Consider the following 72,089-nt stretch of genomic DNA (forward strand, 5'->3'; position numbering starts at 1 on the left):
ATGAGTGTGCGACCTTCATTTCCATCATCAAGATATCCAGAAAACCTACGTTCACATAATCGAGGCAAAACGGTAGAAATTCCTCGTGGTAAGTGGAGCCTTACCAAGAATGCCGTCCCGAAGGTTTTTCCCAACCTGCCGTCGTAACTATCAAAGCCACCAGAAAAACGTCGCAGGTAAAGGCGAGGAAACGGTATGGTGGCGCATGAAGCTCATTAACAACATCGAGCCGACTTTGAAAAAGCTCAAAATGGGCTACGCTTTTCGGGATCTCCCGGCGTTGATTTGTCAACTATTGACGCCCTGAAATGTATTCAGTTGCCTCCCCACTGGCGAGTGATAACGCTTCACGGCAGTAACGTTGAGCATATTGCATTTTTCTCTTTGAAACTTTTAGAGAACGCATTGCAAATTGAAAAATGTGTTGTAAGCAGTGACATGTTGGCTACGGCAAGCGCCTACGGTTGTGCACCGACAGCTTTCTCGAGTGTGACCGTCCTCTCGCCGGATGACCTGGCGGCTTTCCTGAGAAAAGTTGACAAGCTTCATGTTTGTGAGGGATGTCGAGGCCCTTTTAGCCACTGCAGTTCATCTAAGTGCAAGGTGCTGTCACCACAGCCTGTGTGTGCGTCCTGCCAGGTTAGCAAAAAAAGGTTCCTGAGAGAAGCCACGCGAAAACGAAGTGGAATTGCCCGAAGACATAACAAAGTGAGGATCTTACAGACAAAGCTTATGAGAGTTGCATCAAAAAAAGTTTCCTTCATGCAAAACATCAAGGAATTGAAAAGTCAGCTGACAGTTGAAAGGACCAACTCGATTAACAAGGCATTGAGTTCACTCCCTCCTCTTCAGCAGCTGGCATTCAAAACATCACTTAAGCAGTTGCAAGCAAAGCGTCCTAGAGGGGTGAGATACTCCAGAACATGGTCATTGAACTGCCTGCCCCTCCGGATAGCAAGTCCAAAAGCGTACATGATCCGGAATATGAAACTGTTTCCCTTACCAACTTGCAGCAGATTAAGTCAGATTATTTCAGGAGTGCCAACCGACTATGGATACAACGAGGTTGCCCTGAAGACAATCCAAACGTTCTTCAAAGACAAATCAATTGCTGAGAGGCTTGGCACACTTATACTAGAGGAAGTCAAGCTGTGACAGTCAGTTGAATTCAATAAGTCAACATATAAATTTGATGGCTTCATTCACTTTGGAACTATCACAGCACAAGGCAATGCTGTTGCAGCAGACCATGCTCTAGTGATTATGTTCGTGCTGCTCTTTCATAAGTGGGTGCAGCCAGTTCCAAGTTTTGCAACTATAGGGGCTGCTCCTGGCTTTTTTCTGGCGAGGTTAATTTTGGAATCAGTGCTGCAGCTGGAGCGGCATGGTGCTTCAATTATTGCAGCAGTCCGTGAAGGAGCTGGCAATAACAGGTAAATGTGGACATATGTAGGAGTCTCAGGAAAAATTATTAAAGTGGTATCTGGTCCGCATGTTGCATGTAATGCACGATTTCTGAGAAAGAATGTGTGCCAAGTGTAAATGCTGCGCTTGGCTGAATTAAAGAATGAAATATTGTGCAAACGTATATGTTGTTTGGCGAGCGCCGGCTATTTCCCTGTATTCTAGCACGCTTGAATATGCAGAAAAAAAAAGCGACCAAGCCGGAGGTAAGAAGCGAGGTGAATGATGGCCCATTCCTTGTCTCGCTACACACGTTTACTATAGGTATACTGCAAACAATTCGAATGACGGCAAAGATGGTCTAAGAATTACCTACTGCTGTAGCCCAGTAGGTGTCGTCGCACTACTAATCCTGAGATCGCGGTTGTAATTCTCGGCCGCATTTCGGGGAGGCGGAGGGCACGCGTGTGCTGCGATTAAGTGGAAACTTGGGCCAAAACGCTTAAATATTCGCAGTATATTCGCAGTCGAGCAGCGAAACCACTCCTTTGCCATGCAGACGACGCGAAGTTCTTGGAGCCTGATTTGACGCCACTGCCATCTGACGGCGGAGCAGGAAAGTGTGCCATTTGCTATGCATGGCTGGAATGGGGAGTTTGAAAACTAACCTAGTCTAGTAACATTGGCTCCGCCTACGTCACACTGTGCCGACAGAAACAGTCGGGAGACAGCCGTCATCGGTACCACGCGTCGCTCGCGAGACGGATGTCGGCCGACGATCGCTCAACTCCAGATTACACTATCGAGACAACGTGCGAAACCTCCAGCCGACTCGGCTCTCTCGTTCTCACTCTCCTTCTTTTGTCATTGTGCCGTTCTTTTCTGAATCATTTATTTTGTCCTGGTAGAATTCTAGTTTCTTTAGTTACGTCCTTTTTATTCTACTTGGTTTAATTGCATTATTGCTATTAGTGTACAAATGGATGCTTTATTTGTAAGTTAATTACGTTTCGTAAATTTGGGCTGAGTCTGAATACTGTCCAGGACTTCAAGAATGCAGCTGCTGAGTCAGAAAAGCAGCGTTCGAAACATAAAAGCAGTTCGTGGCAAACAAGAGGCAGATATGATAAATAAAAAAATAAAAAAAAGACATTGTGTTACCCTTTGTGTGGCATCGCAGTGGCGACCTCCCGTTTCATAGCCATCTGCTGCAATCACTGCAGAACTAAAGCTAAGCCTAATCAGTGCTTTAAGATTTTCAGACACAATTTTAGCTGACACGATGTCTTTCACGCTGACATACGTTGGTAGTCATGGCGATACGAGCTTACCGCTTAACTGTAGACTGTCCAGCTTGCTGAGAGTAAACACCTGATATCTTGAATCTCGCCCTGGAGTAGCAGGTAAAACCTTCGGCTCATTGAAAGTGCCGGCCGCAGGACGCGCGGCTGCTGCTGCTTTTGCTATAAATGCAATTTCTTTCTGCTCTCTCGCGCATATAATTAATTTCTGAAACATAATAAATTATGGCAGAAATGTTCCTTACGTGATGCGTAACATATCACTGATTTTCGCTTGCGAAGTAGGAGCTATATATTTCGGTAACGACTGGAGGTTAGGGCGGTAAACATAATTCGTTCGAACTGGAGGAGGATCGGCAGCTCTATTGTTGTTGTTGTTGTTCTCCTCTAATGTGATGGCACATACCCACACAGGGGGATCGGCCAAGAATTGGGGTGCAGGGATATTAGATTTTGAGATGTATAACTACATCGGAAAAAAAAATAATAATAAATGCTAGGTAATGGAAAAGGAAATGTAAATATGATAAACCAAAATATATAAGAGTAAATACTAACGCACGCAGTAGGAGAATAGTAAGATTTATATGTACAGATTAAAACTTCAAAGCATATTAGCTTAGATCTAATAAAATATTTTCTTCTTCATTTCTTTAGCACCTATTTCGTTCACTTCTCACTCTTCTGTTCATTTCGCAAAATGCAGAAAGGTAGCAAGCGCTGGTGGCGGCTTTGATGCGCACTGCAAACCATCTACTTGGCCAGGCTGAAATATATACCACCGCTAGCACTCCGTAAGCATTCGATGGCATATATATTGTTACCTGGAAACGCAGTACCAAAGTGATGTGCTCACTGACGAAGACGACGACCGAGGAACACGGGCGCGACAAAGCGTTGAGAAAGAGGACGACGCTGACAGAGTGGACACTGCACGGCTACTGAAGTCTCAGCGTCGAGTTCAGCCCATCGCAGTGATGTTACATTAAGTACAGCCTCGTAGCATCTTGGTGGAGGTCGCGGGTTCGACACAATCTGACGATGGATCTCCGCAGTGGCCGTCACCTCGGAACCGTCACGATGACAACCGACGCGGCTCCATCTACCTATGCAACCCCAACTGTCGTCGTAGCCCACCCCCGTGACCCTGGCCCATTCTGCGGTACAGATGAGGTCGACGTCGAGGACTGGCTTTCGCTTTATGAGCGTGTTAGCCAGCACAACAGGTGGCACGCCACGCTGATGCTGGCCAATGTCATCTTCTACCTTACTGGCACGGCACGCGTTTGGTTCGAAACGCATGAAGTAGAAATACCCTCCTGGGATATTTGCAAACAAAAACTCCGTGACTTGTTCGGAAAACCGGTTGGCCGTCAACTCGCCGCCAATAGGGACCTCGCCAAACGTGCCCAGACATCTACCGAGCCTTATATTATGTATATACAAGACGTTCTGGCCCTCTGCCGAAAAGATGATAAAGACATGCCAGAACCTGATAAGGTGGGGCACATCCTCAAAGGCATAGCCGACGATGCCTTCAATCTTCTACTCTGTCGGGACTGTGCTACGGTTGACCCCGTTTTGCAGGTTTGTCGACATTTCGAGCAGGCCAAACACAGACGCATTGCACATCGCTTCGATCGGCTCCCCAACACTGCCCCTACCTCCACGTGCGAGGATCTGCCGACCCTAAGGCAACCTTCCAACAACTTCATCGTTTTGCCGCGGCCTCAAGAAAGTACAGACCCCTGCCGCTTCGCCCACCGTTCGTGTTGCCGATGGCAGTACTGCTGCCGTCACTGGGCAGTGCACTGCCCAAGTCACCTTTGCCGGTCATCACATCCCTGTTTTGTTCACTGTCCTCAACCAGTGCCCTCACAATGTGATCCTCGGCCTTGACTTTTTAACGGCCCACTCTGCCCTTATCGACTGCTCCAGCGGCCTTCTTCGTTTGGACCTACCTGTCTGCTCAGAACATCCTCCATCTGCACCCCGCCTTCGCTCCACTGAGTTCGCTCGTCTGCCCCCTGACTCTGCAGTTTACCTACCTCTGTCACCTTTCCCGCCTGTGCCTGACGGTGACTATCTTGCTTGCCCTATCACCGAGGTCTTTCTTGACCGCAACGTCGTTCTTCCTCATCTCATCGTACGCGTTATACAAAACAGCACCTATCTTCCTATCCTGTTCCTGAAGGAATATCCCTTGCTACCTTGTCCCCTCTCACAGACTGCACCATTTGTGCACTCCCTCCTGGCTCACATTCAAGCGTCCTTCCAACACCCGTACTCTCCACCACAATTACCGACCCTATTTCCGCAATGATTGCCTCTGACCTCAGCCCCGAACACGCTCAGGACCTGCACAACCTTTTGTTATCCTTCTCCGACATTTTTTACTTTGCTGCCGGTTCTCTGGGCCAAACATCAGTTGTGACTCACCGCATTGACACCGGCGATGCAAAGCCTGTACATCGGAGGCCTTATCCTGTGTCCCTTTCTGAGCGCCAAGTCATCCAGCAAGAGGTCGACAAGATGTTGGGCAACAATATCATCGAACCTTCGAACAGCCCCTGGGCATCTCCTGTCGTGCTCGTTAGAAAGAAAGACGACAGTTGGCGCTTTTGTGTCGACTATCGACATCTGAACAAGATTACAAGGAAAGATGTTTACCCGCTGCCGCGAATAGATGATGCCTTGGACTGTTTACATGGAGCCCGCTACTTTTCCTCCATCGACCTTCGTAGCGGCTACTAGCAGATCTCTGCTGACGAACAAGACCGCGAGAAGACAGCTTTTGTCACACCCGATAGACTTTACGAATTTAAGGTTATGCCTTTTGGACTTTGCAACGCCCCTGCTACGTTTGAACGCATGATGGACTCCTTACTCCGCGGCTTCAAGTGGACGACTTGTCTATGTTACTTGGATAACGTTATTGTCTTCTCGCCCTCGTTCGAAAGCCATCTTCGTCGCCTTTCTTCCATCTTGGCACTTTTCCGCCGTGCCGGACTTCAACTGAACTCAAAGAAGTGCAGTTTTGGTAGCCGCGAACTTAAAGTGCTTGGCCATTTGGTGAATGCCACCGGCGTACAACCCGATCCCGACAAAGTTCGCGCTGTCAGTGCGTTTCCATGTCCCCGTTCACCCCGTGATGTCCCCAGCTTTACAAGACTGTGTTCTTATTTTCGCCGGTTCGTCCCAAACTTTGCCGCTGTTGCTCATCCTCTCACCAATCTGCTGAAGAAAGGCGTTTCTTTCTCATGGGGACCAGAGCAGGCTAACGCATTCTCCACCCTCATCGCTATTCTCACCAATCCTCCTGTGTTGGCCCATTTCAACCCGTCTGCCCTGACGGAACTTCGCACCGACGCCAGTGGCCACGGGATTGGTGCCATTCTTGCACAGCGACAACGCGGCCAACATTGCGTTATTGCCTACGCCAGTCGTCTCCTGTCATCAGCAGAACAGAACTATTCTATTACGGAACGGGAGCGCCTGGCTCTCGTTTGGGCCATTGGAAAATTCAGACCCTACTTGTTTGGCCGACCCTTCACTGTAATTACCGATCACCACGCCTTATGTTGGCTCTCTTCCCTCAAGGATCCTGCTGGTCGCCTCGGCCGCTGGGCACTGCGCTTGCAGGAGTATACCTTTTCCGTTGTATACAAATCCGGTTGGCTTCACCAGGATGCACTGTCTGTCCCGTTATCCCGTCGATCCCCCTTCCTCTACTGACCATGAGTCGGACCCCTGTGTCTTCTCTATATCGGACTTTTCCCACATAGCCGACGAACAGCGGTTGGACCCAACCCTCAGTTCTCTTATCGATCGCCTCCGCACACACAGCCGTGACTCTTCCCTCGCCCTGTTCTTCCTTCATGGGAATACGCTATACCGCCGCAACATGCGACCTGATGGCGCTGAGCACTTGCTGGTCATTCCCCAACACCTACGCTCCGTCGTTCTCGAACAAATGTACGACGCCCCTACAGCTGGTCATCTTGGCCTCTCACGCACATACGACCGCGTGCGCCGGCGTTTCTTCTGGCCTGGACTCTACCGCTCTGTCCAACGCTATGTAGCCGCTTGCGACCTCTGTCAACGCCGGAAGAAACCCCCTGTGCTACCACCTGGACACCTGCAGCCGATTGCTATCCCGACTAAGCCATTTTCTCGTGTTGGCCTTGACCTCCTAGGGCCCTTCCCCGAGTCCTTGTCGGGAAACAAATGGATCGCTGTGGCCACCGATTATGCCACGCGGTACGTGATCACTCGCGCCATTCCAACCAGCTGCGCCACAGACGTTGCTGACTTCCTTTTGTACGACGTCATACTACACCATGGTGCTCCCCGTCAACTCCTTACCGACCGTGGCCGCTGTTTCCTTTCCCGAGTTGTTGAGGAAATACTTCGTTCTTGCTCCGTTCGGCACAAGTTCACCACTGCGTACCACCCTCAGACGAACGGCCTTACGGAGCGTCTTAACCGCGCACTCACCGACATGCTCGCAATGTACGTATCCGACAGTCATCGCGACTGGGATATTAGTCTGCCATTTGTCACCTTTGCACATAACTCTTCGCGTCATGACACTGCTGGGTACTCTCCATTCTATCTTCTCTTTGGAAGAGACCCCTTACTGCCCTTCGACACTTTGCTTCCCGCCGCTGGCCCCGTCACAACCTATGCCCGCGATACCATTGCCCGAGCCGACGCTGCTCGCCAGATTGCTCGTCAGAATCTCATCATCTCTCAAGAAACTCAAAAGCGCCGCTACGACGCTCAGCACCCCGATGTGCACTATCCTCCCGGATCTCTGGTGTTGCTCTGGCTTCCGTGCCGTCGTGTGGGGTTGTGTCAAAAACTTCTGCCCCACTACACAGGTCCTTACCGTGTACTACGCCCAGTGACCGACGTGACCTATGAGATTTCACCGCTCCACCCAAAGTCACCGACTGCTACACCCACTTCCGAAATCGTACATGTCGCCCGCCTAAAGCCATATTAGTCCCCCTCCACATCGCACGCCTAATACGCACCGGGACGTTGCCTTTTGCCGAGGGGGTAGTGTTACCTGGAAACGCGGTACCAAAGTGATGTGCTCACTGACGAAGACGACGACCGAGGAACACGGGCACGACAAAGCGTTGAGAAAGAGTACGACGCTGACAGAGTGGACACTGTACGGCTACTGAAGTCTCAGCGTCGAGTTCAGCCCATCGCAGTGCTGTTACATTAAGTACATCCCCGTAACAATATATATATATACATATATATATATATATATATATATATATATATATATATATATATATATATATATATATATATATATATATATATATATATATATATATATATATATATATATATATATATAATATTAGTAGTGAAAGGTATTCCCTGTCACTGTGAGAATGTTTTTGCTCGGTGGCCGCCCTCCCGAAGACTTCGCCACTGACAGTCGGGAGACTGATTATGTCGGTTCCGCGTCCCAAAAATTTGTCACAAGAGAAGACAACTGGTTTTCTGTCGTACTGGTGCCGTTGTCTGTCTAGTGTTATAGCTTGCGCTGCTGCAGACACTGTTTGACGACGAATTGACCGACCATGATTGTCGTTGTCATTTCTGCGTAGGCTTCATGTTGTGGTAGTGAGACAGACCTTTTAATAATTTTTGTTGGGCCGCAGTAAAGTATATGTGCCCACTGATATCGTACCATGCTATTTAGACATTCTCTTTAATTTCAAAGGTTTCGGCTCCATGCTCTGACATGCGGACATTTTTCGTGCGCTATGCAGAATACAAGATTTTTTCGTAGAGTAGATTTTTAATTAGCCCTCTTTCATATTAAAATGTGATGCATTCGAAGTTTCCAATTCATTTAAGCGGTAGCTTATAAGCTCGTTCAGCCTAAACAGTCGGCATCTTAATAGTAGTACTAGTTGTAATACGCAACGTGTTTCAGAAATAATTGGCCGATGTGTTAACGAAAGGTTAAAGGAGCACGAGTACAATGTTTCTCGTGCAGCTATCACAGGCCACGTAGCCAAACACTGCAGACACTGCAAAGATGACGATGAAGAAGACGATGGTACTTATGTCTGTTTTCCCCTGTATAAAGAATGCTCCGTGATAGAAAAGAACCGCGACACGCTAACGAAGGAAATAATTGAGGCCCACTTGATAGCTAAGACATCGGAACAATGTATCAGTGCTCCCTCTGCAGTGCTGTCAGATAAAGAAAATCGCTATTTAGATTGTGAATATTAACGTGTGCCTTCTGTTATGCTGACAGTTTTTTCCCAGGTATGACAGTTGCCTGTAATTGACACGTGCCTAGTGTACTGGTGTTTATAATCTCACGCAAGTCAAGCGTGCCTGTTTCCTTTCTGGCACCAGGGCAGTATTTATACTGGCTGGCGGGCAATAAACGTTCCTGTTGTGAGTCAGCGCTCTGTGGTTGTCGTCCTTTCTTCCACGTCCCGTCTGTCGCGCTGTTGTTATGGATCACCGTGCAGACCAACCCGCCCAACAACTGGTATTGTAGAAATATTCGGGGACTGCGTCGTATCCTGGTAGTTTTTGGTTGTTGTGATTGCTCAATGATTGGTGCGGGATAGACGATGACGGAGTTAATGAAAGCATTGTAATTAAATGATGAAATAAAGAATTGAAAACAAGAAAATTTTTCGAAAGGTGAGTTCAAAGGCGTCAAAATGCTCAGACCTTTTCAGAAGCAGAGCTTGATGCGGCCAATTTAAAAAAAATAGGTGTAAGTGATGATGAATGAATGGAAATAATAAAAAAAAACGAAACTTTCAATAAGAGACTGAATAGTTTCAAATTGGCAAGAATGAAAAGTCAGTAACGTTCAATGATGCTAACAAAAATATCAATTTTGTAATAGATCAATTGAAAAATTAAAATAATTGAAAAAAAAAAGGAAAATTGTGAACAGGGGTTCAAAGGTACCAAAATGCTCACACTAAAAGTCAATGTTTAGTGATCTCATATAAAAAGTATACCATACATAATTATTCAATGAATTTAGTGCAATATTTGAAAAATGAAAAATTGAAAAAAGCACTTCTAGGTATCAATTTGGTCAGAATGAATAGCTAGTGCTTGCTGATGCTAACTTGGCAAATGCAGAGTGTGTAACTGAAGAAGAAATAGCAATAGTGGCACAAAAGAAAATTCGAAAAAGTGCGATACTTATCGGTATGGCATGATTACATTTTGATCAAGAATACTTAGCACCACATGATTCTCTGCGGTTGACTTGGGGCAGCTCTTCGTTTGGTGACAATATGGCGCCTTTTGATCGAAGATCGTTGCTCGTTTGATACTCGGTCCAGAAGAGTAATCTCAAGATTGTCACCAGAGGCTTTTTAGAAGTCTACGAAGGCGACATGGATGGGCAGTTCAATGTTTAATATTCATCCTCTGTATCGTCCTGCTGGCATAGAGACCTGAGCTGTTTCAGTGTGCGTTGGTTGACCGTTCCGATAGGTAATCATTTTCTTGAGAGAAAGTTTCGTGTTCCTTGTTTATGACGGCAACTTGTATCTACCAGGGCAGTATGCCTCGTTTAAGCTAACCTTTATTTTAACTACCCCATCGCAACTGATGAACTTGTGTCAACAATCACTGATATTAAGAACTGAATAATATTTAATCCGTCATCTTTTACTGACATCACAGTTGCTTCCTGATTAGATTTCAAATAATCTAAATACAATTTTTGAAAACTCGAACATTTGCTAGTACACTGAAAGAAGAAACGTGCTATGAATATTCCGAAAGAACGAACACATACCGGCACATCTCAATTTTATTATTAGTGAGTAAAATAATGCAGCAAATATTACGCGACTGGCATGATGCCTACCTGCCTGTTCGCGAGTTATCTCTTGGGTATAACCCCAAGATTTTATGAACGTCAGGTGTGGCGTCGCACAGGGTTGCAGAGAGAGCTTGAATTGTTCGTTGTATTGACGGATCTAAGATTTAATAGTAATCCTTATGGGGGATGGTTTTTGGCTGAGCTTCGTAACGGTACTGGGGGCTGGCATAGAAGACCCGCAAAAGGCTGACCGTTGGTGCCACGCGTCTGCAGTTGAATTTCGTTCCCGCTGTCTTGATGGGATAAATCCCTATTGAAAAAACTCCTATGTAGTTGTCATATGAGCCTCATATATATGAAATTATTGGATATGTGTCATATGTGCTCGTATGTAATATGTGTCCCTCATATGGCACATATGAGTCATGTGTGTCTCATATATATGCAACTGGATATGTGTCCCTCATATGGCGCATATGTGTCATGCGTGTCTCATATATATGCAATTTGATATGTGTCCCTCATATCCTCTAGCATGATATGAGGGCACATGCACGTAACCATACGAGGGCCCATGGGGTACTACCTCATTACTCATGTGCACTGTAAAGCAATTCAGGGGCATGTCCAGCTAACAGCTCTTAAGAGGCAGGCAGGCTTTCTGAACAAGCTTCAAACTCTTCAGTGCAGCAAATGCTGCATCCAAGTAACACATGCAGATTCAGCAGCCTGTTCAGTGAAATTCAGCAGCCTGTTCAGGTTTCAGTGAAGTATACTTTTTCGTTTTCTCTTTATTTACTTCATATCTCGCAGCATCTCTGCAATATAGCGGTTCAGCTTTGATCGCCGCACTTTTGCTTCTTCAGCAGCACCTGGAGTGTTCAATATATAGGCATCAAATGCATCTGAAAGAGTAAAAGAATAAGTTGTGGTTTAGCTCCGGTTAACCCTAGTTGAATTGCGAAAGCGACAGAAGTTTCTTTTGCCTGCAACATTATTCCCCATCATGCCCTATTAGTGTATGGTGCTACATTATTGGGGGCACTTAAAGGGGTTATGAAATGCCTAAAATGAGGTAAAGCAAATCGGACGAGAGATAGGTACTCCCTCAAGTTAATTCACCGCAAGAATTTTTCAGCTAGCTTCATTAACACCGGATATATCGGCAATTAAAAATAGCACTCACCCTCTCCCTTCTAAACTCAACACTTGGAGACACAAAAAAAAAACGAAGAAAACAGCTCGGGAACTCCGCCCCGCCCCTGTCGTGAGACTTTCGCAGCTACCGGAAATATGTCAGCCACGTACTGGGCGTCGCGGCTACAGCCAATGGCAGCCTTCGTGAAACGTCACTCTTGGCACTTGTAATGTAGGAACTCACAGCAGAATAGTTCCAAATCTCACCGCCCCGCGAGAACCGAGCAGCCCACGAATTTCAAAAAACACAGTTCTAAAAAATTAATAATAAATTACTGCCTTTGTTGCAAGTTGTACTTTGGGGGAACACTCGGAAGCATTCGTTTTACACATTCAAAACGTTTATCAGTGACCTTTCAAGCCATTTCCTACCACCTTGAAGCTCATCTTTTAAGGGTATGACATGAGAGCATAAGCTATCAGCCCACATATAAAGACACGCTTCAACCAACCCCTATGGGCGTGCCTGCGTGTCATAGGGGTAATGAGAATGCAAATGGTTCTGGCAGGCTGATTCTGATATCACCCTCCCATATGGAAGGAGCAACTCGAGTTGGCAGCTCCTGCCTGTGGCATAGGGGTAATGTGAATTCAAATGTCATGGCAGGCTGATTTTTTTATGAGGAGACCGTAGCTGCGCCTCTTCATGGCTTAGCTGCGGCCACCCGAGGTCTCGCTTTGGCTGTCGTAGTATTGCTTTCGAAATAATAATCATCACACAATTTGATACAGGTAGGTACTGTAAACTAAAATCACTTAAATTGTGCACGCTGAGCCAAGAGACCAGGGTTCAATTCCAGCCATAGCAGTCACATTTCAATGAATGCGAAGTACAAAACCTGTGCTGCATTGGCAGTGCACATTAAAAAAACTCCAGGTGGCTGAAATTCCCCAGAACCTTCCTTTAAGACATCCCTCATAGCTTGAGTTGCTTTGGTACATTTACACTCCAAAAATCAACCATGTAAATAAGAGAAAGACTAAAAAAAAAGATGTAAATGTAAAAGATACTTACTGCCCACTGCTGCCAGCTTTTCTGGGCTCAGCCCAGGCTTCTGCACACTGTCTGCAGTTTTCAAAAAACGCCTGCACGCCGCTCCGGTGACGCTCCTTCCACGAAGAGCCGGGACCCCCCACAAAAGTTTTGCTGTATCCTTGCAAAACAAGGAGTCTCGGCCTCGGGAAAGGAGCCAGCGCCACCGTTCTGCACTAGCGTAGTGGCCATTCCCGAGGTGGACCTGCAATAAAACGGCATATTCTTTGTACAAAGCCTTATAACAGGTTTAGGAGAGATATATTATTCTGTACATTAAAATTGCTAGATACCCTTTTTTCAGAATTGCCACATTTTTATTATTAAGATAATGGCAAATTTCCTTGCACACGATAACAATAAACATAACACGCAACCGCTCTTCTTTGGACTCGGAAGCGCATTAGACTAGTTAGACCGCATGGTCGCAACAAAGATGTGCGAAGTGAAACTCTATTAGGCTTCCTTTGGTAGTCATTTTGCCGAAACCTCCACTAATTCAGGCTCGACGGCATGGTGGCAGCACTGCTGTGGTGCCAAGCACGGTGGAAGAAGAAAGGTGCTCCACCGGCGAGGCTGCTCTGCAGCGAGCGAGCGGCCGCTTAGTGCGACTGGAAGAGAGGGCAGCCGCTAAGGGTGGCAAATGTTCTGGGGGACATCCTCCGCCGATTCTGCTGACGTGCCTTTGGAGTAGCGACACCCGCAGTGATAATTTTCCCTTCAATCATAACTAAAAGACCATAACATGGACACATTTCTGTTTTCGTTATTTACACGTCCATTTCTGAGCAGGAAGAAGCTTTCTTACCGCTTACTGATTAAATAACTCAATTTTCGAGAGAGGAGAGAGAAGCATCATCTCGAGCAGATAACGCCTAGTGCTCACTGCCTCGGAGCGCGCTTTGAATGCACTTCTAACGGACTGCTACTTTGTGTGGCCAAAAAAGAGCGGCATCATGTCATCATGCTGCCGATAGCAATGTCTTACGGGTGATTGGCAGGTCAGCTAACGTGTGTACAATGATTTGCCAGACCATATCACGCAGTCTCTTAGATTGCGAGTCCATCGATTCACGTGCTCTGACCAGATATCTACTTTTCATGGATTTCTCTACTGGAACGTGATGTTGTACACCTCAAGCAAGAAAGCCAGTTGCTCGCCCGGCGGCTCGCATTTTTCAAATGCTAGAGAGGGTAGAAGCAGTTTTCCGATAATATGCAGTAAACTTAACCGTTACCTCACAATCGACGAATCGCACTGCATTTCCATGCGCTGAGCATAAATTAAATACATATGACAGCGCATCCTTTAAATTACTATGTTGCAGCAAGGTTGCGACTGTTCAGTGGACAAAGACGATAGGAAAAAATAGTTGCAGTTTGAGAAAGCTTGCATAAGCCCCTATACGCCATTGTGGTAGTGAAAAAAAAAGCTAGCCGGCTATCGAACAATCGAATGATCGCATATGTACCATGGTTGCTGCAAGCCTTAATATTTACAGCGGTGCTCGGTAACCCAAACAGCCGCGAAGTAACTTTGAGTCCACGGAGTGTGCTCGCTGATATTTGATAGGGCCTAAGCTAGCCGTCGTGTATGCGTGTATCTGACTATCGAGAACAACGACATGCGGTGCTGTTTCTGGTTCTTTGTTTTTTGCACTTTCTCTAAGTTTTGTTTAAGCATTCAAGTAGAATAACGAACCGGATGCCTTAAACGATATCAGCTACCTGCTTATATACCTCGCACGTACACCTTTTCTTGTAAAAAAAAAAAAAAGAAATAAGGACTATGGACAACAAAGTTTTCTCTGATTTAGTACACAATTAAAACAACAGATTGTAGCATCCTAGCTTGAAATTGTGCCATGTTTACCTACATCATAATTTTATGATGTAGTAAATATGAACACATTGGCGCTCCTACGGGCTCTGCTGTTTGAATATTTTGTCATTATGTTTCTGCCTGAGTGGCAGCAAAAAAGCACTGGTGTCGTACGTATTATACAATCGACGACCGATTTTTAGGATTCTCAACGAACCACGAAAATCTCTGAAAAATCGGGCAGTCTGAAAAAACAAATGTGCACGAAAAAAGGCTCGGCAACGCGTTTCACATGCGTTGCCGAGCATAGTGAGTAAGCCTAGCCGTGGTTGTGTTGATGCGAGAATTATGTTCTGTCGCTACTATGGTTTGCATTTACTTGAATCGGCTTCAGTTCTTCAAGAAGCTGTTTCCGAATTTTGTTTTTTTTTTTCATGCAACATGGCAGCGAGAAGGCACTCAACAAATTCAGGTGTTGTGATCCAGTGGTTGGTGGTGGTGGTGTGCCTCGACAGTGGGAAAACCTACTCTGTTGATTTACTTGGAGCTAGTACGCCCGCCGATGCGTGGAAGTCTGTAGCACCCACAACGCTATGCAATTGCTTCCGCCACGTGGGATTTGTGCTGAATGACAAGTCGGCTGCCTTGGACGAGGAGAGCATTGTCGAGCAGCTCTCAGGTAGTCAGCAGCTCATTCACGACCTTCGCACTGCTGATGTCAAAATTTTACCGGCCGTCTCGTTTTCAAAGTTCACAGACGTGGACCATGAGTCGGAACTGTGCGCTGGGCTCACAGATGCAGAAATTATTCGCCAAGTGCTTGTGGAGTCTGAGAGCGACGACGACAATGACTCACCTGCAGCAGCGCAGCCGACGCAAGCTGAACTGATGCAAGCGAAATTCAGGCGGACCTGTTAGCACGGAAGCAGAGCGTGGTGCAAAAAAGCATTCCCGACTTTTTCCGGCCTCAAAATGAATAATAGGCGATAAATTGAGCTTTTTGGGTGCAGATTTATTTTTTCGGGCTGCCCGATTTTTCGGACATTTTCGTGGTCCGTTGAGAATCCGAAAAATCTGTCGTCGGCTGTATTGTTACATTACCAAACTATCGTGTACACCTCCAAGTTGCATATCAGTTAAGAAATCATTCATGCTGCCCTTGGTCGAATTACAACCCATAATGGGCAGAAATATAAAAGTACACCCTCCAACCAAAAAAAAAAAAATTGTTTCACGCAAGCAAACGCCCTATGTGTCAAAATCAAGCGCCCATCACAGGTGCGCCCATAGAAGCGCCAGTGAAACGAGCAACGAGACAGGCCCCCAGTACCGGTGCTGCCGCTGGCGGCCACGTCATGTGTAAAAGTCACACTAAGCGGCCACTCCTCGCCGCACAGTCCTATCACCTCTCTCTTCCACCGCGATGCCAAGTATATTTGGGAGCACCAAGCTAACAAGCAGTGAGATCAAGCCTACAACGATTGGTCTCTTCCTGCACCCCTGCTTTTTCACGTGGCGCAGAAGAGGTTTTTAAACATTCTAAAATGCAGCACAAGAGGCTGCACTAATTTGAACCGAAGTGTAAGAGGCTTTAACTGCTAGTTTTGGAATTAGGCTTGGGGCTATTGTACAGGCTAACATTTTTTTGCACTATAACAATTAGATGGAAAATTTCACGTCTGTGAGGGATCTGCCTTGATGCTTGGCTGCATGCTCGGCAGCATGTTACCGCAATTTCCAGATTACTTTCACCTACACTTGCCAAGAATGGGAGCAAAAAACATTTTATGCTGACAAATTACTTTTAAAAATGCAAACGATTGAGCCATCGCACCTGATCATTCACCTCAGTGAGAACACCCGGGTGTTGTGAGGTTGCAGGACAGTCACTGGTAGAGGCCTGCAAATATGAAATGTGCACATTCTCATTTGCATACAAAATAGTAACGCACATACTAGATTAAAGGGTAACCTCATGAGTATTTAGAATATTCTGAGCTATTGCATTGCACTTCTGAGGCCTCCTTATCAAATTTCAGAGTTTTCAGAATTGGAATAGAATTAAACTATGAAACAGTGACAACTAGGAAATAAACCAAAACTGGATTCTGATAGAGTCTATGTGCAGTTTTATTTGCACGCTGGTGACTGCATGAGTAACAGCTTCAGCTCCCCTGCCTGAAGAAGAGCCTTCATAGGAAACTATGCCCAGGCTCAAAATACCCATACCCTCCCATAACCTACAATATGGGCTTGATCAAAGACTCACAAAGCCAACAACAGCTCCCTTTAAAATCAAGGCCAAGTACGATAGGTATTAATAGAGAAATGCTTTGTAGCCTCCCCTCCCATCCATTGCAATTACACGAGATTATTTTTGCTTATATCAAGCAAGCCTAAACTTCCTTCTCCCAGGGCATTTCACATTTCAAGCATTACAAACAGGGAAAAAAAGATGAGTGCACTGCCTGCGGTAAATACTCTTCAAATGATCACACGTACCAGTAGTGTCATACAGCCGAACACAGGGCAAATAACTTCATCTGCCCCCTTGCACTGCCTCTAAAAGCTAGAGGCTGCTCTGCCTCAACATCTGCAACATAAATGGCGGTGTACTCTGACTTCCCATACCAAGCATATAATCCTGCTGGAATATGTGTGACTTGTTAGATGTCAAGGACGAAAACGTTTCCCCTTCATCTGATGAAGATTATATATTTATTTAAAGAACCCTTAAAGGCCCTCTTTAAGGGTACTAAAAGTGGAGTTGACAATAAATTCATTGTCTCTCTGACAGCATCAGTCATTATTTGTCTCAAATAACCAAAAAAAAAATCTCAAAATATTTTCGTCCACCAAACGCAGACAGAATATAGACAAGCATGCCGACACCACATGCAAGACAGCAGTACAAATCACCCTGACTGAAGCCACAAAAGGGTAGAATTTTAAACTACATAATTTGCAATAATACGAAATGCCACCTAGCTGTAAAATTGTTCAGAAAGAATAGGAAAGCTCCAAAGGGCCTGCTGTGAAAGTTTCAATGAAGTAAAAAAACCCCCGAAGTTGCCCTTTAAAATTATACTAGATATCGATTCATAACAAGCTATAACTTGATGTATGAAGGAAAGAAGCAAACAGTCACCCCGCCGGGGTGGTGCAGTGGTAAGACGCCCGAGTACTGTGCACGAACCCGACCTCGGTGGCTGCGTTTCGATGGAGGCGAAACGGAGTGGCGTCCGTGTGCTGCGCGATGTCAGTGCACGTTAAAGAACCCCAGGGGGTCAAAATTTCCGGAGTCCTCCACTACGGCATCTCTCATAGCCTTAGTCGCTTTGGGACGTTAAACCCCACAAACCAACCAAGAAGCCAACAGTCGGCGAGGCCAAGGAAAGCGTTGGAGATGGTACTTTAGGTCTTTTTATTTTTTTTTTCTTTTTGACTGTTTGCTTAGATAATCACAGAAATTAGTAATGTAATCTGTTTAGGGGAAAGATAATTAAACACAAAGTAGAAGAAAAAACAACGTGCCGATGGTGGGAACCGAACCCACGACCTCCGAATATCGCGTCCGGTGCTCTTTCAGCTGAGCTACATCGGCCGCTGTCCCCTCTGCTACTTTCTTGGGTATTTATGTTGTCTGTATACGAACCTTGAGAGTGTTCACCAGCGCTACCCTCAGCCATAGTGGCGGACGTAGAACGTCCATTGTTACCGCCAGCGTCACATAGGACGTGATCAAGAGCGTGGGCGAAAGCTGTGCTAGAACCCTCTTACGCTACAAATGGCTTCAAGACTGCCAGAACCGAGACCCCCGTAAGCTACAAGCAGATCAATTAAGGGGAAATGAGGGTGCTCGTTATAATACATGAAGGAAAGAAGCCAACAGTCGGCGAGGCCAAGGAAAGCGTTGGGGATGGTACTTTAGGTATTTTTATTTTTTTTTCTTTTTGAATGTTTGCTTAGATAATCACAGAAATTAGACCTTGATGTAGTCAAGTATGGATAATGTATACCAGAGCTTCATAAATGACTACAATCCTTTTTGTTCTTGATTCAATCAACTGTATTGTGTGGCCAGAGTGGAAAAATCACTCTGCATTTGTAGGTATGAAAACTAATGAGTGATTATGATGAGCATAAAGTAAAATGTGTATCACACGAGGCATATAATGCCCTAGAGCAAATAGCACGATACTATGGTTTGGTTTGAGAGGTTTAACGACCCAAAGCGATTCAGGCTGTGAGAAAAGTCGTAGTGGAGGCCTCCGGAAATTTGGAGCCCCTGGGGTTCTTTACCGTGCACTGACATCGCACAGCACATGGGTGCCTTGCTTTTCGCCTCCATCGAAAGTGGCTGCCGAGGCCGGGATTCGATTCCGCATCCTTGGGCACAGTATTCCAGTGCCGTAACGACTGCGCCACCCCGGCGGGCCATAGCGGGAGACTATGGTGATAGCCGAGGGGTCTAAAGCATTGGAAACATAATTGATCTGTATGAGCTGTCAGTGGTTCAAAATACCGAGAGCTGTTGGGTGTTTTTTTTTATGCTCCATATACCATTTCGATAGAAAATTCCATGTTTCTTAAAGGTTCGCTGCAGACCCATGTTTAGCATATTGTTTGTTATGGTTTCCACATTATTTGCCTGCACTGCCATGAATGGAAGCTAAAAGATTTTCGAGCTTAGAAATTGGTTCTAAATATGAAGGAAAGTTACTCTACCTGGCCAGTGACCTCGGCAAGGGCACCCAGGTTGGGTTGCTGAGGTGTCATGCTGGTGGAAGCCTGCAAAATGTGAAAATCGTTCAACTACTCCATTCCACTACTATGCATTACTATTTTAAGGCAACTAAAATGAACAAATTAACTGCCTACCTGGTAGCAGCTGTCCTCTGGTGGCTGAACGTCCACTGGGTACTACATGTAAGACGCAATATGAAATAAGATGATTACAGTAACAAAATTATCCTGGACTAATAAAACAAAATGAAGTCTCACTTCCCTGCTGGTTCCCAAATTTCTTTTCTTTACTTCAACTTGCAATAATTTCAATTCTATTGGTGTACCCGTGTAATTCAAATTAATGAGCTTTTAGTGTAAAACTGAGAAAACCAAAGTGCAGGCAGTGAACTACTATAGCTTTCAGTGCTCAAGATTATTTAAAAGAAAAAGTTCTGTCATGCTAGTAATCATGCTAACGACAGGCTGGAAGCGAAAATGATTCTGTCCTACACGTGAAATATGTTTCCAACTGCTCAGTGTAGTTGAAGTAGCAACCGTCACTGCATATAAACTGCTTAATGTGGAGAGAAAAAAAAACTAGAAGTTTCAGAAAAGCTCGCTAACACAGCATTCTTGTTTTTTTTGAAGACATGCAATGAACGTCATAAGCTGATGGTTAGTTCTATACCTCTGTGTTTTGAAAATCCACTTGAGAACGATCAACTTGAGCTGCAGGAACTGCTGCTGTCGATTTCTGAGTCAGCTGGCTGCCATGTGGAGCTCCTGGCATCTCTGTGATGTCATTGCCACTAGGCTCCTGCACAAAATAGACATTTCTAAAATGCTCAGCACCTATAAAGAGGCATATAATTCCATACAGGAGGAATGATTTTTTTTTTACCGCTGCAATGTCCCACATAGAGGGAATGAGACATGCGGCAACAGCATAAGACACGATATGAAGCAAAGAAGCCAACAGTCGGCAAGGCCAAGGAAAGCATTGGGGATGGTACTTTTTTTTTTAATGTTTACTCGGATAATCACAGAAATTAGTAATGTAATCTGTTTAAGGTAAAGATAATTAAACACAAAGTAGAAGAAAAAACAACGTGCCGATGGTGGGAACCGAACCCACGACCTCCGAATATTGCGTCCGGTGCTATTCCAACTGAGCTACATCGGCCGCTGTCCCCCCTGCTACTGCCCGATACCCAAAAATGTAGCAGGGGGGACAGCAGCCGATGTAGCTCAGTTGGAAGAGCACCGGACGTGATATTCGGAGGTCGTGGGTTCCGTTCCCACCATCGGCACGTTTTTTCTTCTACTTTGTGTTTAATTATCTTCCCCCTAAACAGATTACATTACTAATTTCTTTGATTATCCGAGTAAACATAAAAAAAAAGTACCATCCCCAACACTTTCCTTGGCTTCGCCGACTGTTGGCTTCTTTCCTTCATGTATTATAACGAGCCCCCTCATTTCCCCTTGATTGATCTGCTAAGACAAGATAGTTACTTCAACAAGTCCATGGTAAGCTGCTATTAGCAGCAACGGCACATTGGGTCTGTTCAATTTGGCTGCACTTTGCTGCACTAGTTCCGCAAAGTGCAGCACTTTAGTATTCCTTTTGCCAGTGCAGTGCATGCCTGCCCTTTTGCATAATCATTTACTGAAATTCCCAACCTATAGGCACCGTGCAGGAACCCAGGGGGCAGCCCTCGTGGTGAACAGGCAACGCCATTAGTGGGCACCATAGATTTTCCAGGAGAGTTGCGGCTGCCAGGGCAAGTGCTTAATTAAGGTGGCCGTAGGAAAGTCATCATTATAACTCTGAGGAGTAAAATAAAAACTGTGGACCTTGTAGACAGAATTTCAGCACATACCTGATTTACTCACATAATGAACCTACTTCCCACTTTTGTGACAGAGAATATATTTTTTAAATGTCAGTTGTTAATACATCCCTGTTTCACATCGTTGTCATTGCAGGCCATAGTGCATACCTTGCAAACATGCCAAGATGCTTCTCATTGATATTAACATGACATATTTTTCTGGTGTTACGTCATACAACGGGTGAAGGGGGGGTGACTTGCACTGCACAGCAAGCTTTGCAGAGTGCCAAGATGCTGCCAAAACCATTTCTCAAGATCCTCTATCCATCTTTGCATGTCAGCAGTACCAGTGAATCACATGAAAATGGAATGAGACAGTTCTCCCATGTCATAGGGCTTCTGCACAAGTTCAAAATGGTCGGCTCCCTCTCATGAGCGCAAAAGAAAAGGTTTTTCTGGTTCAAATTTTGTGTCACATCACTCGACTTCAGAATTCATAAGCCTAGATATGTGAACAATTGCAACATCTAGTTATCTCGCATAAAAAAAAAAGTTCTTTTTTTACTCAGTTTTCTTTATACACACCTTCCGGCAATTACTACAGCGTGCTGCCATCCAGGGTTCTGCATATAAAACAGACACACCATTAGAACCATACTGAGCCAGATATTTCACATTTCTTGCTCAACAAAAGAGCTTTGATTTGAATTCTTACAGCTTTTCAGGCTACGCATGGTTCTAAGATCTTGCACAGATCATCTTCAGTGCAGGATCTAAGCACACCATTTGTTTCTATAAATTGTCCAAACGATGGTCAGTGGTCCTTTTAAAGTTAAAATTATTACAGTTCTGAAATTCAAAAGTGTTTGTGCATAAGACTCCTTACACTGATGCCTTTCTGTCACCTAACTGTTGAAGCACAACAATTAACTTGCATGGTAGAAATCTGTACATTTATAAAAGCACAAACACAAACAGCAGGTTTGTGCACCTAGAACTATACCAGTAGAACTCTGACTCGAGGGCATAAGTAAGGTGCGATGCTTCCAAGAATTTAGTTTAGGTCCACATTTCGTTTTATTAAAGCCGCATCCTAACATAGCACTGCGATAAAGCATATGTCCACATCAGATGAAGCCGCTCACACCTATGCAAGTGCTTGCATACTGCAATCAGCACAAACGGACCCATCTTGATATTGCAAGTTATTGCTTATCTCTCACCGAATTTGTTCAGGAAAGCGTCTTCTAGCCGATCATGGCGAGCTTGCAATTCTGCTTTCTCTTTCCGTATTTGTTTGAGCCTCTGCAGGAGGGTGTTGCTTTCTTTTTGCTCCTCAACGAGCAACCTTTTCGGCACAACATCGTCTTCCGAGCTTGACTCCTCCTCGGACATCATCTGCTGTAGTTTCAGCCTTTTGGCCTTCCCCATCTTTCGTGCCGTCTCTTTTGCTGATGCAGCCTGCAGTAACATGTCCCACATCATGTGCTTATATGTTGCAGCATGAAAACAAGGCAAAACATATAGTAGAACAGAGACCAAGCTTGATTGCAAAATTCTCTAATGAAGCTAAACATATATAGTACTAAGCATAGCTGTAAAGGTACACTAAACATGGTTTATTCAGTATGCATTTACTTCTAATAACTTCAGCATATCTATATGAAAGAACCAAACAAGGGTTGAGGGGAAGTCTCAGTTTGCGAACCAAGGCAACATTTTGGCAATTCCCCTTGTCGAAACATTGGCATCACTTGTGACTGAGACTCCCACTATCCTTGTTCAGTTCTCTTTCTTATTCTGTATATATATTTTCCCCTTCATTTTATCCTGGATCTTGAACACATCTAGAAACTATAAACCAGGCAAACAGTCACTGAAACTGAAATAAACATGGTTTTTTTTTATTTGAGGTGTTTATTTTTGGGAAATTAGTAGCGTAAACATTTACCTGAGAATAAACAATTAAAAAGCAGAAGAAATAACTGCTACATGGCATCTATGGGATCCGAACCCATGACCCACTCCAGTGCAGCGCTCTACAACTAAGCTACGGTGGCAGATATTCAATGTCCTAGTTTTTTAGGTATTTATCTCACAAGTAACCTAACTTTCAGTTTTCATCCATGCCCCCCTCAACCATAGCAGTGTACAAAGGACCATTCTGTCGTGCCACTTATGCTCACTTAAATGATGCCCAGGAATGCTATGAGATTCCCTTTCAGGCATTAAAAGAATGCCACGACATTTCAGTTTTCTACACGTGATAAACATGCATGCACACATTTTCTTGTCCCCAGAGCACAAGGCCCACTACTGTTGTGACAACTGCTGATGAAGACAAGGAAGAGTTATATGTATAGTAATGGACAAATTAAGTTAACCTGCAATGTTGGAGCAATAAGCCTGAGGTGATCACGCAGGGTAAAGACATTTGCAAAACTAGAGACAACACGATAAAAACTGATTTTTTGTGCTAGCCAAAAGCATACAGGCACATATTGTGGAAGTACATACTGCAGGACGAAACAAAGAGAATGTCACTTGGCGCACCTCACACCAATAATATCGATCCAGGTGCACTTCTGCGCCCTTCTGTGTCTGTATATTTCTGGTTATCGTCTAAAACCTTTAGCACTTGCATGATGCTAACTGTAGCTTGCATATGCCATCCTCAGTCTTAAAATAGCTTGTCCATGACTGTACAGCAATGAGCATTTGCTGCAGCATGTCATGAAAGAACACACACAATTTGGAGCTTAAATTGCATGAAAACGTTCCCAAGATATGACAAAAAGAATTGCCCTATGAACTTCTCAAATCCTATACAAAATTCACTGTTGCAATAGGCAGCAGCAAGACAAGGCAAAATTTATCTCAGTACATACATTTGTCTTTTCAACTGTTTCCTGCGGTTGCAGAACTTCGTCAAGAATAAATTCCGGAACCGGAATTTTCTTTTTCGCCATTCTCTGAACGAGATCCGTCTGTGTTACTGAAACACAATGAATGAGAGAAGAAATAATGAAATGTCATTATTTAAGCGACAGCAAAGCCAAGACAAGGTACGAAAATGCTAGGCATTATCGCCTCATGCAGTCATGCAGTTACCGATAATTTATGAACATATACCTCACTTATGTCAGCACTACTAATAACGTTTCCGCGCACCTCTCCGCTAAGCAGCTTCGCCACCAAACTTCGTTAAGATCAGAGAAGCTAATTTCATGGGTTGTTAATGCATCACGGCGGTGTATTTGGCACGCTACTGAAATATGACAGACCGCACAGCGAACTAATCGAAAAACTCACCTCCAAGTTCGATTACTTGGGCCGGATAAAACCCCTCATCTTTTCTTCCGCCGCACCAGTAGGCATCTTTTTTCTTTTTTGCAACCTCGGTTGCCGAGGTCGGGGAATAGTCGTGTATCAAAGACACGTGCACGACCGCTCTAGCGCCGTCACTGTATTTTACGTAGGCGTAAGTAGGAATTGACGCGCTCATGACAGATTAAAGTGAGCAAAGCTGGCTATCGCAAAGCACACGACACTGCTAACACTGCTAAGGCCAAGAAACAGTCCGTGCAGTATGATCGTACGCATGGATGAACTATGGTGGCTAGAAACGTCGTACGGTTAGTAATCAACTCGGATTGGCTTGGCGGCGCAAAGACTGCTAGCAAGCCGCAAGCACCGCAAGCGCCGCAATCAAAAGGGGAACGGCTCAGCCTGGCTCAGCGATGGAGCGCCACAATATTGAAGATTAACTAGCAGAATACACTGCACCGAACAAATATCTAAATAGGAAGTAAGGGGTCGTCTTACAGCTATTATAATCAGATGCCCATATCAACTGCATTTAATTACCCCACATTTCCTAAATATGTACGATCCGCACTGAGCCTTCTGTGCAGCAGTGACTAACTTATATAATAGAAGGTTTCATACATTTTGGACGATTAATAACCCAAAACCCAAGGGCACTGTCCAGCTCGGAATCTGTAAGCGGCGAAAAAAACAACAAATGATATCCTGTATATTAGAGGACGGCATGTCATCCTTTAGCAGACGACGCGGACTAATTATCTTCAATTTTTCACGTTACCATGCATGACGTAAATGTGATTACTACACAAGTACCAATATTGCTTTCGGGCGAAAATATGTATTTTCAACGTACTACAAGAGACAAACGAAACAGCCACTCTTGCTCGATGGTGCCGTGCTAGCCAACCCATGCCAATAGCATTGCTAGCTAATGACGATGCAGTTTTTTTTTTCGTTTGGGAATGGTGCACATTGGTTGCACATCGAGAAGCCTGCACAAATAGGTCTTCATTTGCACTTTTTGCGTCATACCGCCATGAGCAACAGCCAATCTACGACTCCGAAACGTCGCAAGCTTTATTTGTCTAATGAAAGCAGCGAGTTTGTTGTGCCACGCTCCACGCTGTGGTACAATAAGCAACGACTAAATGCCCCGAGCGTGGCAGCTGCAACGCTGCCTTAAACCTCTGGCATCAAGGACCTGACTGTCTCCGTGCCCGGTAACAGCGCTGCAAGCGAAAGTAACTGTAGCGAAGTTGACAGCTGTGAGCAGCGCTCTCAGTTGGATGACAGTGGCGAAGGAAACACCAGCGAGACCCACGATGGTGCTCTGCCAGACATTGACCACCTGGAACCACGGATGGGTGCTGCTAGTGAGAGCGGTTGCAGCACTGAGGAGTGCGATGATCCGGACGGCGGAGATGATGGTGTTGATGAGCCGCACGGTGCTGTGCCACAGTTCGATGACACAGAGCTTTTAGCTCGTTGTGTTCAAGATTTCGGGCGCAAAACGCTTCCCGGCTCGACTACAACATTGGCGGAGGCAATTGTATTGGTAATGGCCTTTGTTGTCGCCCACGGGCTGACTTGGTCAGCCCTTGGTGATCTACTTAAATTGATCGATGCCTTATTTGGATTTCAACGATCAGGCCTACCACATTCGAAATACTTATTCAGAAAATTGTGGTCATCTAAGTGTACAAGTTCCGTTCAACAGCATTTTTACTGTGAAACATGCTTATCGCTACTGCAAAGCAGCAAACACAGCCACAAACTTTACTGCAAGGTGTGTAAAACAGAAGTTGAAGTTAGTGTAGTCACGAAGAGGAAAATTTCTTTGCCATAATGAGCCTCAAGGAGCAGCTCCACCATCTTGCAAAAAAAGTTGGAAAAGTGTTTTTTGCAAGTCTGTCCAAAATTGGCTGAGGGAGTTGGTGCTGGAAGCAGAACGATGACAGACATAAGCGATGCGGCAGCGTGCCAAGGCCTGCGGCAACGGGAACATTTAAAGTGGAGCGACCTAACCTTAACTGTGAATACCGACGGAAGCCCACTCTTCAAATCCAATAATTCGTCAATCTGGCCGATACAGTTATGTGTAAACGAACTTCCACAACCTCATCGCACTCAAAATTCTTTTTTGGCTGGATTATGGTGTGGGAACAAACATCCGGATATGCCTCTCTTTATGGGAGAATTTGTCAAGGCTGTACAGAGTGTTGGCAAGGTTGTGTGGCAGCATGGTGCTATGGCTGTGGTGTCGAACCTGTACATTGCGTGTGTATGTGTGGATGCTCCTGCCCGGGCATCTGTGGGCAACCACACACAATTTAATGGCCGGTTTGGTTGTCCCTGGTGCCTAGCTTGTGGGAAACTGGACAAAGGTAAGTATTTCACTTCACCAATATTAATAGCATTCAAACCATTCTGTTGTGTTAAGGCAGTGATTGCATAACAAAACTACTTTTCATATTCCGGAACTAGCAAATGCCACTGCTTACCAATAGAATCTGATTTCTTTATCACTGCTGACAGTGCAGAACTCAAGACTGGTGTGTCCTTAGCTTGTTCAAAGAGTTGCTAGCTCTGCAGATACTGTCTTTAGCTGATGTCACCTTTGGGCACCGACAGGTAGGCTAATAAATGGCATTTCTTTATGCCATCAACAATATTATCTCATTTTGAGGTACTATAGTTAACATTCATGATGGCCCTCCAAAACATTGGACCATGCCACGAGCACTATTTTAGCTAAGAGTAGCAGGCTCATTGCTGAGTTTACCAAAGAAAGCTTTTCACTACAGTAGAGACTGTGTATTTTGCAGCAAAATTTTTTTCGGAAGCTTTCTTGAAAACAAACTTGTCATTCTTTGTTGTGGCCTGTTGACAGATGTTCTTTCTATTTTCAAATTTTGTTTTTGTACAATAGTGACCTTACACTGAAGTCACTATTTTTGCATTTCAGGACGACGTCTGTATACCACAACTGAGCCACCTGCAAGAGAGAGGACGGGAGATAGTGTCCGCAAGGACATGAAACTTGCCTTGGACCTACAGACACCAGTCAATGGTCTAAAAGGACCATCACCTTTCTGGCCTCTGAAGTACCTCGATCTTGTATCTTGTTACACGGTCGAGTACATGCATTGTGTGCTGTTGGGCGTTACCAGGCAGTTCACCGACTACTGGTTCGACTCATCGAGCTGCCGTGAGAAGTTCTACATAGGTGAGCATTTGTTCATGATCTCAATTAGATTTTGTGTTTTTCAGATGACGTAACATTCTGTAGTGAACTATGTTGCTTCCTCCAAAAGTGTACCTAATGTAACAATTTTACACTACTCAGTACATATAGCCGGGCTTCTTAGTGTGTAATGAAGAAAAGTGCAAGAGCAAAAGGTACGAACACTGACAAAGTGAGGGGATTGAACAAGCACTATATACTGATGTAGTTATCATCAATTGCATATCAGTGACACGTCAGTGGTGCTAAGTGGGAGTGAATTCTTCTCAGTTAGATTTTACTTACAAACACTTCATCCTAGGTTATCCCCTACCTCTTCCATGTACGTACTTGGTGCTACTGTATCTTTCGTAAACTTACATATGTGTACTAACTGTGCCGGGCGACCAAGTACTGTGAATGCACTGAACAAGCGGCTCACTGCTATAAGACCACCACACCATGTCACACGTCTGCCTCGCTCAATCCAAGAGAGGCACTTTTGGAAAGCGCACGAATGGCGAAACTGGCTTCTTTTCTACTGTGTGCCATGTTGCCTACACACCCTCCCTGCTCAGTACCTGAGGCACTTTGGCCTTCTCTGTGAGGCAATTTTCATCCTTCTGCAGGAGCAACTTTCATCTGTTGCCATCAGTTATGCAGGTGAGTTCAAGCATTTTGTGTCTGGAGCATGGTAATTTCATTCTGTATGGTGATAACAAGGCTATGTGTGCAGATCAGATTAAAGTAGCATATGTGCCAAGTATTGGTGTCAAGATTCCTTTTTAATGATGCATTTAAAGCATTACATAGGTCACTACATGGTTGGCTAGCTTAAAATAAATAATCACATTTCTTCTCTCATGCTTATTACGTTTCAACATCCGAAAGCTTTTCTGGCTATCACTTCAAAGGTCAGTATAGTTCATGTGAGGCTTGGAAAAACTGCAGTACATATATTCGATGCTGCTTCATTCATTGTAATTGTGGCTCTGACTTTAATATTGCTGGGAACTAAGATGACACAGTAATTATATAACAATCTTTTCATGCCTCACAACCATTACTTGGTTGTTGAAACAAACAGTATAAAACAAGTTCAGTTATGAAAATAAATAGCGGTCATTGATGTATACCAAGAGGTGCTCCATATATACTAGTGCCTCATGCATCATTGCAAAAAAAAAGGTATTTTTTAATAGCATGCCTGGCAATTGTACTTTGTGTTTTCGAAGAAACAATTTTAACAGTGAAAAGCACAGGGTGCTAACCATTACCTTCCCTATAATCACTTAAAGGGAAGGTAATGGTTAGCACCCTGTGCCTTTCACTGTTAAAATTATTTCTTCGCAGGTACTGGTAACATCAAGGGGTCTCTCAGGATTCCTACACTGTCGTTCACCACACTGTCTGAGGCATCAGTCTTTCGGATGGCCATGGGGGGTTGCCCAAGGCTGAGTAGAATCTTGTGTCTTAGGTTGGCTTTGCCATCTGCAATAGGATGGGCACATGGGTCACCCTATCCCTGTCCACCGTTAACGCCAACACTCAGTCCACTAATGAGTGGCGAAGAGATAAAGCACATGCCCCCTCCCCCATTTGCTTTCGGTCCTTCTTCACTTTCATACTGCACTTTTGCAATGTACCCCATCTAAAAAGAACAAGATATGATCATTGTGATTAGTGCGAGAGTAAAGTATTAGCTTTACAGCACGCAGAACGCAAGCGCAGTTATTGACAATCAGAGGAGGAGGTAAGAATACTTTGACTAGTCCGAGACTCTAGCATCTAAAGCCATTTATCTTCTTCTAAATTGGAGAAGAAGCAGTGGAACAATTTGAGAGATGTAGGACGATAGTGATGGTGGTGGTGGGAAGTGATTTTCCTTCTTTTCTCATCTAATTGTTCCAGTTGCAATTTTTCGATGCTGCCACCGCCACAAGATGGAGGAATTGACAGGAAACCAATAAAAACTCTTCTCCAATTCCTAAGCATGTAACTTTCCTGCACTTTTTTTGAACATCATTAACATTGAACATTTGATTAAATGTAGCCAAAAAAAAAACCTTTGGCCGTCTTGCCCAAAGCTAGCCAGGGAACAAAAAGGACATGCCAGCTGCCTCTATATTTTGTACAGCAAGTACCTCCCCTGCAGGATTTCTCCATCCCATTCTTTGTACCCAACTTCAAGCTTGAAGTCTTGGGAGCCCAATTGCATATTGCCAGAGTACAGGGGGTACTTCAAGAAGCTGGATACCATAAAAAGCTTTCTGTATTTTTTAATTGGTCATCATCTTTTTTTTTTAAATGAGTTTGTGCTTGTTTTTTTTTATTTTGTGTTCTTACAGAAATAAACATAGCAATATATCCACTTAGTATGTTGAGGCTTACCATCGAGAAACCTGAGCAGTACAAGTGAGCTATGATGCTTTCACAATATGCACGTGTCCAGTGGGATATGTGAAAGGAAGACCAAATTGGGCCAGTTTTGAGTGCTCAACATTTTGGCTGAATGGTCATTACCTTTGCGATCATAAGTTCATTTTTGTTAGGTATAAAATAGCACTCTTACTTCTTTTATTTCATATCGCCTCCTGCAACGGTTTGTAAGCCGGGCTGCATCATTGTATGGGGAGCGTTGCATGAGCTTCAATGTGCACCAGCTCTTGCACTTACCCCAAGCAGCCCGGAACTTCGGACCCCTGTGGGCCCATTCTGCATTTGGCTTTGAGAGTGGGAATGGCCACATAGTTAAGTTAGTTACGGCAGCAAATGGTGTGCCCAACCAAATCTTGGAGTGCATAATAATGTCCCAGGAACTACACCTCCTGCTTTCTTTGGATGTTATTCCACCAAGGAGCATGCAGCTGTGCCGCAGTTTTCTTAGCTATCCCAATGTGGAAAAGGCCCATTATGTGCAAGGTGCCTGCATGCTTGGTGCACCAAAAGATGTGCCAGTGCTCCTTCCAGCTGAGAGAGCTGCTCTGGAGTTGTTTTTGAGCAGCGTACCTCAAGTGCAAGAATATTTTCGCTTTGTATATCAAGCAACTGTGATGCATAGCCGGGAATATAGGAGGGGAATCAAAAGTGACAGCAGTGTTATTGAATCGTATGAGGAAGAATTTTTTGTTATAAAGAGAATTTTCGAGGTGGTCAATGTCGGATGCCCAAGCAGTGGCAAAATTGTATTGCTGTGTGGCAAACTTGTTTGTGAGGAATGCGAGTTAAATTTGCCAGGCCACATAATAAAGTGCTTTTTTTCTCTAGAATGCCCATTGGTGGCACTTGACATGAGTATGGTAGCTAAGCCCTGCATTCTTGTGACCTTTAGCAACGAGAAAAATTATATCTGCAGAATCCCAAACCTCATTGAACGGGACTAGGCGGGCATTGTTTGGAAGTTGAGTGCGACTTCAAGAACGGAATGCTATGTATCAATGATGCAGTGAAAGCTGTTTTAAGGAGAGTTTGCACAAATAATGCACAGAATTGCTTACAAAAAAAAAACAAGGTGTTTCAAGAAAATGTTTCTGAGTTACAATTTTATGTATCACATTTACCTATTTGCATGTTTTTCTCCAAAATGGCTTTTTGTACAGTGCTGAGATTAAGAGTGCAGAAGGGCTTATTTTTTTTATAGACTTGGGACTAGAGTAACAAGCCTGGACAAAAATTCACATGTTCTAGATTGTTTTTTTTTTGCTCAGTCAATTCACAATTCACTACGTTAAAGAGAAAAAATTACATAAAATCTAGCTTTTATGTTGGCTTATAAGTCAGAGGAAAACGTTCAAACGGGCAAAGAAGCTCTTTTTGTAACAGTTTCATGTCTACTATATTTCGGCAAACTTTCATATAATATATCTTTCATTATGCCATTGATATAATGGCATATTTTGTTTTTACTAAATCCCACTCAGTGCCCACTGCATGGCGAATGCCACTCCCACGTCTTTCCGGTTTAGGTCCAGTGCCAGCTGCAGCCATCTTACTGACGTCTTAATCTCACCTGTCCCCCTGGTTCTTTAGAAACCCCTACTATGCTTGCTTTCTTTTCAAATCCTCTTAAACGGTCATCAGTTGCCTTTGCGTAATGCCTTGCTAAAGCGCATTTATGCTTGATCCCACCTATAATGTCATCTCGTCTGATTTGGTTGATCGAATTTAACGTCCCAATGCGACTCAAACATGCTATAGTGGAGGGCTGAGGGAATCTCAACCACCTCTGGTTCTTTATTGTGCACTGATATTGCAAGCACATGGGCACCTAGCCTTTCACTTCCACCAAAAAGCTGCTGCCATGGTCGGGATTGGACCTCGCATCCTTGGAGACAGCAGTTGAGTGCCTTAACCACTCGACCAATGTGGCAGAGCATCATACACTTGTGTTTTTTTCCCTGACATGCGCCACTGTGCTGTGTTCCTTTTTTTTACTTTATTTTACATAGGTCTGTGCTGTCCTCACATTAACATCAGCCTTTTTCGATAGCCTGCACATTTCTTTCTGTAGTTTAACCTTGGCAAAATACAGCTGCTGTGTGCTGTCCTTTTGAAGGATACTGCAATCTTATATTCATGATGTAGGAGTACCTGCCAAATGCATTCCACCCCATTCTTATGCTTCAGTATTGCACACTCATGACCCAGATCTGTTGTTGGTGTCTGTCCTAAGTACGTTTGTTTTTGTTTTTTTTTGGTTGCAGTGCTTTGCTGCATATCATGAACTGTTGTCCTCTTTCCAGTGCTGTTTACCATTACTGTATATTTCATGTTGTTTTGTAGAACCACCATTCTGCTTTTCCTGTCTGCATATGTGGATATGCTTTGGTATCATGGTATATGTGGTATGTCTCTAAGCTGCACATTGGATATGACAAAGATTGTAGCGGAGAGTTCCATATGAATTGAGAATTGATCACCTGCATTTTATTCTTCAATGCGCACTGACAGCACACAGCTATGGTACAGTCATGTTTACATTTTTCCATATCCAAGCTCCACAGCCACGAAGCAATAGGTATGGTGGCACCTGCTATTCTGTGTGATGTCAGAATTCAAACATTTGTTTCTATCCTGCTATTAAGGTACACTGTAATGGCTGATCACTTCGGACATATAATCAAGCATTGGGCTCCCTAGAAGATGCTATATGTAATCTGCAACAGCTTGCTAAATGAGCTTTGCCGACTGACCGCAAAATTGAGATAACTACACTGCATTTAATCTAGCTCTGCTGCTTTGTGATGAGCCTGTAAAATTTACTACTTGTTTTAGTGTAACAGGCCATTTATGTCACAGCACAGCACATGTCACTGACCTAGCTTTTGTAGTGTTCTTTTGAACTTAATGACTTAAACCAAGTTCTGCCACTTGTAGAGTAAAACCCATCCTGATGCCACCCTGTTTCTAAGCTAAGTGTTGGGCCATTTTTGCTGCTTAACACATTGCATACTGCAGAGTTGATAAGAAGGTAGACGTTGGAATCTAAGATGAAACAGGATGGCGGACATACTAGCTACCCTCACGGGATCAGTCAGACAGAGATTCTACAATTGTACTATGTGAAACCCGACGAAAGAAGAGGAGAGAAGGGGTATCAGGCTTGGTGTCTCCTTGCAGTTCCTCCTGCCTGATGGAGGCACTGTATTTATGGCTACCCTGTTGTGTCCAATAGCAATGGAGTGGTCAGGATGGACTTGCCAAGGCTTACCCTGTAGCAGCTGTTAATTCCCAGCAGGGTTTTCAGCCTATTCTTCATGGCATTGTGAATGTGTATCAGCCCATATTTTAAGTTGTCATGTGCAGCAGCTCGTCAGGACTGGGGACGTGGAATCTGGCTTCAAAACATTGCAAAAATTCAACTCTATATAGGCTGCATTCTTTCGTTATTTTCTATTCAGATAGTACCCACAGCACCTGACATCATTACAGGGGGGGGGGTTACAGCTTGGAAGGAAATACATTTTTATTAACACAACACATTTGCACCTCTGTTGAACAGTTCCATTCTGAGATTGATTTAACAAAGAAGGATCTCACTCTGTATAAAACTTCAACAATTTTGTCATGTTTATGCAGTGTCGAGTACTTTTAATTGAACATCATTGAGCCATAGTAGTGAATTAATCGATATGCTACTTAAAATATGGTCTCATTTCATGCTGCCATATTTTAATTATATACTTCTAATATTTTACACTGATGTGTTGTAAATAAACTGTTCCGGGAATGTATGTATCCGGTACATAGCTTTGAAAAAACAAATACAGTGCAGCATCAGAGTGGCATATATGCTCATGATATATATCATGCTGTTATAGGGTGAAATGGTGTGATGCATGGAATTGAGTATCCCAAAGGTGTAGTTATCCATGCAGTGGAGGGATCAGTTTTTATCCCCTGAAAACATTTAGTTATGAACTCAAGTGTTACTAATGTTTTTGGGTACATGTACCACTGTTTTAGTTGCACGTTTTTTTTATGTTCGCATTTCATTCTTTGCATTTTCTGTTATCGTGTTCGGTTTCATTCTTACCCTGTTTTGGATCAACAATATGCTCCTTTCATGTATTTGATTGTACCGCGTCCAATGTACCGTAGTAGTAGATTATTATTTCTGTATGCTTTTTATATGTCCCCCTCATCCAATGCTCTTCGATGCCTGTGATTGTACAAATAAATTAAAATAAAAAATGAGCCATGTGCAAGACACAGGGTGAAATGTAATGCATATGAATCTGTACCAGACATATATGCAAAATATTCATATGAGCTATAATGTGATGCAATATGAGGTCATATGAGCCATATTATCATTCGTATCAGTGGCTTGAGAGACAGATATCAGTCCATATGAGGGACATGAGGGACACGTTTCAGCTCATACCAGGTCCATATTACCTTAAACGAGGCACATATCTGCTGAAATGAGACACATATGTGCTGATACGTGTCTTATATGAGACACATAAGGACTGATATGTGTTTCATATTGGCATCATATCATTTCATATGAGCCTATATGAGACACATAAACTTTCATATGAAACACGTATGTATCCATATGAGATTTTTCGATAGTTGGTTCGCACACTCCCAGACACACAGTGAAGGGGGTAGCTCTTCCGGTTTGAAATGAGATGCCCTCGACTTGCGTGGCAAGCTCAGCTGAAGCAATTCACGCAAATAAGAATACATAAACAAGAGATTCACAGAAAGGCAATGAAAATCATGCAACTAAGAGGATCTCAATAACAAAGAGGGTTCACAGCAACGAACAAAGCACGAGAGAGTCGAATGAATAAACAGTAAATTGTTCACAGGGCACTGTCGTAACCCGACGTCTGAAGAGTTACGAATTGTCTGTCTTGTGGACGAGCGCCGCTCCCTCGTGGATCTCGCAGTCTTTCCGAGCAGCGGGTTGACCTCGGGAGCCGAGTAGTAGCACTGCAACACTCGCTGCAAAACTCGCTCCGACACTAGGTCTCTACGATTTGGCTGCACCAGCTGCAGTAGTTCAAGTAGTGTAGCACTGCCGTCATCGTTTGCCGGTGCCGCTCGCGCCGTCTGCACAATTCTCTCCTCGTTTTGTCAAGGTACAGAAGCAGTTCTGTATGAGTTCTCGCCCAACATGCACTTGCTCCGGAGGAGGTGGAGAAAAAAGTGCAGCATGGCGTAGGCGTTGCTCGGCCAAGAGCAGAGGACGCTGCGCATCGTTCTGCATAGCTATGTAAAGTCGGTTTCCTTTAGAGATCGGACGTTTCGTTCTTAACGGATCTGCGAATGGTGGCGTATACAGGGTAGTGGACTGAATGATGGTGATTAAGATCTTGTCTTTTTGTCAGGACTCCGGAGCGGTATTATTTTATATATTTATTTACTAATACAGCGAAGTCTTTTGACTCCAAGCAGGGTTGAGCAAAGATACAATTAAGAAAAGTACGAAAACGTTATACAGGCTTCATATAAGGGCAAACAGATGCTGCATAAAACAAACAAAGGTATCACTTGCGAGAGGCTCCCAAGTTATCGATAAGCATTTCTACATTCGGGTTGTTCACTACACACATCGGCAATTCATTCCAATCTGCATTTGTTTCGACAAAACATTAATGCTGAACGTTATTGGAGTATGATCGCAATTTTTACTCTGTTTTATATTAGGTACAGAAATTGCAACCTTTCTTCTGTGCGCTTTGCCTGGAGGGATTATATATCTAGGGAGTTGATCATGGTCTGCTACACTATCTGTGCGTTTGAATCTGTTACAGATGAAACGGGCTGCGAGCGATCGTTTGCACTCTTTCTAATTTTGAAGTATTACTGGCTGTGTAAGGGTACCATAGACGACATGGATATTCGAGACGAGGACGCACCAAAACCTCGTACGCTGCCAATTTATTCGAACAAATCACGAGGCTGCAGTGTGCGACCAAGGCTTCAGGTCTACAATAAAGCCTGATTCCCCAAGTCCGACCTTCGCGTTACCTTACAATACATATATATATATATATATCATGTATTATAACGAGCACCCTCATTTCCCCTTAATTGATCTGCTTGCAGCTTACGAGGGTCTCGGTTCTGGCAGTCTTGAAGCCATAGGTAGCGTAAGAGGGTTCTAGCACAGCTTTCGCCCTCGCTCTTGATCACGTTCTACGTGACGCTGGCGGTAACAAAGGACGTTCCACGTCCGCCGCTTTGGCTGAGGGTGGCGCTGGTGAACACTCTCAAGGTTCGTATAAAGACAACATAAATACCCAAGCAAGTAGCAGGGGGGACAGCGGAAGATGTCGCTCAGTTGGTAGAGCACCGGACGCGATATTCGGAGGTCGTGGGTTCGGCTCCCACCATCGGCACGTTGTTTGTTTTTCTACTTTGTGTTTAATTATCTTTCCCCTAAACAGATTACACTACTAATTTCTGTTATTATCCAAGTAAACATTAAAAAAAAGACAAAGTACCATCCCCAACGCTTTCTTTGGCCTCGCCGACTGTTGGCTTCTTTCCTTCATGTATTATAACGAGCACCCTCATTTCCCCTTAATTGATCTGCTTGCAGCTTACGAGGGTCTCGGTTCTGGCAGTCTTGAAGCCATAGGTAGCGTAAGAGGGTTCTAGCACAGCTTTCGCCCTCGCTCTTGATCACGTTCTACGTGACGCTGGCGGTAACAAAGGACGTTCCACGTCCGCCGCTTTGGCTGAGGGTGGCGCTGGTGAACACTCTCAAGGTTCGTATACAGACAACATAAATACCCAAGCAAGTAGCAGGGGGGACAGCGGCCGATGTAGCTCAGTTGGTAGAGCACCGGACGCGATATTCGGAGGTCGTGGGTTCGGCTCCCACCATCGGCACGTTGTTTTTTTTTCTACTTTGTGTATAATTATCTTTCCCCAAAACAGATTACACTACTAATTTCTGTGATTATCCAAGTAAACATTAAAAAAAAGACAAAGTACCATCCCCAACGCTTTCTTTGGACTCGCCGACTGTTGGCTTCTTTCCTTCATGTATTATAACGAGCACCCTCATTTCCCCTTAATTGATCTGCTTGCAGCTTACGAGGGTCTCGGTTCTGGCAGTCTTGAAGCCATAGGTAGCGTAAGAGGGTTCTAGCACAGCTTTTGCCCTCGCTCTTGATCACGTTCTACGTGACGTGGCGGTAACAAAGGACGTTCCACGTCCGCCGCTTTGGCTGAGGGTGGCGCTGGTGAACCCTCTCAAGGTTCGTATACAGACAACATAAATACCCAAGCAAGTAGCAGGGGGGACAGCGGCCGATGTAGCTCAGTTGGTAGAGCACCGGACGCGATATTCGGAGGTCGTGGGTTCGGCTCCCACCATCGGCACGTTGTTTTTTCTTCTACTTTGTATTTAATTATCTTTCCCCTAAACAGATTACACTACTAATTTCTGTGATTATCCAAGTAAACATTAAAAAAAAAAGACAAAGTACCATCCCCAACGCTTTCTTTGGCCTCGCCGACTGTTGGCTTCTTTCCTTCATATATATATATATATATATATATATATATATATATATATATATATATATATATATATATATATATATGGCTTAGCTATGGTTGAGGGTGGCGCTGGTGAACACTCTCAAGGCTCGTACACAGACAACATAATTACCCAAGAAAGTAGCAGGGGGGACAGCGGCCGATGTAGCTCAGTTGGAAGAGCACCGGACGCGTTATTCGGGGGTCGTGGGTTCGGTTCCCACCATCGGTACGCTGTTTTTTCTTCTACTTTGTGTTTATCTTTCCCCTAATCAGATTGCATTAATAATTTCTGTGATTATCCAAGTAAACATTTAAAAAAAGACATAAAAGTACCATCCCAACGCTTTCCTCGGCCTCGCCGACTGTTGGCTTCTTTCCTTCATATATTATAACGAGCACCCTCATTTCTCTTTAATTGATCTGCTTGTAGCTTACGGGGGTCTCGGTTCTGGCAGTCTTGAAGCCATAGGTAGCGTAAGAGGGTTCTAGCACAGCTTTCGCCCTCGCTCTTGATCACGTTCTACGTGACGCTGGCGGTAACAAAGGACGTTCTACGTCCGCCGCTATGGTTGAGGGTAGCGCTGGTGAACACTCTCAAGGTTCGTATACAGACAACACAAATACCCAAGAAAGTAGCAGGAGGGACAGCGACCGATGTAGCTCAGTTGGAATAGCACCGGACGCGTTATTCGGGGGTCGTGGGTTCGGTTCCCACCATCGGCACGTTGTTTTTTCTTCTACTTTGTGTTTAATTATATTTCCCCTAATCATATTACATTAATAATTTTTGTGATTATCCAAGTAAACATTAAAAAAGACATGAAAGTACCATCCAAAGCTGAGGCAGGTGTCCAACCCATTGTAGAAGTAGGCGGTAGGATACTTAGAGAGGATACCGGTAAGCTGTCTAAGGAGACGAAAGATTTGATTAAGAAACGCCAGAGTATAAAAGCTTCCAATCCAACAGACCAGATCGAATTGGCCGAGATATCAAAGCTAATCAATAAGCGCAAAGTGGCCGATATAAGGAAGTATAACATGGAGAAAATTGAGTATGCTGTAAAGAACGAGGGAAGCCTTAAAGCGGTAAAGAAGAAATTGGGCATAGGTAAAAACCAGATGTATGCGATAAGGGACAAGGCGGGCAACGTCATCACTAATATGGACAAGATAGTCAAAGTAGCCGAGGAGTTCTATACAGATCTCTACAGTAGCCAAAGTAGTCAGGATCGTAATGAGATTGGCGGTAGGGAAAAACAGTCAGACGTTCCACCAATGACGAAGGACGAGGTCAAGAAAGCATTAGAAACTATGAAAAGGGGGAAATCAGCTGGAGAGGATCAGATAACTACAGATTTGCTGAAGGACGGGGGGGATATCGTGCTAGAAAAACTGGCCACCCTGTATACGCAGTGCCTGGTGTCATCGACGGTACCGGACCCATGGAATAATGCAAACATTATCCTCATTCACAAGAAAGGGGACTCTAAGGACCTTAAAAATTACAGACCAATCAGCTTACTGTCTGTTACGTATAAGGTATTTACTAAGGTAATCGCTAATAGAATCAGTACAACCTTAGACTGCAATCAAGCAAAGGATCAAGCAGGGTTTCGGAAACGGTACTCTACTATCGATCATATCATACCATCAATCAGGTGATAGAAAACTGCTCGAAATATAACCAGCCCTTATACATAGCATTCATTGATTACGAAAAAGCATTTGACTCAGTTGAAACCTCGGCGGTGATGCAGGCATTGCGAAATCAGGGGGTAGACGAGCCGTACGTGAAAGTGCTGGAAGATATATATAGTGGCTGCACAGCAACCATAGTTCTGCATAAAGAAAGTAACGAAATTCCCATAAAGAAAGGTGTTAGGCAAGGAGACACAATCTCCCCAGTACTAATCACAGCTTGTTTAGAGGAAGTATTCAGACACTTGGAATGGGAGCAGTTAGGGATAAGGGTAGATGGAGAATACCTCAGTAATCTGCGATTTGCTGATGACATTGCTTTGCTAAGCAACTCGGGGGATGAACTGCAAATAATGATTGATGACCTAGACAGGAAAAGTAGAAAGGTAGGCTTGAAAAGAAGACTAAGGTAATGTTCCACAGCCCCGGCAAGGAACAGCAGTTTACATTAGGTAGCACAATTCTGGAAGTAGTGGACGAATATGTCTACTTAGGACAGGTAGTAACCGCAGATCTAGACCATGAAAAGGAAATAACAAGAAGAATAAGATTGGGATGGAGCGCATTTGGCAAGCACTCGTAGATTATGACTAGCAGCTTACCGGTATCGCTCAAGAGGAAAGTATACAACAGTTGCGTCTTGCCTGTACTCACCTATGAGGCTGAAACGTGGAAGCTAACCAAGAGAGTTCTACTTAAATTAAGGACAACCCAAAGGGCTATGGAACGAAAAATGGTAGGGGTACCATTAAGAGATAGGAAGCGTACAGAGTGGGTCAGAGAAATAACTCAAGTTACCGACATTCTAGTGGAAATTAAGAAGACGAAATGGACATCGGCAGGACATGTAGTGCGAAGAGAGGATAACCGATGGTCGCTGAGGGTAACAAACTGGATTCCAAGGGAAGGAAAGCGTAGCAGGGGGCGGCAGAAAGTTAGGTGAGCGGATGAGATTAAGAAGTTCGCAGGGGTCAAGTGGATGCAGCTAGCACAGAACCGGGTTAAGTGGAGAAATATGGGAGAGGCCTTCGCTCTGCAGTGGGTATAATCAGGCTGATGTTGATGATGATGATGATGATGACGATGATGATGATTAAAAGTACCATCCCCAACGCTTTCCTCGGCCTCGCCGACTGTTGGCTTCTTTCCTTCATATATATCAATATAAATATATATATATATATATATATGTATAGAGAGAGAGAGAGAGAGAGAGAGAGCGAAGTGTACGCTTCATTTAAAGAAACGTTTTATTGGACTCGATGTTTCGACCAGAAGCTGGCCTACATCATGAGTGCGAATGCAAGCGATGCGGGTAGGTTCTATATGGGAAGAGTGGAAAAAGAAACAGGTGGCCCAGAGGCATACAATGGCATTGTAATGGCGGGTGGGGTAAAACACAGGTGCTGGCGGGGAATGAAAGAAGTATGCAGGTGGGGAGTGGGAAAAGCGAAAAAAAATTAAGAGACGCACTCCCCACCTGCGCACTTCCTTTCACTCCCCGCCTGCAGCTGCTTTTTACCCCACCCACCACTACAATGCCATTGTACACCTCTGGGCCACCTGTTTCTTTTTCCACCCTTCCCATATAGAACCTACCCGCATCGCTTGCATTCGCACTCATGATGAAGGCCAGCTTCTGGTCGAAACATCAAGTCCAATAAAATGTTTCTTTAAATGAAGGGTACACTTCGCTCTATAATTTTTTAAGCGGTCAAGTACGTTAAATGTTCTGGCATCCAAACAGTTGTATATATATATATATATATATATATATATATATATATATATATATATATATATGTAGTATTTTTTTGTATTATGTCGTGTGGCACTGGTCTTGACCTAAGACGGGACGCTGCGAGCAGAAATCAATTGCGATCGACCGAGTCATTTCTGCCGTGCCAAGGTGTGTGAGAGACCCATCCACACGATAGCATGCAAAGCGACTCCGCGACATAATACTTATCGCCCACGAAGTGAGAGTCAATGTATACACCCCGCGCAAAGAGGTACGTGCGTCTGTTCAGCAGCAGCGCTTTTGGACAGAAGGCCGGAACCTTGTATTTATACCGTTGAACCAGTCACGCGTGTATCGTTAGGCAGTCTCATTGCTTTTAATGTTAATTATTTCATACCCAGGCGCATAAATGACATCTGCGTAGCCAGATACGATCGTGCAGTCGCGCGTATTCATTGGTGAGTTTGTCGCAATCAACGTTACTGTCCCCATAATCCTCGTCCCTTTCCAAATGTAGTAGGTCTATACTGCGGCTGGCTTCGAAATTGAACGTGATCGTTATAGCATGCGATACATGCCATGTATACTGCGCGAACGCGTCTGCTAAGTTGCGGAGGCCTACACTTGCGCACTCGTTCTGGCAGCTGCCGTTGAACGCTCGTGTCGAAACTGGCAGTGCACGCTCACGTGATCGCCTAGCACTGCTGCAGCACTTTTTAGAACTAGGGCTGCTAGTGGAAGCCAAATTGAAGAGACCTACTCGTTAGCTGGCTGAAGGAACCCGACCTCAATAAAAAGGGCGCTCCGCGTCTGTCTGTTACAAAAGGCCAAGGCCGGAACATGCATTCACGTCACTTTCGCTCTTTTCGCTTCCTCTCTTCATCACGCCGAACCGCGCAACTTCATTGGCCAAGTGTTGCAGAACATTCCCCAGGCGACCCGCCTCTTCTGGCCGGGTGAGTCACCGTCACCGCGGAGTGATGAGGGGGTAGGGTTAGTAGTAGTAGTAATGCACTTTAATTTGGGACTCAAATTAAGCGTCAAGCAGGTCGGCTGCCTGTTGTACCAAGGCTAGTTGGTCATTCGGTGAAGAATATACTAGCCAGACACGCCAGGATACAGGGCGGAGGGGGGATAGTGTGAGGATTGTATGGCGGCAGGACAGAGGAAAAGACAGTGTTCAAGATTCGCGTAGCTGAAGGGGCAGTTAGGACACGAGGGGTCAGCTCGCATGTGATAAAGGTAGAGGCGCACCGGGGTAGTGAGGGAATTTGATTTCATTTTACAGAGGACTCTGGTTTGCGGGATAGTAAGGGCTGGGTGGGGCGCCGGAAGACGGGCAAAATATTCATTTAGCTGCGCATAGTGCTCTTTCCGGGTGCGTTTAGAGAGTGTACCTCGCCTGTTGTCGGTGGGCTCACCCAGGGGATCACCGCATCCCGGTTATAGAAATCGCGGGCGATCTGATTACACAGCTTATTTCCGGCGATCCCTGGATGACCAGGGATCCACTTTAGAGTGACGGTGGCTGGGCGTAAGGCGAAGAGGGCCTCATCGAGACTGTCTCATAGGTCAACAGATACGGTGCGGTTGTGGATGAATCGAAAAGCTTTTTGTGAGTCCGTGTATATACTGTAGTTGTTTGTGGAGGGCATTTGCACGATTGTCTGAGCGGCGTGCACGATGGGCGTGATTTCAAGCATGGTTGAGCCGGGAGGGCTGCTAAAAGATCCGCACGTCTAGCATATGGGGTCCGGAAGATGCGGGGAATGGATGACATTTGCGCCGGTGCCAGTGTCTGAAAGGCGTGAAGCGTCTGTGTACGCCACCGTAAGAGTAGAGAAAGAAGGGTTATGGTCGTTAGCCTGGGTCTGTCGACGACCGTTATGGAGCTCCGGCTGCATGTGCTGAAGAATGGGCGGATTCTCTCTCTATGCGACGCCGTGCGCGCTCTTTCATGGCGCGCTGGCTGAATAGAAATGTGCTGCGATTTCGTGACAGTAAGCGCGCTGGCACAGACGGTTTATCTCTTCATCCTACGCGTGGATAGGCTCATACGCAGTTAAAGTCTGGACCAGAAAAGAAAGCTAGCGTTTTATATGCTAACAACCTTCGTGAAATCGCTCAAACGTTATGAGTTTCAATGCGACGCAATCCTTGAAAAGGCCTCCTAGTTTTCGCACCAGGTACAAGCTATCATAGGTGAAATAAACAAACTTCTCTTAGTTTTCCTGCTCCAGTTCATGCGTTCAGTCTTGCAGCGCGGTGAAGAGACCAAATCAATATTCCGTATCTGCACCAAGATATCTCAGGACGACGACGGGCTTTGAGTGCTGCAGAAAACCCAGATACGTTGTCTGTTCTGCTCGCTAAATCATCGAGGGAACACACTGGCTCGTTCAAACCTTAAGCACCACAACCGTATGTCACATGATGGCGACAATGCCGTAATCAAGGAATAAGCAAGGAGGCTCAACACTGAAATTAAGTATTTATTATTGTGACTTGCTCCCGGAAAAGAAGTAAGCAACTCGGTGTCGGTGACCGCCAGAAACGCACTCGCTGATAGTCTATTTCGGGGCTTTCGAAGTGATTTGGCTAAAGAATTTCTGCCTTCATCTCATGGCATGTGTTTGTCCAGCAAATGAAGCCTATGCGCCGGCAGGGGTTAAGCCACCGGAGCAATAGGGGAGGACCCTATAGCAACCGTGCCCTTACCGCCTAAGCCATTTTCTTCAATAAATGTTGTCTACTACTTTTACTATATCATTGACGATGTATAGAGCATACTTGAAAACCATCGCGAAGGACACTACAATATTTTTGGGACGTTAAAAATATATCAGGATATACAGGTTAAGAAGTGATCGTTAATATCTGCAAGCCTATTTCGGCAAACACATGCCATGTTGCATTGAATGTTTTTCCAGCCGTCAAAACTCAGTGGAAAATATCGACCACTATAACCCTGTCACATTCATTATTGGAAAGCCCCAAAACTGGCGGGGCCACATAGACCACTGTGTGCCAAAATATATTCAATGTATATAAGCCAGCTATACTAACAGGATCATATCAATCAATGCACACAATGATGCGTGCAAGGTTGGCAAGCCGTCGCAGCTGCCCATAAAATATCGACCACTATAACCCATGAAGGATACAATATTGGGAAACCATCTCAACTAGTAGGACAATATTGACCATCGCATGGCAGTAAATATTTCGAGTTTACACACCATCAATGATGGCAAGAGGATATTGATTAACCTATGTAACGATGTATGGTATCTTGGCAAGCCATTACACTTCATCAGGCAACATCGATCACTGTAATTGGAGATATACAATGCTGGGAAGCCAAGACGACTGGCGGGAGGATATTGACCAATGTATGCCAAGATACATTCGATGCTGACAAGCAATCAATACTGGTATTGCAATATTCACCAATGTATGCCATGATATGTGCATGCTGGCCAGTCGCCACAGCTCAATCTATTCCAAGATATATTAAGCCATCTATACTGGCAGGACAATATTTACTATTGTATGCCATCATCGACCATTTTGTATGCATATATACACAATGTTGGAAAGCTGTCACGATTTGCAGGGGGATATTGACCAATGTATGCCAAGATATATTCGATGTTAACAAGCCGCCAATACTGGCTTGGCAATATTTACCAATGCATGCTATGATATTGCCGTTACGTTGCTTCTTGTGACCGGTGTCAGCGACGGAAGAAGCCCTCAGCTACGCCTGCTGGATCCCTGCAGCTGATCGACATCCCAGTAGACCCGTTTTTCCGAGTTGACCTTAACCTCCTCGGGCCTTTCCCACTTTCTGCGTCGGGGAATAAATGAATTGCAGTGGCCACGGATTATACTATGTGCTACGCTGTCACCCGAGCGATACCCACAAGCTGTGCAACTAACGTGACTGCGTTTCTTCTCCACGACGTCATCCTTCTCCATGGTGCTCCACGCCAGCTGCTCACTGACCGTGGCCGTTGCTTTCTTGCTCGAGTAGTCGACGAAATTCTTCGGTACTGCTCCGTTAAGCACTATTTTACCACCGCTTACCATCCACAAACGAACGGCCTCATCGAACGCCTCAACCGCACCCTCACAGACATGCTGTCAATGTATGTCTCGGATGATCACCGTGACCGGGATATTAATTTGCCGTTTGTAACGTTCGCGTACAATTCCTCTCGTCACGACACAATGGGCTACTCACCGTTTTATCTTCTATACGGCCATGACCCTCCTCTTCCTTTTGAAAGCCTCCCACCGCTAACGCCAGTTGCTACGCTCGTGACGCCATATCCCGAGCTGACGCCGCCCGTGTTATTGCTCGCCGCCGACTGGCCTCCTCCCAAAATTCTCAAAAACGGCGCCATGATTCTCGCCACCGGGATGTCCACTGCTCTCTGGGCTCTCTCGTCTTGCTCTGGACTCCCGCTCGTAAAGTTGGGCTGTGTGAGAAGCTCTTGCCAGGCTACGTCGGACCCTACCGTGTTTTACGGCCAGTCACCCCTGTGACATACGAGGTCGCCCCTGTACATCCGCCGCGACAGTCCTCTATGCCACGCACCGAGATTGTTCATGTCGCCAGAATCAAGCCGTACTTCCCCTGCAGTAGTTCGTCCTAGTGCGCACCGGGACTGTGCTTTTCGGGGGGGGGGGGGGTTAATGTGACATATATGCCCTGCATCGCTGAACGTTAAAGACGGCAACGATCAGCAACAGTGACACAAAAGACAAAAAAGTGGTAGCAAAGTTTAGTGCTGGAAGGAGGTTGACGCTGCTGTGATTCTTTTCTTTGTGTGCTGTGTCATCCCGGACTAACATTCGTGCACTAACCTTGCCACGTATCAATATGTTCAATGTAGGTCAGGGGCCACCACCTGCTGGGCAATATCGGCCTCTGGAAGTGAAGATGCATAAAATGTTGCAAGCCACTAAGACTGGCGGGATGATATTGAACAATGAATGCCAAGCTATATTCAATGTCGACAAGCCATATATACTGTCAGGAAAACATTTACCAATGTATGCCATTATTCGCGAATTATGGGCAAGGCATTGCCGATGGCTGGATAATATTGCCTATGATATATCATTCTGTATACAATGTTGGCAAGCAATTCTATACGCAAAGGCATTATTGCCCGTTGATAGCCCATGAATGCCAATCATGGGGGGAACATGTAAATCACTGGTCCAAGAGTGGCCAGTGTTATCGCATGGCTGTACCATTATTGGTAGTGCATTGGCAACGCCGGGCCACTGATGGACCAGACGTCGCCAACACAATTTCCAAGATCGGTCCGGTCGCATGTGCTACCTGGGTTGTTAATGTGACAGCACGGCTTAATTGTTCACCCTGTTAAAGGAAACTTCATGTACGCGAACGCGCATCCGCGTGAAGAGCCGACATTAAGGATGGGCCATAGTACTATTAAAGGCGGCGCTTAAGTGCCGATCCTATTTCCAGTGCCCGTGCACTCTATTCTTTCCGAACGCCGTCTACGGCGGCGGCAGCTTCTTGCTGGAAAAAGCTGCATATATTGAAAAAAAAAGTAAAAAATGTGTGCAACATGCACAACTGCTTCCGTCTGTTTACGCACGAGTATCAGGAAAGGTTGAGGGTCGCCGGAGAAGGGGTAGGCAACGAACGCGTTGGTTAGATGGCATCCTCGAGGCGCTGCAGATGAAGTTATGTGATGTTAGGAAGATAGTGAGAGACCGGAAAGCGTGGCGTGACATGGTCCATAGGGTCACGAAGAGTCGGACACGACTGAACGACTAAACTGAACTGATCAGGAAAACAGCGACTGCCTAACGGTAGTGGCTGTCGTCATGATTCTCGCGAGTAAACACGCCGTGTTTTTACGTGTATTGTTGACAGTGATGCTTGTTTGAATAAAGTATATCATTCTTGCAAATGTTTTGTTATCTGCCTGAGCAGCGCGCGACCGCTTTCGCACTCGCTGCAGGCTAACCTTTTTTGCTACTGGTTTCCAACCTCGTGGGTGATCTTCTACTAGAGAAGAACTGATACACACGAGATAATAGTATTAAGCGGAAGCGATGGGTGCGAGCATTACGGAAGAAAAGTATGAGCATACAAACAGCATGCTGCATAAGGGGTACGAGTACCTTGGGCGCTCCCAAGGCGCGAGCCGCCAGAATGGATTTAGTTGGCTTGTAGAGGCAAGGGTGGCTTGCGCAACTATGTGGCCAACGTCAGTACGCTTCAGTTGCCTGTAAAATTAGGCGCTTCTAGCTTGCGTACAAAACTGCTAGTAAACTTTTCATTTCTACTAATTTCTAGTAATTCAATGCATTAAGTATTTTTTCTACTCCCAGGTGAGTAGGTGGAACTTGAGCAATCCGATTGTATATCGAAAAAAAATTTAGTCTCTTAGATATCTAGACATTTCTTAAGAGGAGAGCGGCGACATTATCCTCTTCCTCTCCTATCATTAGATTCTGATAGTGGGCCCTTTTCTTTTTTCCCTCTTACTATTTACCTCTGATCGCTTGCCTCGCTCTAATTTCCTATTTTCCTATTACTGTTTGCCTCTTATTGTTTTCCTTTTTTCTTTAGCTCTTTCCCTTTACCTCTTCCGGCTTTCCTCTTTCTGTTCTACTCTTCCTTTTTCCTCTTTTCTCTTCTCCTCTTTCTCCTTTCCTCTTCATCTTTTCCTCCTTTCTGTTTAGCTATCTCTCTTAACCTCTCTCTTCAGTCTTTATTGCTGATTATATATATATCTGCAGTAAAGCCACTGCATCCCTTCAGTTGCGGTCATTACAAGTTTTCGTTTGGAATATTGGTCGTTTCGTAGCCATGCTGAATCCAGTCGAGTCATGCCAAGTCACTGTAGTCATTACCACTCACTATCGTCGTTATCATAAGTCGGACTATACCAATTAAAAGGCCAAGACCTCTCCCATATTCCACCAAATAATGCGGTCCTGTGCTAACTGCATTCACCTGACTACTGCGAACTTCTTAACCTCACCCGCCCACCTAACATTTAGCCGCCCCTGCTACACTTTCTTCCCTTGAAATCTAATTCGTTACCTTAGGCAACCATCGGTTATCCTCTCTTCGCACTGCTTGCCCCTCCGATGCCCATTTCTTCTTGATTTCTACTAGAATCTCATTACCTCGAGCTATTTTTCTGACTCATTCTACCCGCTTCCTATGGCTTAACGTTACACCTACCATTTTTTTCTTTCCATAGCCCTCTGCGTTGTTCTCAACTTAAGTAAAACCCTTTTCGTTTGTACAGTAGAACGTTAGCCACGTATTAGCCCCATTGGTGAGTTGTGGGAAGAATACTGAGATATTCTCCATCGCCCTTATCCCTAACTACTCCCATTCCAAGTCTCTGAACATCCTTCAACCAAGCTGTGGATAGTTCTCGGGAGATCGTGTCTCCTTGCTTAACACCTTTCTTTATTTGTGTTTTGTTACTTCTTTATTCAGAACTATGGTTGCTGTGCAGCAGATATCTACCGGTATTTTCACATAAGGCTTGTCTGCACCCTGATTTCTTAATGCCTGGATGACTGCGGAGGTTCATACTGAGTCAAACGCTTTTTGTAATAAATGAATGCTATGTATAAGGGCTGGTTATATTCGGAGCGTTTTTCTATCACCTGAATGATGGTACGGATATGATCGATAGTGGAGCACCCTTTCCGAAAACCTGCCTGATCTTCTGCTCAATTGAAGTCTAAGGTTTTCCTGATTCTATTAGCGGCTACCTTAGTAACCACCTTATACGTAAAAATAGTAAGCGGATGCGTCTGAAATTTGGAGATACTTAGCATCATCTTCGTTATAAATTAAAGTAATAATCGGTAAGAAACCTTGTTCCAGATAAACCTCGCTTCCCGTACTAGGGACTTCACCTATTGCCTGTGAGGAACAGCCCCTTAAGTGATGATCCAATCCAACCTTATGTAATACTCTCTTCGAGTTATTAAATGTCTTTCTCCTCCTCCCGGAAGGGGCCGTGAATGAACTGTGCTGGCAGGCTGTTTTTGACATCACCCTTTTATATTGTCACGTGGTGCTGACCAGGGCGGATGGCACAAATTAAGAGTCGGTGATCGCACTGAAGGAACTCTTTATTGGGCTGACTTGCGCCCGCAAAAGAACTAAGCAACTCGGCGGTGGCGATAGCAACAAACGTGCTCGTCGATCGTCGAACAAAGGATGCCCGCCACACTCGTCAACACTCAATTTATAGGCTGCTCAGAACAATCTAGATAACGTCGGAAACTGCTGCTAGTACAACCTGGAACATTGTAGAAACATACACAAGTGATCGGAATCTTCGAGACAGATCTCGGCGCATCGTTCGCGACAACGAAAATGATAACGCGTCGTATCACGACAACGAGCATGAACAAACAAGGGATACAGAACTGACATGCGATCCAGAATCAGAGTGATGCCGGCGGCTGTTAAAAAACAACAAATGTAGTTTTGAAGGTCTCGCGGCATTACTGCCCCCTAAACAAAATAATCGCCTCGATGTTCCAAAACAAAGCAACTTAAACATAAACACTACAAAGTTTAAACACCACAGATTCCTTAACGCGCGTAATATGGCTTCAGACGTACATGTACAATTTCTCGGTATGCGCGTCGCCTGTGATGCTGACATCCGTCGGGAATGACTTCATAGTCAAGTGGTCCGACCCGGCGAATGATTTTGTATGGCCAAAGTATCGACGCAACAGCTTTTCACTTTGTCCGCGACAGCGAATTGGTGTCCAACATACATGGCAAAATTTCTTTTGAAAATGAATTAAATTACATTACTAATTACTTTGCTGAAAATCGCAGAAAAGTAAATTACATTACTCATTACTGCTCCTAAAAAGTAATGAAATTACATTGCAATTACTTCGACTGAGTAATTTAATTACTTTTAAATTACTTTCTAGTTTTCATCCGTGCAAAAACTAAGTAAAGTTAGTAAACAAAAAACTTTTTCTCCAGAGACGAAGCATGCACATTCTTTCGTCTTCCCGCCAAATTCCGTCCCAGAGAACTATTCCTTCCCTCTTTCCTACAGCACTTGACGTTGCAAATATAAGACAACCGCGAAAAAAATAACAACAAAAACAGAAGCATGGTTGAACGGTCGTGAAATGAGCGGCGAACCCAGCGTCTTGCTGGCCCGGAGCTGTCTCCGCCATTTGAAGGTTCCGAAGAAGCTAGGCTATTTATTGCTTCAGTAGTCCCAAGAATCGTCCACGGCACCTTGCGCTCAGTAATGCTCACGCCACGGCGGCTCGCGGCATGGACCCTTCTGCCGTCTACCCCACCCAAACCCTCCCTCGCCCCGTGGTGACGAGTGTAACCAGGCACCACTGTGCCCTAGCCGACGCAACACGCCGCGCTTCCAACTAGTTTTCAACTCCGGCCTTCTTGCACCACCTGTCCCTTCGGCATTCCCTTGACGCCTTGTTTCCTGCTGCTTGGAGAAAGGTTGCCATAGGATAGCTGCACTGTGAGCTGCTACACAGGAGGTCTCAGGCGCACTGTTTTGCTCAATTTTGTCTCGTTTTGCCGACCCGTTACGCTGGCTTCGGCTTGTGGCACGTCGTTCCTGCTTTCGCAGCACTCTACTTTGTTGTCTATTGAAGGAGTAGTGGTGCATTTAAGTAAAAGTAATTTTGAAAGGAATTAATTACTTTTGCTGCGGAATTACTGCCAAAAAGTAATTCATTACATTACTAAATTACCAAACCGAAAAAGTAATTCGTTACATTACAAATTACTGGAAAAAGTTAATTAATTACAGTAATTTCATTACTGTAATTCAATTACTGCCATGTATGGTGTCCAACCCCACACTTGGTCTCCTGGGTTGTACTCTGCGCGGCGTCGTCGTAAGTTGTATAGTCGGCTGTCGGTGCGCTGTTGGTATTTAATACGCGGCCATGCGAGTCGTCGGGCTTCCTCTGCAAGTTGCAGGTAGGCGGCGACGTCAAGGCTGTCCTTGTTTGTTACGTGCGGCAGCATTGCGTCGAGCGTCGTATTGGGCTCCTTGCTGTACACAAGCTTGAATGGGGTCACTCTGGTCGTCTCCTGGACTGCCATGTTATACGCGAAGATCACGTACGGCAAGATGGCACCCCAGGACGTACATGGCAATCATGTCCGCTGTCGTTTTGTTCAGGTGGTCCGTAAGACCATTGGTCTGGGGATGGTACGCAGTTGTTCGTCGATGGCTTGTATGACAGTATTCCAGAATGGCTTGCGTCAACTCTGCCGTAAACGCCGTTCCCCTGTCCGTGGTGAGCGCTTCTGGGGCACCGTGTCGCAAGAGAATTTTTTCGGCAAAAAAATTTGGCGACTTCTGCAGCTGTACCATTTGCTAATGCTTTTGCTTCGGCGTAACGGATAAGGTAGTCAGTGGCCACAATAATCCACTTGTTACCCACAGGCGAAGATGGAAAGGGACCGAGGAGATCCATCCCAATTTGTTGAAATAGCAGGATTGGGGTCGGAATCGGGTTTAGTAGTCCTGTTGGTCTGATCGGCGGCGGCTTGCGTCGTTGGTTTATCACGACATGTCTTCACGTAGTGGGCAACTTCGGCAGGCAGTCGCGGCAAGTAGTACTTCTTCTGGATTCGATGCAACGTGCGCGAAAATCCGGGATGGCCTGCTGTGGGCTCATCGTGCAATGCCTGCAGAATTTCCTGCCGGAGGTTTTTAGGCACTTCAAGCCAGCCAGGACTGTGTCCATTACTCGTTGAAACGTGGCTGGTGCGGAGCAGAGGCCAAATGGCATCACCTTGAACTCATAAAGGCCGTCCGGTGGGATGAATGCGGTCTTCTCACGATCTCTTTCGTCGACCTCAATTTGCCAATATCCACTCTTCAGGTCCATCGATGAGAAGTACCTTGCATTGCAGAGCCGGTCGAGAGTGTCGTCGATGCGGGGAAGCGGGTAGACATCCTTCTTCGTTGTGCTATTCAACCGGCGGTAATCAACGCAGAAGCGAAGTGTGCTGTCTTTCTTCTCGACCAAATGCCGTCCAGGGGCTGTTCGATGGCTGGATTACGTCATCACGCAGAATTTCCTCAACGGGATCGCGAATGGCCTGGCGTTCTCGCGGCGATACACGATAAGGGCTTTGGCGCAGAGGTCGGGCGTGTTCGTCCGTTATAATGCGGTGCTTAGCCAGTGGTGTTAGCCGTACCTTCGATGATGACGAGAAGCACTCCCTGTAGCTTCGAAGAAGACTGAGAATCTGGTCTTTCCTGCTGTGGTTCAATGCCTGGTTAATGTGAAATGTGGGCTGACGGAATTGGTCCGGTGCGTCTTCCAATGGTTGGTCGTGGAGGGCGAATACGTCTTTGAGGTCCGCTAATTCGTCGACAAAAGCGATCGTCGCGCCCTTGTTGAGATACCGGTATTCTTCGGTGAAGTTTGTTACCAGCACCTGAGCTTGTCCTCTCCGGAATTTCGCGATGCCTCTTGCGATGCCGACACCTTGTTCAAAGAGCAATTGGATATTTCCTTCGACGATGCCTTCAACAATTTCGATGTCTGCGCTACCTACGCTGACTGCGACGCTTCATCGGGGCGGCACGGTCAATTACTCGAGGACGTTTAGAGTGACGTGTTGCGTAGAAGTCGTCGTAGCAGGTATGGCTTTGTCTGCAGAGAGCTTGATGAGCTTGGATCGGAGGTCGATGATAGCCCTATGTTCATTTAGGAAGTCCATGCCTAAAATCACGTCTCGGAAGCACTGCTCCAAGACCACAAAGCTGGTCGGGTAAGTACTCCCATTTACGGTTATTCTTGCAGTGCGTCGTCCCGATGGAGTAATCAGGTTGCCACCTGCGGTGGGGATCAGTGGGCCATCCCAAGCGGTGGTAAATTTCCTGAGCTAAGAGGCTGACGGTCCACTGATGACTGAATAGTCAGCTCCGGTGTCTACTAGGGCAGTGACTCTGCGACCGTCGACATCAACCTCAAGATCGCTTATTCGCGTCCTCGCATTGCACGTGGGCCTTGGTGTCCAATCTCGGCTCCGTCGTTTCTTCAGGTCATGGCCGGCGCATACCATTGTTACTTCGCTTGACGGCGGTGTCGGCTTGCACTCTGGTCGTGTTGTCGTCGATGTCGTCGTGTGGAGCGGCAGTGAAATGGCTGCGTCATCGTTAGTGGTCGTCGGCGACGGGAGATGTTCGTCTTTTCGCCGTTGAGCAACCTCACCTCCAAAGGTTGCTGCCTTTAGTTTTCCCTACGGGGGCTAGGAGACCGTCCTTGCAAGTAACCGCGGCGCGGCGACTCAAATCGGGCATTCTACGGCGATAGGGAGCGTGACAGACGCCTTGGCGATGAGTGCTCTCCGCTGCGCAGGAAGTCGTTGATTTCCTGTGGTCGCTCACCAGGACGGGGTCGTTGGGCGTCGACAGCGAAACCACGGAGGCCGATCCGCCTGTACGAGCAGTGATGGAGGATGTGTTCTGCCTTACCACTACGAAAGCAGAGCGGTCGGTTGTTAGATGTCCTCCAGGCATCGCATTTCCTGGGGCTTGGAGATCGTTGGTAGACTTGGCGGGCGGGAGCCAAGGGGCGGCTTTCCGGGGGCGGCATGGTAGCGACGAGGGCTTGGGAAGTCGCGGCGGGGTGCAGGACGACGTAATGCTGCAGCATAGTTCATCGCTGCTGATTCATGTACTGGAACCGTCGGAGTCGTCGCTGGAGGAACGCCCAGTGCCTGCTGGGCTTCTTGACGTACGACGTCCGCGAGCATCGCCACCTGGGGTTGTTGTGATGATGGCAGACCTCGGCGGAGCTCCTCTCGCACGATCTCCCGGATGAGGTCCCGAAGATTCTCTCCGCTTGCGGATGCGCTCGGGTAGTGGCTTGAGTAGTCCGGTTGAAGTGGTCGCTCGTAGTGGCGAATCCGGGTGTTCAACGTCTTCTCGATGGTCGACGCTTCACTTTCAAATTCTTGCACAGTTTTCGGCGGGTTCCGGAAAAACAGACTCTTTAACGTCTCGCATTAGGAATTTCACTCTCTCACCTTCGGTCATGTTAGGCTCGGCGCGGCGAAACAGGCGCTTCATCTCCTCTACGTAGACCAGGACGGGCTCGTTTGGTAGTTGAATTCTTGACTGGAGGAGGGCCTGAGCTCTTTGTTTTCGGACAGAACTTGTAAAGGCCACCAAGAACTGTGCTTTGAATATCTCCCAATCCTTGAAAGAAGTCTCGTGATTTTCAAATCAAACTCGGGCATGTCCTTAAAGAACAAAGTAAACCTGCCCGAGTTTCACATCGTCGTTCCAGCCGTTGAATTCTGCCACATGGTCGAAAAGGTCCATACAGTCTCCCGCATCTTCATCCGGTCGTCCATGGAAGAGGAGGCTCATGGGGTTGGACGAAAACAACCGGTACTGTAGGCTGGGCCATTGTCAGCGTCGATGCCTTCCGAGATTGAATGGGGTCAGGCAGCAGACCATATTCGGGTTGTAGGCCTTGGAGTCGGCGGCTGGCTCGATGACCTGTGGGCTGGCCTTCCAGGGCGACAGGAATAAAGCTGAGGTCTTCGCTTGAAGGATCAAGGGCAGCACCTCAACCAGATGTCACGTGGTGGTAACCAGGGTCGATGGCACAAATGAAGAATCGATGATTTCACTAAAGAAACTCTTTTTCGGGCTGACTTGCGCCCGCAAAAGAACTAAGCAACTCGGCGGCGGCGATATCAACAAACGTGCTCGTCGATCGTCGAACAAAGAATTCCCGTCACACTCGTCAACGCTCAATTTAAAGGCTGCTCAGAACAATCTAGATAACATCGCAAACTGCTGCTAGTACAACCTGGAACATTGTAGAAACATGCGCAAGTGATCAGAATCTTCGAGACAGATCTCGGCGCATCGTTCGCGACAAAGAAAATGATAACGCGTCGTATCGCGACAACGAGCATGAACAAACAAGGGATACAGAATTGATACGCGATCCAGAATCAGAGTGATGCCGGCGGCTGTTAAAAAAACAACAAATACAGTTTTGAAGGTCTCGCGGCAAAATGAAAGGAGAGACATTAGTTGACCGCTGCTGCCAAACGCAATGTCAGGCAGTCCTACGTAAAATGAGCGCTCGGCCATGTCAGCTGCCATCTACCGCCTGCAAGCGCCATACTCCTGATTTTTCGCGCACAACTTCAATTCTGGATGACAACCGCTGACGCCGAATTTTCTGGGAATGGGGCCCTAATACTTTTGCGTTAAAACATGCTATTCTGAGCACTCGCTTTTTTATGGCTTGGTAAAGCTGGGCTTTTAATTGCAACTATGTCGGGAGGTATTTAACCAAATGTTTAGTTTTGTTTATTGCGTTCGACTTCTCAAGGTGACTCGGGCTACGAGATGTGCCCTAGCGCAGAGCTCTGGAAATTCCGGCCACCTAGTGTTCTTTTAAGCTCACTAACAACGTACAGCACATGGGCACCTCGCTTTTTGCCAGATTGTAAAAGTGGCCGCCGCGGTAGGTATTGAATCCAGCTTCCATGGAGGCAGCAGTTGAGCGCCCTAACCACTGCACCACAAAATCGTGGTAATCTTAAGACTACCTTAAGGCATATAGAGTATGTCTGTGCTTCTGGATATGTGTGCAAGAGCAGAAACACAACTTATGGGACTCTTGACCCTGCGTGTATCGAAGTGTATGCACGGATCAGAGATTTGACCAGGGAGCCGGCAGCTGTTAAACCTGTTTAGCTGTACCATAAGAGCAAAGTTGCTTCCCCAAACTAAGACCTCAGTAGTTTTCTACGGAATAAAACTAGTCAATTTACCAGGCGTACAATCTTCTTTCAGCGCTGCAATGAAGCTTACTAAAGAAGCTCAGTCGAACGTGTAAGTGGAGCCTTTGCTAGGCTAAAATTTACCATTTTGTAAATTGCTTTCGAGAGCAGCGAAACATATTTGCAACGTCTTGATTGAAATCTCACGACAGCCATATGCTCTGCTCTAATGTCTGCGTTACACACTCGTTAAAACCTCTGCGTGATTGCTTTCTTCTTTTTTTATCCAGAAAAACCAGCCCAGAATATCGATTTGGTTGAGGATTAATACCACTATTACGCTGCCAAGTGTAAGGCTGCCTGCAGCTCTGTCAAGCTGTCATCGATGACAGATTTTACTGCTGTCTCCCGATGTCACATATGTAGGTGACCCCAATAAAGGTATTAATATTATTATTATTTTATTACTAGCAGTAGTAATATTAATATCATTAGATTTCACTGACGTAAACACACGTCTGATGCTTAAATAACGCTTAAAACAAGATTTTTGATTTTAGCACATATATAATATACGCTGGCCCGATATAGAGAACCTCTGATAGATTGGCAGCGCCACATTCTTTCTGAAGCATTTGACATGAACATGCTCAATACCGTAACCTAGGGGAGGAGGAGGAGGAGGAGGAAGAAGATGAGGAGGAGGAAAGGCAGAGAGGTTAACCGGTAAAAGAAACCAGCTTGCTACCCTGCACTGGGGTAAAGGGGTGAGTTGATATAAAAGTTGTGGGTAAGAGAGGGATGGGTGAAGTCAATACAGTCACATCACACACATGTCACATCACATCACGTCCCAGTCATATCACGTAACATAACAGCAAAATCATAGCCTTTCGATCAGGCCTGTGCTTTTCATAAAGCGCAGCAGTGCTTGGGGGGCCCTCATCGCAGACGATCGCCGTGGCCACGTAACCTAGAGCGGACGCTAGTGTGTCGTATGCCACTTCTAAGAAGAGCAGCACGACAGGAAAAAGGACAGTCTCCAACGGCACTTGGAAGGGTCAAAAGCTTCCAACTGTTTTCGGTTTGCTGATGATTTTCTTGTTTTGTTAGACCGATGTCCATGATTTCAACTCAGTCCTGCACCAGATACGGTATATGTTTCTTCATTGCCTTCATCTGCTCACGTTGACTAAAAAAGTTCCTGAAATTGACAAGATAAAATTTCTTAAGCTCAGACTCAGTTGTATGCCAAATCTTCGTGCTGGTCTTACGAACCGCGAAGCGATAAACCACTGATTCCGTATGCGTCGTTGCCTTCCAAGCTGGCTAAAACCGCCGTGCTTAATCAGTGCTATAACAACGCTATAAAAAATCATGCTTTTATTTCATAGAGGACATTTTCACCCACCAAACCTATCGCCTTGTGAAGGCAAGATACCCAACAGCCTCTCATGTCCGTATCAGAATCGATCCGCAAAGTTTAAGCAAAAACAAAAGGAAGGAAATGACAGAATCCGCCAAAGGTAAAGAAGAAATGTTTGTTACCTACGTCCACAGAGTTTCCAATATGCTAAAGACGATAGCAATCGAGCCAACCTCAAAGCTGATTTTTCGCTCTGATAAAAATTTGGAAATTGTGCATGTTTCTTAACACCGCATTCATACCACCGAAGTGCGTCATTTAATGCATGCGAATCATTATACCGCACTCCTGGAAGGTGTCATCTTTGCCATGCCATTGTCTTGCGATTCACGGTACGTTGTTGAGAAGACCAGATACCTTAACGAGTGCGTAAGGAAACACAACAACGATTTTTTCAGTACAGTTAAAGGGCATCTCGGTACCCGCTGTAGAGACTGTGAGAGTAAAGTTTGCAGGACATAATTCCATCTAACAAAAGTGTTAAGTAAGCGTGGAAACAAGTTATCCTCGCGAAATTGTTGAAGCCGCGCACGTCACCCTCTCAATAGACGCATGTGTAAGCAGCACCTTCTTAACGTCGTCAGCAAATAAATTGCAATTTCTGGCTGCAGGGAAATGATGATGCAGCATAATTTGTGTTTTTTCACGTGCATGAACAAGTGCGTTCGCTCCTATTTTTTGCTTTTGTTGTTTGAAGACGGAATTATTCACTTCCACGTTTCAAGAAATAACCATCAGTAGCAAGTCAGCGCTTACCTGTGTTTGTGTTCATTCTGTCCTCGTGCAAGGTTACAATATTATTTTTTCATTGGCTGCAAGGACAATGCAGCAACACGGGAAATCACCAAGCGGACGAGGCGGCCTGTCCAGCCTACAGCGACGGCATTCCAGTTAAAATCCCTATATCGATGGTTGAGACAGCATGTGCGCTTCGCTATTTGGCCCTGGAGATCCCAGTTTCCGCGTAGAACGCGGGGGAGTTTTGCAACCGCCGCCTCAGGGCACTGGATGTTGAACTGCGCCTTCGCCTTCCCTATTAGATTGCTCGTCAATAAGGAACGTTGTTGTGCTCTTTATGGCTCAATGTTGTGTTCCACAACAAGTATGCTTTCAGTGTTGGAATGGCCGACAGCCCTGCCTGTTCAAATTGTTGCGGTGAAGAGACAGTCGAGGATCTCTGATGTGAATTCTCTGAATTTGTGAGTGAAAGACAAGATGTGTTGTGCACTAGACCGCCTCGATCCTCGCCCTTTAACGCGGATAAGATCCTTGGTTCGCGGCCACGGCAACCGACCGCCTTTAAGGCATACAGGCCACTGTTTAGTTTTCTAAAAGCCACCGGCTTGTGTGACAAACTCTGATTGTGCTCCACGTCCCTTTTCTCTTCCCCTCTTTAATCCCCTTATCCCTTTTTCGCCAGTGTAGGGTAGCCAACCGGAGGATTTCCTGGTTAATACCGCTGCCTTCCATCCTCATCTATCCACCCATCCATCCAGTCTTCCACTCTATCTATCTATCTATCTATCTATCTATCTATCTATCTATCTATCTATCTATCTATCTATCTATCTATCTATCTATCTATCTATCTATCTATCTATCTATCTATCTATCTATCTATCTATCTATCTATCTATCTATCTATCTATCTATCTATCCATCTATCTATCTATCTATCTATCTATCCATCTATCTATCTATCTATCTATCTATCTATCTATCTATCTATCTATCTATCTATCTATCTATCTATCTATCTATCTATCTATCTATCTATCTATCTATCTATCTATCTATCTATCTATCTATCTATCTATCTATCTATCTATCTATCTATCTATCTGTCTGTCTGTCTGTCTGTCTGTCTGTCTGTCTGTCTGTCTGTCTGTCTGTCTGTCTGTCTGTCTGTCTGTCTGTCTGTCTGTCTGTCTGTCTATCTATCTATCATCTGTCCATCTATCTGTCTGTCTATCTGTATGTCTATCCGTCTGTCTGTATATCTATCTGTCTATCTGTACGTCTGTCTGTCTGTCTGCCTGTCCGTCTGTCTGTGCATCTATCTATCTATCTATCTATCTATCTATCTATCTATCTATCTATCTATCTATCTATCTATCTATCTAATCTTCTGTCCTCGTCTAAGTCCTGCTGCTCCTCTTCAAAACGTGCTCTACTCTAAACCAAGTCTCTCTTTGACTCGCAAATATTTCCCAAAACGGAACAAAAAACTGGACGACGCTTAAGCTGCGCCTTCAGGATTACAGCGCGAACGCGTTCAAACCGAGTGCATTAGGCGATGGATGGGTGCATAAGACTGAATCGAGCCTCGGCTTGCGCCATCTGTGGCGGCAGCACCGTACGACCGAATGAATTTTTCATTTATCGCCGCATCACAGGTAAGCTATTCCTTCTGTAAGTTGGGAAACCGACTGTAACCGGGCAACCAAAAACTGGTGTCGAGGAACGAATACCCTGCACGTTGATGATGACGATGATTCATAAATGAGGATGAAGTGCTATGAAACGAAGGGTGATGATGAGTAATTACACATGAGGGTAAAGTTCACGATAAGTTCTCACACTGCCCCCGATTAAGGCGGCCATCCTGCAGGCAGGAATTAGAGGAAAGAGGGACGGCGGACAGATGGCTTATGTCGAGACACGGGCCCAATATCAGATGTACGACAGCGGCGGTCGTTGACAGGAGATGCTGGGGCTACGCGATAGATCAGTGAAGAAGCTATTTCAAGCTCCATGTATGGACCGATGAAGCGGCTTAGATGTTTGTCAGTCAAATCTGTAGGGCGTGTAGGGGTGGGTCAATAGCAAGACTTCGTCACTGGGATTGAATGAAAACTCGCGAGCAGAAGAGTCGTAGCTGCTATTCCGCGATGTCTGGGTGGCTTGTGTGTTGAGTCTGGCAAGTTCACAACAGTGGGCAAAGTATGAAGTGAACTGTGTATGAAATGTGAATTTGCTACATTGGTCAGGTAAAAAAGGACGTTGGCTAACTTCGTGGTGTCGTCCCACTTGTTGTAGGCGCTTACGTGTTCGTAGGAGGATAGCCAATCGTCTACATCTTGGTCGTCGGCGCCACTGAAAAAGCTGGGGTCACGCTGGCGAAGCCCACCAGAGCACAGGACAGTAGGAGAAGCGGTGGGATTAGTCGAGCGTGGAGTGGCGGTCTGGCTTGTTGCCTCAGGCATAGCGGATGGCGGAGCGAGTGTGCGGCTGCGAAGCTCCAGCGTGAGAGGATGGAACGAAGAGCAGCCTCCACCAAATGTAAGGGTACGTTGAAGCTCAGGTCGGTGTTCCGGTCGACCGTTTAACTAGCGCGTCAGTCTGTTGCGTCTTCGTCTTTGTCTGCCGTCTTCTTTGTAGCACGCGCCTCTCGACATACGCTCGTCGTCTTTGTCACCGTCGACAGTCACCAAGCGTTGGTGTGACACTACAATAGGAAGGTGCGTCAGAGTAAACAGGTCCAGAGAAGAAGGATTCTTGCAGGCAGAAAGTAGGAGACCGGCCATAGATCAGGAAAAACGGAGAGTAACGGGTCGTGCGTTGAACGGCAGTCTTGTATGCGAAGGTGACAAAAGGAAGCAAGGAATCTCAGTTACTGTGATAATGGTTGATGTATGCGGACAGCATATCGGACAGAGTGCGATGGCAGCGTTCAGTGAGACCATTCATTTGCGGGTGGTAGGCGGATGTTGTTCTGTGTGCAATGTTTGCGGCATGAGGAACGTCGGCCATGATTGCACTAAGGAAAGAGTTGCCACGGTCGGACAGGAGAGTACGAGGGGCCTTTTTTCGCCGAATAATATCTTGCAGGAAAAAGCTAGCTATCTCCGTAGCGGAACCAGACGGTATAGTTGCGGTTTCGGCATACTGAGAGAGGTGATCCACAGCTGTTACGATCCAACGATTTCCCGCCACGGTCAATGGTAGAGGGCCGTGTAGGTCAATGCCTACAACTTTTAAAGGTGTGAAAGGGTTGAAGATTGAAGTAGACCCGATGGGGGTGACGTCGACTGTTTACAGCGTTGACATGATACACAAGAGGCAACGTGTTTGGCAACACTCGTTGAGAGATCGGGCCAGAAAAAGCTGCTCTTGATTCTGTCGCAGGTCTTACTGTAGCCAAGGTGAACAGCAGTGGGATCATCGTGAAAAGCGCGCAAGATCTGACGGCGAAGAGAACTGAGAACTACGGGCACCCAGCACGTTTATGACGATGATGATTCACAAATGAGGATGAAGTTCTCTGAAACAAAGGGTGATGATGAGCAATCACAGATGAGGATGAAGTTGACAATAAGTGCTCACAGTTCCATAATTAGTTTCTTTTTAATGACGCAGCTAAACATTAGCTGGCCGTTATAAGACAATGCATACATTAGTTAGGTCCACCTTTATTCAGACAAAAGCAATGCGTTTCTGTGCGTAATGGCTGCGCCTCGCACAGCAAAGAAACCATGTTCGACTTTTCGGGATTTCAAAACACTTTATGGTTTCTTTCTTGTAATTTTCGCGTTACAAACACAACACCGAAACCGGGCTTTAGTGCGACGCGGGCCCACAAAAAATCCCGTTCGCTTTTATTCCTCGCATGTTCTGGCCTTCAAAGATGTACCCAAAGATGGACTCAAAGATGTACCCATCTACTGCGCAGGCGACGTTTCCATGACGCGGAGAGGCGAATAACTAGGCGTTTTGAGCAACAAACGACGCGAAACTTTATTTAACATCTAGCCGTACAAGATATAGTTTTAAAAGAGACTAAGGTGAATTAGTTCCAGTAAGAAACATTGGGTCAGAACTTTGGATAGCTGCAGCATTTTCTGGCAGCTAAATAATACTCGAGCTGACAAATCACTTCTCGCTACTTTTCGGATGTCGGGTAATGCCTCCTTCCGCTTCTGGCGCCTAACAGATAACCGACTATCGGGGCGCCAGGCGCCCTAAAGAACCGTCCAAAGCATCTAGAAGGCAGAGGAACACTGAGATATAGCACGAAGCCTGTAAACCGCTCGATGCTTTGCTCCTCTCCCCTAGTCGAGTGGAATGCGCACGAACTTTTCAGTCTGCGGCCTGCGCACGCCGCCTCGCCATTATCGCAAAGAAAGAAGAAGGTCTGGCCATTGCAGTGGAAGGCAGACGCCGGCCACCGTGCCTTCCCGCCCGTGTTGGTACTTTCGCGCAGACTCGGGCATAGTATGTCGCTAACAGCGTTGTACCAACTACGCATTCGGATGCGTTTTCTTCGCGGAAGCTCTCGACTTTTCCATTTAAGTCGCTTTATTCGGACGGCGCGCCGAAACTGTTGTAAAATTACCACGCGGCTTTGCAAAAAACAAATTAAGTTTGTCCTCGTGGGGTGAAATCTTTATTGCAAAACTGGCAGGAATGCTTTGCTTCGTCTCACAGAGAACACACTCTCTTTAACCAGATCTTCCAGAATACCGCTTCTTGTAAGGGTAAGGACAGCAGTATGGAAAAGGAGGATGAGGATTTCGAAGTCTTCCAAAGCCGCGTCGTCCAACATCCTTCCTTGGGTATGTGCAGCTGCGAAGAAAGGTAAATTGAGAAACGACCTATTGTGAGCAGTTGGCCTCAATATATATTTTGTCCCTCCCACAGGCGCTCTATATTCGTGATTATTTGAGTACTCTAAGCTGCATATATTTATATTGTTGCCAAAATGTTTACCATTGAAATGGTCGAAACTTAATTTAGGGCTTAATAAGTAGCTAAATGAGGTGACCGAATGGTATCCAAATATAACGAATTGAAACCTCGAATTGACCTCGAAACGTCCTGTTAACGACGTATATGCATTGCTCCATTTTTACGTGCTAGCAATGAGATGGACTTAGGCGTGAGCGGAATGCTTCACTAGATAGCGCCTACTAACTTCCTTACTAGATGATCTCAAGATGCTCCTGGCCCTGATCCTGTTTGCAAGCTTCTCCTAATAAACCTCATATTGTCCTGTAGCCCTTTGAGCTCGTAACAACGAAGCTTTAAAGGAGGTTGACCTGGACGGCGCAACGAAACTTCGGCTTCTTCGCGTTGAAAGTCACGAGGGAATTTCAGGTTCTTCACGTCGGCGCACGAAACTTGCAAAGAGCAGCCACCCATCGGCTGATGTTGCACACTCGGCAATATATTACTTCTAGGAGCTTGATAATAGTATCTCGCCCTGGAACGATGTTGCCGAATTGAGTGCTTTCCATTATGCCAACCCTCAACCTTAGAATGCGTTCTGTGATCACTGGGTTTAGTTTTATCGGACAGCGAGACCCCTCGATCTTCAGCAGCACTGATGGCAGTGACTGGCTATTGGGTGAGAATTCCTGGGAGGGTGGGAGGAGACAACTGATAAGATAGTGAAGCTAAGTTGAATGCAATTTATTTTCTACCTCATTGGCGTAGTTGTCACCTGGTATCAGAACCACAAGATGGATTTCTGGTTAACTTTAAAAGGGTCACAGAAGACTTTCTAACAGCCCTAATGCTGTTAGAAAACTCCTTAAGAAATAGCGCTTGACCATGCCGTCTCACGACGTCGGGGAAATTTTCGGGTTGCATTCAGGTTTTCGTCGACCTATGTAACCAGGTGGACGAACGTAATAAGTCAGCAAAACAACCGAAAGAACCGGGCACAAAAGAAAAGACATATATCAGCGAGCAGATGACAGTTGATATTTTATTTATTCTCCTAAACAATCACTGGCAGGTGGAATTATGACCATGATTGTAGGGCAAAGGGACCTTGTGCTCCGGATTGCACACCCTCGTTGTCGCCGTGCACAGATGTATCCCTTTTTTGTAGCGCGAAATGCACCGATATTGGTCGCGATCGACTGCAGCTACGCAGAACTTTTTTCCTATTGTTCCATACTTTTCAGGCTTTGTTTGACCGGTCTAACTAAAAGAGTGTTCTCCCGATTTTAATTGAGTGCTACTAAATGGTACAGGCGTTCGTACTTCGATGATCTGCCTGCATTTCTGCTGCTACCACGGCCACCGTTTAGTTCCTTGTGGGAGCAAGTTAGCACAACAAAGAGCTGCTCTAACGGCTATACCTGCCTTTTCTTTTCGTCAGCTTTCTCATAGATAATGTCGGTAATCTGATATTTGCCTGGAGCTGTATTCATGACAAATTATCTGGCCGCAGCATGTAACTCGTGTGTTGCTATTTGGGCGTCTACCTTTTGGTTGTCCTCTCCCGTGTATTTTATCAGGCATGGTGGTGTGTGTGTGTTCCCCACGTATCTTGACCAAAGGTGGTCGGTGACGTGCTCATCCGTACCTCGGAACTGATGCGTAATTCTTTCTAGTGTCTTGCTGTGTTCTCTCTTTGCGATTTTTCGGTCAATAAGGTGTCTTAGCAGTGCCCACTCTTTCGCACTGCTAAGATTTTCATTTAAACTTTCGCAGATCTGGTTCCAATTATTGCGCCTGAGTTTAAGGGCGTATTTTCTGATTTTGATTTGTGCAATTCTCTGTTTGAGTTTTCTGATATATTTGTGCTTTTTCCATTGTATGATCACTCTTTGCGTGCGTCCCATAGATGGAGTAAATGTGCGTCTGCAGTTGGGAAGTCTTCCATGGACGTGACTTCCATTGTGTTCTTCTTATGGACTTTTCTAATCTCTGCCCATTTATCAACAAACACTGGGACCAAGGTACAGTTCCCGAGGTATGGAGACACGCGGAGATCATAATGATCCCCAAACCATGCAAACCACCAAACCTGGATAATCTTAGACCCATTTCGCTGACATCTTGCGTGGGGAAGCTTTATGAAAAAGTTATTAAGACAACACTGAGTAACTATCTAGAAGACAATGACCTGTTTCCGGACACGATATTCGGCTTCAGACCCAGGCTCTCTACACAGGACGTCCTCCTGCAGCTAAAGGAGACTCTCATAAACATAATAACGGCAAGAAATGAGAGCATTCTACTGGCCATAGATTTGAAGGGCGCATCTGACAACATTAGCCACGAAGCGATACTCAGGAAACTCTCCGCAACAAATTGGGGAAGAAAGAACTTGGAGTATGTCAAGGCGTTCCTAGCGGACAGAACAGCCACCATTGGGATTAATAACATGCGGTCAGAAACGCTAAAAAACCCCAACAAGGGCACACGACAAGGATCAGTTACATCTCCAATACTGTTTAACATTGACATGATAGGGATAGCGAGAAGACTCAGGAATATACAACACATATAACATGCAATCTATGCAGATGATGTAACTGTATGGACTCAGAAGGGGTCAACCAGGGAAAAAAAAGAACGGCTACAACTCGCTGCGCAAGAACATGAGGATCTCGCTCGTTCTAGCGGAATGCAGTGCTCTCTGGAAAAATCACGATACATAAGATTACACTCTAGCAGGACAAACCAATAGACTTCGACATAATCATGAATGGAGATCCGATTCGTCAGACGAACAAAATGAGAGTACTAGGGCAGTGGCTACAAGAATGAGGCAAGCGCGATCACACGATCAAATCTCTTACCACTGTGACCAACCAAACCTCTAGAATGATAAGCAGGATAAGAAACAAAAGAAGGGGGATCAAGGAACAAGACGAAATACGGATAGTGACAGCCCTCGTCATCCCACGCCTCAACTACAGTCTCCCATATCTTAAAACAACCATGACGGAAAGGAACAAGATAAACGTGCTAATCAGGAAGGCGTACAAACTGGCTCTGGGATTGCCACCATACGCCTCTAACATCAAGTTTGACAGTCTGGACATGCACTGTACCTTCGAAGAGCATAGCGAAGCTACGCTCGACTCCCAGATCAGAAGACTTAAGCAGACCAAGACGGGCCGTGCTCTCCTTACGAAACTCAGTTATACCCTTAAAGATTACAATAGCGCAGAAACCATAAATATCGCACCAGACATCAGGGACACTTTCACGGTCAGACCACTGTTCACAAATATGGGCCCTGTCAATCATAACGGCAGAAGGAATGCCAGAGCCAAAACCCTTGACAAACAACTGAACACAAAACATTTTGTTATGTACATCGGCGCAGCAAGGTACAAAGGCAGAGAGGCGACCGCAGCCGCGGTCACTGACTCACGAGGCTAGCTCACATACGGAACAAGTATACGAACCAGATGCATCCGCACAGCTGAAGAGGTGGCACTAGCCCTAGCAATCTCGGAAGCAAACCGAATACAACACAGTTACTGGATAGTCTCGGACTTGCAAGCCGCCTGTCGAGCTTTCCAAACCAGCAGGATTCGTCGCATAGCAAACAAGTTCCTAGTCGGCCGGCCAGAAGGAAAAGACCAAAGTAGGCAACACACGATTGTTTGGGTCCTCGATGCTGGGGTGGAGGGTAACATTAGAGTAGATGCCGTCGTCCGAGGTGTCACTAGCCAGGCGGCGGAGCCATCGGTGGAGCCTTTCACAACGCCAGAAACATATGGGGAAACAATACGAGCGTTTAGGGAGAGACGTAAAAAGTACGCACTTCCACATGACACACTAAGCCGAGAACAAACCACTACACTTAGGCTCCTAGAAACAAACACATATCCAAACAGAGCCCTGTGCCACAAGATATGGCCAACACATTACAAAAGTGAATGTGTCTGATGCGAAGACACTGCTACACTATACCACACAACATGGGGAGGTAGGGCAAGCCCCATAATGCCTACAATAGATAGCCCTAGTCCTTAGCAGTGGGAGGCCCTTCTAGCCGACTCGGACGCACAGCATCAGCTCATGCTGGTGCAGCGGGCCAGAGTCGCTGCTGAGGCCAACGGACGCCTAGACAGAGTACTGCCGACTACTGCTCTTTCCTAACCCACTACCCCTAACCCCAAATTTCCTTATAAAGTTTATCAATCAATCTATCAATCATAGCTAATTTGTCGAGCCATCTTTTAGAGGGCAGCTCTTTGGCGCCCGCTGCTGCGTTTCGCGTTGTCATCGCCGTCGGCGTTGTTCCTCGTAATCATGCTCCGCAGCCGGGGCAACTCTCAAGCCCCTCAATGGACTTTTATTGAGGGGTTTTAGGCAGCACTCGCTCCTTCCGCCACCGTTCCAAGCTGCGTGTACCATCCTCCTCCTTCTTCCTCTATGGCGGCGACGCGCGTGTTCTTCGATTACTGCACGCGCTTCTGCCCCCATCGTTTGCCGCTGCTGTTACCCTCCCCCCTCTTCCTGCGTGGTGGTGACAATGTTCTCCGGTTTCCGAAGCGCCGGCTCATCATCAGCGTATCACGGTGCGTGCATCCCAAGCCAAAACGCAGAGCCACGTTATCTTGACTCTCTAGCGGCGTCAGCGGCATCAGTCAGTCGCTGCTATCTCTTCGCCGCACAACGTTCCTATGGGCCCACGCGCTGCCTCCCGGTAACTTAATAGCTCTCTTCATTTCTCCAACCACAAAGCTTCCTTCAAGACAGTTAAGAACTCTTAGTGGAGTGTTTCTTGAAGGAATATGTGTGAAAAATGAAAAGTTGTCTGTAATTGTACGTACATGTCTTTCTCAAAATCTTTGCCTCAATCTATCGAAAAGGTGAAACATCTGATGAGCTGCGCTCAAATTTCACATTCGGAAGTGGCGTAATTGTCAGCAATGTTCTTTCTTTTTCCGTATATAGAGTTGACAAAATATTTTTGTTTACTTTTCCGCTAGTCTGATTGAGTAATAGGTATTGAACGCACGCAGTGAATGGGTTTATGTAATTGTATTATACTAATATTATTGTTACATATATGCCCTGCGCCCCTGAACATTCATTGAAGAAAACGACGAGCAAAAACAGGGAGGGGGGGGGGGGGGGAGTAGACGAAGCAGTAGCAACGGTTGGTGCTAAGAAGGTTGGCTTTTGCCGGAACATTTACACAAGTCATCGGCTGTTGTATTTCCTGGGCTAACCTTCTTGCCACGTATCATCTCGGTGGAGGCGAATACCGGCCCCGTGCGCACAGAATAGCCCATTTACGCGGCGAAAAGCTGGATTTGCGCATTAGCCGCCACCTGTTTAGGACAATATCGACATCGAAAAATCACCATGACATCTGAGGCCACCCCTGCCACGACAGCAACATCGGGTCAGCCTGTTTTACTCACGAAATTTCGCCTCTCTCCTATTAATGTTATTGAAGACAAGCCAGACGTTGACGATTGGCTGGATCAGTACGAACGCTGTAGCAGGAACAATCACTGGGGCGCGACCCCAATATTGGCGAACATCGTTTTCTATTTGGCGGGAAAAGCTCGCACTTGGCTCAAAAATGTTCGCACGTAGATATCTGGAAAATCGAAAAACAAAAGCTTCAAGACTTCTTTGTTTAACCCATTGGGCGGGCTACTGCTGCAAAAACAGAACTTTCTTCTCGCGCCCAATCCCGCGCGGAAGCCCAACTTGCCAACATTCAAGACGTGCGCGCGTTGTGCGCAAGATGAGAAGCTCCATGCAGGAAAGTGACAAGGCAGGGCATATCTTCAATGGTATCGCTGAGTATGCGTTCAACATCCTCTTATGCAAGTTATCCAGAATTGCTCTACCTTCGACTCGGTGCTTGAAGTCTATCTAAAATTAGAGCAAGCTAAACAGCGACGTATCGTGCATCGCTTTTAGCGCCTTCCGAACACGGCGGCTACATCATCCTGTGATTCCCTCGCCTCTTTGTTACAGCCTTTTCAAGCAACGAACACGACTTGAATTTCCCGGCGAGAACTCGAGGCCTTATCTACTGCACCACTAAAGTATCCGCTGCCCGACACCGTTGCCATGATACAGGCCGTTGTCCGCCAGGAACTTGCCAACGTCGACTTCTCCTCCGGTCATCATCGCACATCGTTCCTCTAGTGGCTCCTGTTATCGCCAGCCAGGCCTCCCCATGTCGTTACCTTAGTCGCAATCCTGTAGGATGGCGCACCTTAGACGACAGCCCAATTTGCTTCATTTGCTGTAGAGCTGCCCACACTTCGCGTTATTGCCATAGCAGTGCCTTCCCCATCACCGCTCCTTTTACAACACCGACCGTAAGTACTACTATGGACCTCGACGCTTCCCTGCCTAACCAGACGAGCCCCGCAACGCCTATGCTGGGCCTGGACACTTTCTTTTTCAACCAGATGAGCCTCCCACCAAGGCCGTCCCAAGTGCCCATCACTCCAGCCGATTTCCATCTCCACAGGCTCATCGATCCCGTTCACTGGTACCCCGTCGCAGCTCCTCGCAATAATACGCCGGCACCTACTCGGGAAACTAGTGAGTGCAGCGCCCTGGAGTAACGCGCAATTACCGACCCGGACTGCCCACTCGGTACTGATATCCACACCCAGAGTAACCTCATTGATATAATCGTAGACGGAATCTAAGTTTCTGCCCATATTGACAATGGCGCCATCTCTGTTATGACCTCTTTGCTCAGCCGACGCCTCAAGAAAATCCTCACATCCGCTACCTCATTTACCGTTCGTAACACAGCTACTTTCATTGGTATGTGTACTGCACGAATTAGCTTTGCCGACCGCCACATGTCTTTGCTTGCCCTCAAGACAGTATATTAGGGCTCGACTTTTTAACTGCACGCTCCGCTCTTATTGACTGTTATTTGGGACTGCTATATCTAGACCTGTCGCTTTGTTCTGACAAACAAGTCCCTGAGACTTCAACGCTCCTGCTCCGCTCTGCTACACTTACTCGCCTGACACCAGAAGGCGCTTTGTATGTGCCTATGTCGCCGTTTTCATCCGTTCCTAATGGCGAATACCTTGTTTTCCTTGTAACCGACGTGACTCTGCAGTGCAGAATCGTACTTCCTCACATTATCGTACACGCAACGAAGAATCACACTTCTATTCCTGTACTGAACTTCTGTTTTCTGGTGCAAGCTCTCCGTGAGGGTATTTCTCTAACAAAATAGACCCCACTATCTGACTTAAATGTGTGTTCTCTTTTACCATATGCTATGTCTGAAGTGTCGACAGGACCTAGAGCGTTTCCGCCGCTGGAGGCCTGTATATTATAGATGGCTGCTCCTGACGCGTCCTGATCGTGCTGAAGCACTTATGAATCTTATGACTTCGTACAGTGGTATTTTCGATTTCGGTGACTGACATTTGAGCCAAACGCCCCTCGCTACTCATCGCATCGATAGAGGAGGCGCCAGTCCAATTCACAGACAACTTTACCGAGCCGCCATTTCTGAACGTGAAGTCATAAAAGAGTAAGTAGACATGATGTTGACGAGAAATATTACAGAGCCTTCGAGCAGCATCTGGTCGTCACCTGTCGTGCATGTTAAAACGAAGGACAATACCTGAGGGCTCGACGTTGATTACGGACTGCTCAATAATATCGCAAAGGACGTTCACCCACACCCCAGAATAAATAATTCGGTCGACTCCTTGCACAGTGCCAGCCATTTCTTTTCGACTGATCTTCATTTCGGTTGTTGGCAGATAGCAGTCGACCAGCGTGACCGAGACGACCACCTTCGTCACACTAGAAGGCCTGTAAGAAATCACCGTGATGCCGTGTGGCCTAATTCGCCGGCAACGTTCGAGCGCAGGATAGACCCTTTTCTACGCGGCTTCAAGTGAATGACATTTTTATGCTATCTCGATGGCGTCATTTTATTTTCTTCGCTTTTCGAGAGCCATTCCATCACTGTGATGCCATTTTTAAACACTTCTGAAAAGCTGGCTTTCAGCTGAACTCGAAGAAGTGTAGCTTCGGCCGACGTAAACTCAAGGTACTCGGACACTTGGTCCACGCCAGTGGCGTTCAATCCGAGCTTGAAAAAATTTGTACTGTAAGTATAATTCCTACAACCCGTTGTACCAGTGATGTTTTTATTTTTCTTGGATTTCGTTACTATTTTCGGCGGCTTGTCCCCAACTTTGAGGATGCGGCTCGTCTACTTACCATTCTTCTGAAGAACAACGCTCCATTTTGTTGGGACCAAGAACAATTTCAAGCCTTTTCGGCGCTCATTACAGCCCTCACCAACCCGCCCGTCCTGGCACACTTCAACCCCTCAGCAATAACGGAAGTACGCACCGACGCAAGTGGTCACGGTATTGGCGTCATTCTCTCTCAACAGCAGACCGGTCGCACTCGCTTCATTGCGTATGCCACTCGCCTCCTTTCTACGGATTAGTGGAATTATTCGATCACAGAACGTGACTGTTCAACCCCAGTGTAGGCCAATACAGTTTTGCTTTTACTTGCGTGGCCTCCCGTTCCCCGTCATCACCGACAACCACGCCTGATGTCGGCTTTCTACGGTGACGAATCTTACTTGTCGCTTGGGGGCGTTGGGCTCTGCGTCTACAGAAACACACTTTTTCTGCCGTCATCACCGACCACCCCGTCTGATGTCGGCTTTCTGCGGTGACGAATCTTACTGGTCGCTTGTCTACAGAAACACACTTTTTCTGTCGTCCAGAAGTCCAGCCGGTTTCACACTGATGCCGATTGCCTGTCCAACAGCCTGGTACATCCGCCGCCTGAAAGCGAGTGTGACGATGTCACCTGTGTCTTGTCCAATTCTCACACTTTTACATTCGCCACGAGCAGAGCTTAAATCCTAAGTTTTGCAGAATTATCACCCTGACGCTACCCTTGCTTTTTTTGTGCTCCACAACGTCACCTTATACCGGCAGAATAGGCGAC

General features: G+C 45.8%; 2 protein-coding genes and 1 non-coding gene across 3 annotated transcripts; 2 read left to right on the forward strand and 1 right to left on the reverse strand.

The window, feature by feature from the left end:
• Positions 1-20,571: 20,571 nt before the first annotated feature.
• On the forward strand, positions 20,572-20,644 carry TRNAS-UGA (transfer RNA serine (anticodon UGA)). Its single transcript has one exon. It is a non-coding gene; the product is annotated as a tRNA-Ser (tRNA).
• Positions 20,645-21,591: 947 nt separating this feature from the next.
• On the reverse strand, positions 21,592-25,190 carry LOC146174547 (uncharacterized). The gene is made up of 4 exons (XM_084584953.1): positions 24,482-25,190; positions 24,058-24,164; positions 22,393-22,630; positions 21,592-21,792 (listed from the first exon to the last, which is right to left on the reverse strand). Exons 1-4 carry the CDS (start codon positions 24,672-24,674, stop codon positions 21,731-21,733), a joined length of 600 nt encoding a protein of 199 aa, XP_084441079.1. The 5' UTR covers positions 24,675-25,190; the 3' UTR covers positions 21,592-21,730.
• A 2,447-nt stretch (positions 25,191-27,637) lies between these two features.
• Positions 27,638-31,102, forward strand: LOC146174548 (uncharacterized). The gene is made up of 3 exons (XM_084584954.1): positions 27,638-27,728; positions 28,128-28,382; positions 30,306-31,102. Exons 1-3 carry the CDS (start codon positions 27,638-27,640, stop codon positions 31,100-31,102), a joined length of 1,143 nt encoding a protein of 380 aa, XP_084441080.1.
• The last annotated feature ends 40,987 nt before the right edge of the window (positions 31,103-72,089 follow it).

Source organism: Amblyomma maculatum, chromosome 11 (assembly GCF_055883805.1).
Source record: "Amblyomma maculatum isolate TAMU_Amacu chromosome 11, ASM5588380v1, whole genome shotgun sequence".
In the NCBI taxonomy this organism is placed as follows: Eukaryota; Metazoa; Arthropoda; class Arachnida; order Ixodida; family Ixodidae; genus Amblyomma; species Amblyomma maculatum.

Coding starts and splice junctions, on each gene's coding strand:
- LOC146174547 (XM_084584953.1), bottom strand. CDS start 24,674: ATGAGCGCGTCAATTCCTACTTACGCCTACGTAAAATACAGTGACGGC. Junction 24,165..24,481: donor CCAAGTAATCGAACTTGGAG/GTGAGTTTTTCG, acceptor ATTGTGTTTCAG/TAACACAGACGGATCTCGTT. Junction 22,631..24,057: donor AAACAGTTGAAAAGACAAAT/GTATGTACTGAG, acceptor ATGTTACTGCAG/GCTGCATCAGCAAAAGAGAC.
- LOC146174548 (XM_084584954.1), top strand. CDS start 27,638: ATGCATTGTGTGCTGTTGGGCGTTACCAGGCAGTTCACCGACTACTGG. Junction 27,729..28,127: donor GAAGTTCTACATAGGTGAGC/ATTTGTTCATGA, acceptor GTGCCGGGCGAC/CAAGTACTGTGAATGCACTG. Junction 28,383..30,305: donor TGTTGCCATCAGTTATGCAG/GTGAGTTCAAGC, acceptor CTTTTATTTCAT/ATCGCCTCCTGCAACGGTTT.